At 43.3% G+C, this 58,004-nt stretch overlaps 2 protein-coding genes across 7 annotated transcripts; both read right to left on the reverse strand.

Moving 5' to 3' along the window:
- Positions 1-36: 36 nt before the first annotated feature.
- On the reverse strand, positions 37-14,591 carry rogdi (rogdi atypical leucine zipper; the record flags this gene model as incomplete). Its single annotated transcript, XM_034226465.1, is given in 9 exon segments — positions 37-86; positions 171-284; positions 1,221-1,319; positions 1,410-1,505; positions 5,725-5,805; positions 5,877-5,931; positions 7,483-7,565; positions 7,974-8,045; positions 14,360-14,591. Coding segments are annotated over 9 exon segments (725 nt in total), but the record flags the coding sequence as incomplete, so codon positions are not given.
- A 1,989-nt stretch (positions 14,592-16,580) lies between these two features.
- glyr1 (glyoxylate reductase 1 homolog (Arabidopsis)) lies at positions 16,581-39,129 on the reverse strand. Of its 6 annotated transcripts, none has more exons than XM_034226467.1 (16): positions 38,962-39,129; positions 37,317-37,353; positions 37,148-37,227; positions 36,918-37,056; positions 35,871-35,981; positions 34,991-35,074; positions 33,680-33,733; positions 30,805-30,855; positions 29,886-29,959; positions 29,643-29,742; positions 28,568-28,678; positions 28,380-28,481; positions 21,742-21,904; positions 20,454-20,633; positions 19,612-19,736; positions 16,581-19,413 (listed from the first exon to the last, which is right to left on the reverse strand). In XM_034226467.1, the coding sequence occupies exons 1-16, from the start codon at positions 38,997-38,999 to the stop codon at positions 19,339-19,341; spliced, it is 1,524 nt and encodes a 507-aa protein (XP_034082358.1). In that variant the 5' UTR covers positions 39,000-39,129; the 3' UTR covers positions 16,581-19,338. The 6 variants fall into 6 exon arrangements, with proteins under 6 accessions (XP_034082358.1, XP_034082357.1, XP_034082361.1 ...); XM_034226466.1 differs by having other exon boundaries at positions 29,643-29,766; XM_034226470.1 differs by lacking the exon at positions 34,991-35,074.
- Positions 39,130-58,004: the final 18,875 nt, after the last annotated feature.

The raw sequence follows: 58,004 nt of genomic DNA on the forward strand, positions 1-58,004 counted from the left end.
CACAGAGAGACAGAGACACAGAGAGACAGAACTCACAACATGGCTCCTGGGTTGTGCAGCACGGAGCTTCCAGCTGGCCTGTAGTTCTATAGAGATGAAACAAAGAGTCCCCAGCTGTGAGAGGGTCACACACAACACACAGTACAGAGATACTGTCATGGTGCTGTTACCTTGGTGGTGTTGGGAGGCAGCACATGCAGCTGGTACACCGTCAGGCACAGTTTGCTCAGGTTGATGTAAAAGTTCACCATCACGTCCCCAGGCATGGGAGGGGTGAACATTTTCTGGAGATGGAGGACACACACACATGTTGTTTTTACAGCTGTTTTAACTCTCCTGGTTTCTGTTCTTCCACCACATTTTGGAACATGGCACCTGAAATGTGTGGGTTCAGTCAGGACTCAACTTCTCCTCCACCAAACTATGAAAACCTATATTTGAGCTTCATAATATGAATCTACGCTGCTGTAAGAGGATAAGCAAAATGCCCCAACCAAAAGAAAAAAACATATTTCTGTTTTCTCAAGTACAAATACTCAATTCGGCCACAAGAGGTGTTCCCAATAGCCCTACAGTCATGTGTTAAGGGCTTTGGTAGAGACATGACAGTATAGTCACATCACTTGCAATACATCTTCATTAGAATGAATTGAAATATGAATGTTTTAGTCCCAGTTAAAACACTGGCTAGTGATGCACGTCAACTTCGTGTGGCCAAAATGAGTACAACAACAACAACAACATATTCACCTGCCAAAACATTGTTTTTGTCCTTTATTCACAAACAGACATTATTATTTGATGATGATTATTTCAGACAGATTATCTTGGCAAATGTGTTTTATCTGCCTGGCCAAGCTTTTCTCTCACCTTGCACACAGGACAAAAGCTACTTAGTTCGGACTTTAACCATGGTATCTTTGGTTTGCACATCTCTGGCTTCCATACCAGGCCCCTGGAATTACATTGATTTAATCAATTGTTTGAGTTAGCCTGATATATTCATCTTAACTTAAAAAGGGAGGGAAATATCATATCTTAGATATCATTGTATGCTGCTAGAGCATTAAGATGTTCTCTTCATTGGAACTAAGTGACTCAGACTAAAACAAGATTTCTAAAGCTACAAGTTTGGTAAAAAAACAAACACATATAGGCTAATATGTGTGTGTGTGTGTGTGTGTGTGTGTGTGTGTGTGTGTGTGTGTGTGTGTGTGCACCATCAGCCCACTGGTGGCCAGCTCGGGCAGCGTCATGGAGGCGGGGGTGGTGAGGCGGTTGCGGGCTCTGGTCAGCTGCAGCATCACTGCGTCCATGAGCTGCGGCAGACACAGGAACAGGAAGTGAGCTCACTGACAAAGCAAACAGTTAGCCATGGTCAGGGTTGCCATGAGAGACGGAGGACACACCTTATTGACCTCGGCCCCCGTCTTGAAGTGGTAGCTCTCGTCACGGCTGCCCAGGAGCCCCAGGGCCTGGTTCACGTGGTTCCTGGCATCCTGGATCTGAGGAGAGGGAGAGATGTGAGGGATCAGTGAGGCATACAAAAAACATTCTATATTCAAAGTCAGAGAATGACACTCAATGCATGGGCAGGCTGGGGGAGTAACGGATGTAAAGGGATTACGTCATCAGGATACAAAAAAGAGGTAACTATTCCCTTACAGTTACATACAAATAAGAGCTAATCAGATTTCTGATACATTTCTAGAAAATGGGGATCACTAGCATGATGGCAGTGAAACCTAAACAGAGCATGTAGTGTTTGTTGCAAAGGATCAGATGTTCTCTCTTCTCTGTTCTGTAGGCTTTCAGTGTGAATCTATACGCCTACTGCCTGAACCTGCTTTATGCTTTTCACTTTCTTTGCTTCGTTTGTTGGGTTTTTAATTCAGCAGGTCAACCTATATCTCCATAACATAGGGTGTAACTAAAACGGAGCAGCTCAGATTGTATTCCTGCTTTTGTAAACTGTAGTGTGTGCTCATGAGTTTCAGTGCTGCCTGAATATGCTGAGTGACAGGCAGCTTTTCCTATAAATACAATTATTTTTAAATATCTTGGTTTCTTCTTTCCTAAGGTCACATTGTTCTGTTTTCTTACATTATACAAAGTCAATTCATCGTATTGATATTTATTTTCTCTGGTCTTTATTTGCATTGCATTTGATATTGAGGTAATCCAAAAGTAACGGAAAGTAATCAGATTAAATGACTCTTATATTTTGATACTCAGATTAGGTTACTGATTACATTCTTCTACAGGTTGTTGGTAATTGTAACGGATTTCATTTTTAAAGTAACCCTGCCAACCCTGTGCATGGGCGTCAGAACACTTACGAGCCTCTAAACTGTCAAATGAACTAGAACATTCAGAGAAATGTTGACTGTGTGACTGAAACTTGGGTGCGCATCCCGATGGATTCTTGTACCACATTCGTTTCTGAAAATGTTTAGATTACCACTGGATTTAGTTAACGACCGACAGGTGTGTTCAAAGCTCCTCTCCCCTCTAGCCATGATGTTACCCACACTAAGTCTTAACCAGCTCTCCCATACACACCCATTATAACATGTACAGCTGCGACTACGTGAGAACCGTACTAGCTATCAAAAAATATCCAAACAGTCCAATAAAGTCCATAGCCTTGAGAACCGTGTAAATTTGTAATTCTACGTTAAAGAATGTGGAATCTGTTTGGGGTCAAAGTGGGGTGTTTTTGAGCTCTGTTCGAATGGATTTCCCATTCATTCCTATCGGGCAAATGAATGCAGTTTTCTGCAATTTGCGTGAAAACTGCTAAGCGAATCTCTTATAAAAGACATAGCAACCCGATCCCGGTCATTCCGCACGTTTGGATGTCTTTTTTGTGTGTTTCGTGTCAACGCTGCCGGACAAGAAGCGTGACACAATGTGTGGCGGAAGAAGGAGAATAAGATGAGATAAGTATGTTGAATGATATTCTGTGTGTGGCTTCGCCAGTCGCACAGAAATACCAGCAGATTGCTGAACTGCTGTAACTAGAAAATACATTTCCTGCAGAAAATGCGTGCGAATGCTGTAAACTGTGAACATTTATGGCTGAATTTAGCTGAAAATGCAGAAAAAGCTGAATGTGTTATTAGCTGAATGGTAGCTGCTTTTAGCTAAGTAAGTGTGTTGCTAAATTTAGCAGAGAAATGCAGAAAAGTGAAATGATTCGAATCAAATTGTTACAGCTCAAATGCATTGCAATAACTTCCATGTTAAAAAAAGACTTTGAAAAGCTGAATATTTTAAAAAGTATAACATATTTAGAAAAAGTTGAAAGTTTCCCATCATGTGTTGAAAAGGATGAATAGGTCGAATGTACTTATTGTAAGTCAGCTAAATGCAATGTAATGTAATGAATAGTTTGATATTTGAATGGTTCCTGCAGCTGAAATTAGTCTGAAGGAGTTAAATAAAGATATTAAATGTAAGCAGTAGTGATTGAATGTTTACAAACACCTGTGTGTGTAAACCCAGAGATCAAAGGTTACCATGGTGTCTGCTCTGATTGGATGATGTGACTCATGATGTGTGTGTGTGTGTGTGTGTGTGTGTGTGTGTGTGTGTGTGTGTGTGTGTGTGTGTGTGTGTGTGTGTGTGTGTGTGTGTGTGTGTGTGTGTGTGTGTGTGTGTGTGTGTGTGTGTTGTAGAGTTATATTTGTATTTATTCATGTTAGCAAACTATGGATAAGCTTAAAATGAGAATAATTTGGGTAAAACTGTGAGCTGCATTTGGGGCCTGTTGACATGTGTTTTTGAGGACAAAGGAAGATGGGGGAAGGTGAGAGCATGTCCTGATTTGCATTCAACTTAGATCTAGCTACAGTGGTTTGTAATATTAAGAGAGGTCTCTTGGGTTTCTCTGGTGCTTATCAATAGTAGCAGTTAAGTGAATACTGTTCAAACAATACCTGTGTTTGTGTTTTATATTGATTTCTCTGTTTTATCCTTTCATAAATGTAAGGACTACAAATGGCTATAAACATTCTGGGCTGGTTGGAGTAAACAGGGTTTTATTGCTCTGTGGGGGAGGTGTAGGTATGCAGGCCTTGAGACCTTTTGTTGGAAAGTGAGCCTGTTTGGTTTCCTGCTGGCCAGCGTTGCGTCTCCCAATGAGATGACCTGAAAAGATGACCAGCTGACCTAACACCAAACCCCTCCTTCTTACTCTGGTATATCTCCGGTGGATCCCTGGCGTTCGGCCTCTTCTTCACATGCTGCCCTCGGGTGAAAGTAGCTCTGCAGTATGCGAACCAGTGCAGGAGTAAGCCGGCATTACTCTTTAAGCATTACAATATAACTGTAATATATCATGTTGTATTGTAATGATTGTATTGCATTGTCATATTGCCATTAAAGTAGATTATTGTTACCGGTTACTTTGTAGATATGGATTCCTTCCTGTATTATAACCAGCTGGATAGGGACGCGCGGAGATTTGAAAAGCGGATCAGATATCCCTTTAAATCTCTAACAGTGTGTGTGTGTGTGTGTGTGTGTGTGTGTGTGTGTGTGTGTGTGTGTGTGTGTGTGTGTGTGTGTGTGTGTGTGTGTGGCTCCAATCTGCCCAGCAACACCTTGACAGCCAACTGCAGCACTGAGTCCCATAAGAATGCATTGAGGATTATATCTGACAATTTTGCCACCTGTTCAAAAACTATGGCTCTTATCAAAAAATGAGCAGACCGTGAGCATCAGGGAACCCCAATGAACTGAAATATGTTGTTTTTTTGGGTTTTGTGTGTAAAATGTGGAGATGGGAGCAGTTTGTCTAAAGTGTACTTCTCTCTGCTCTGAAGAAAGATCCGGATTTTTTTTACATAGGAGTCTAATGGGAGCTAGGTGAACTTTTCTCTCTTCATGCCCTCAAGAGGCCTTTTGTTTAATTTTTTTTCTTAATTTTTTTTTATTTTCCAGCCTAGGAGAGGTTTTCCTACGTTTTTCATGAAAAAATATGTCTGAGGAGTGTAGGGTTTGGGAATCATGGCAGGTTTAAAAAAAAATGTTGGGAGAATTTCAAGCTGTCCTGCACTCTGTTTTGAGATCAAAGCACTCTAGACTTAACGAGCTGCTCAATACACACTGATGAAAGCCTCTTTAACAAGTTCCAAACTAAGTTAAATATCTCAAAAAGTGTAAAAGATATCAAACATTTGAATAAGAATTGAATAGCTGAAGGTCTTGTGATCATTTTAAAGTTGGAATGAAGTCTCTAGCTGAAAGTATGTGGAAGGAGAAGCATTTGGCGCAAGGTGTAGTTAAAGAGGAAGCTTCCTCCCATTGACTTCCATGTTAAAAAAAGAGTTTAAAAAGCTGAATATTTCAAAAAGTATAAAATCCCATCGATTCCTGAACAGGCTGAATAGTTTAATATTTGAATGGTTTCTGTAGCTGAAAGTAAGCTGAAGTTATGGAGAGATAAAGTATTGGCTGAAATAATAATAAGGGGAAGAATAAAGAACATCAATAACAATAACATCAAACTTGAGCAAAAATACATTGAAGGAGTCCATGTGTATAGTTAATACCAACACTGTTGGAGACATTCATTTGAATGCTAATTCGTTTTACACTATCTTTGTCAAATTGCACATTGACAAAAAAACACTCCTTATGAGAGAAAAGTAAATCCTCACACTCTGTGTTTCAGGGTTGTGTTGTGTGTGTGTTAGCATCACACACTCCACACCGTACCTGCTGCAGCTTCCACATTTTGTCCTCTCTGAACTGAAAGTGTAGCACTTGGCTGCTCTTTGCAACCTTCAGGTTTATGTCCTGTGAAGAGAGGAAAAACATTAACTACAGTCAATGAGTAACATGAGAGGAGTAAAGCCTGAGAAACTCACAGCCTGAGTCAGAGCCTCTCCCTGCAGAGTCAGCACCCCCTTCACCTGGTCCATGCTGCAAAACATCACACTCTGTTTCAACATCACCAGGAACTACAGGAAGACACATGATGTCAAACACATGATGTCAAGGGAAGGCTTTACTCGGGGTGTTTCTCAATGCCACTATTTCAAGCATACTACGTCATCAAGTGCCGCCGAAGGACTGTTCCAATGTCCAGCATACTTGGAATTCTACCGAGGCCGGCGTACTTTGTAGCGGGACATTTCGAGGCTGCACATGTGTAGACTCCGCGGTCTTAAAATCCCCACAATGCTTTGCGCACGGACCAATTTCCAAATCTTTGGCAGAAATCGCGCTCCATTTAAGGCGGGGCCTCTCATATGACGCACACCTGCACACCCGTTAGCCTGTCCCACCATTCTTCGTTTTCCGAGGCTAGGAAGGATTCTTGCCTCGCTTCTGAAGCAAGTGACTCGGAAGACGTGCTACCAAGCAAGCATCCTCAACATTGAGAAACACCCAGTGGGTGGAGGAGGGTACCTGATCTGAGGGATCACAACATGAAGGAAGTGATTTTTATTGTGACTACCTATTACTGAGAATATGACAGTCATTTCCTCCACAGGCAGGGCCCCTAAAAGTTCATGAAAACAAAAGGTATATCGTGTGCACGAGAAAGTACGTATATCGTGTGCACGGTGTAATACTTTCTCGTGCACACGAGATACTTTAAAGTTACCGGTGCGCCAAGTAGGAAGTGGAGCGCACAGGAGACAACCGTTTCATTGCAGACTGTTATGTTTACGTGGGGAAATGGCAGTGCATACAATATTTGAGATATATTTCAAACTCGGACTTCATTTTAGGGACATTTCGATTTCGGCCAGAGGTGTAGAGCTATATTTGTTTAAGCACCGAATCAGCAAAACAGGAGAGTCTGTGAACCAGTCTGCCTTGATCTATGAATCTATGTCCGTGACTCTCACAGTATCGCTATCTGCGCGCAGAGAGCTGTGTCCTTTACGCGCCGCCTTCACTGTGTTTACCTTCATTAGAACAGATGAATACACACACACACACACACACACACACACACACACACACACACACACACACACACACACACACACACACACACACACACACACAACACACACACACACACACACACACACACACACACACACACACACACACACACACACACACACACACACACACACACACACACACACACACACACACACACACACACACCACACACACACACACACACACACACACACACACACACACACACACACACACACACACACACACACACACACACACACACACACACACACACACACACACACACACACACACACACACACACACACACACACACACACACACACACACACACACACACACACACAACTAATAATATGGCGTAATAATCCGGCAGTTCGATGTCGTGCGATCGAGAAACTTATTTTTTCCCCCATGAACCTATAGGGGCTCCGTATGTTAAAGACAGGACCTAGTTATTTCACTACGGACACACTATTGTATTTCATTCATCATGTCCATAGTAAGTTGAGGTACACAGAGTATTACGTTGAGCTGCCGAGGATGAAGTTCTCCTGTTTGAGCTGACTCTCCAGGCCTGGGGTGGGCATGGAGAAACGTCGGGAGGCCTCCTGTTGGCAGAGCAGACTCACTGTTAGAAACATCACTGAGTTGTGGATTGGTGGTCTTTGAGTTGATAGATGTATCATTTGAGGTGTGGGAGAGCAGTTGGAGAGACATGATGTTTCTGATGTTAACCTCTGGTGTCTAACTCAGTCACTGGGTGAATGACTTTCCCTGGTACCAGGTGGTAATGTTTAGATCATCAGCTTTCAAACTGACACCACTCTGTAAGGCAGGATCTCTGATATCAATGTAAAGCTCAAACCTGATAAAGCCCCCCCCAGAACCACAAAGAGCTGTTTTGAATAACTTAACATTACAAATAGACGGACCCCCACATGAAATGAATGGTAATAATTGGACCACATCACCAAGTTGTTGTATAAACACCTGTATACATGAAGCTGTCCTTTTACCTTGAGGACGTCCTGGAGCTGCTTCAGGACAGCATGCACTTCTTCTTTCAGCAGCCAGTTGAACTCCTCCTCCTATTCAAAAGAAAGAACTCATGCATACAAACGGAGGAATATGGGGTGGGACCACTTCAACAATACATGGGCTCACAAATACCTTTGTATTACAGTCATCTATTTACGCCTGAGTTAACACAAGTACACTAAAACTGTGTATTTATTTGAAATGAATGAAAGTCTCTACAGATGACATCCACAAACTTATACAGTAGATGGCTGTGTTAGAAATGAAAATGCAACGGTTGGAAGTTAACGTGGAAGTGAATGGACTGTCGTGGGAATGACACCACTTTACCAGTGTTGCAAAAATAATGGAGAAGGGTATGCTAACTCACTGCTAGTTAGCAGCTACAAGGATTCCAAGGAACAGGAGGGCTGTGTACCGGGTAATAAATCTACAAGTGGTAGTCCTCCCTGGAACTCTCTGGGTGCAAAGCCTAAGAGTAAATCATTTCCATGGGATTTGGGAGGACGGATAACAGGCAGAGCCCAGAGCTCTGATGCGACCGGCTGGCCTGCATTGTTATCACCCAGGAAGAGCGCCTCTTCAACCCCTAAACAGCCGTGGACAGCGGCTAAAGGGAGAATTACAAACAATCCTCCTAAACCACCAAGTGTGCCAATCCAGAACAGATACGCTCCGCTGACCGAGAGCCGGAGATCTCTTTCTGATGACCTGGATAACCTGTCCTCCTCACACAGCAGGGTAAGGACCAATAGCTACTCCAAAAGTAAAAGGCTAGAGGGAAAGCTAACGACTGGGCCTGAAACTCTGATTGTGGGTGACTCTGCTGTAAGAGATGTAAAAGGTCTGTGTAGTAAGAACAACACCAAAGTACCAAAGTACTGTTCCCTCTGCCAAGGACAAGCGGCATCAATCTGTTCCCTCTGCCAAGGACAAGCGGCAAGAGGAATCAAAACAGGAGAAAGACACAACACATCGCGCAGAAAACCCTGAGGAATTATCACTGCACCCGCCTGAGGAATGTTCTATGAGACACATGGAGGAGTCTCCACTGCCCGTCACCCCCCCCCCCCCCCCCCCCCCCTGTCAACGCCTTTGAGGATACTCTTCATTCATCCCCCAGCTCTCTCTACTCTCCGCTCACCCTTTCACCCTCGCCCACCCCCCTGGAGTTCGATGACCGCATGAAGGCGACACGCAGGGCTGGCACCGATTCCTTCCTGGAGTTTAATAACCAAACTAAGGCGATACGCAGGGCTGGCAGCATGTCCTTTACCCCCGCTCCTCAACGACGCCCACCAAAATCAATGAAGCAGAGACGCGCACCATCTCCCCCGTCGTCATCAAGAAAGCATCTGCAGTCTCCGAAGCCTGATAAGGATGTGTGTGTACAAAATGCAACAAACTCTTACTGATATGTGCTGGGTCCAGGCTCAAGGGCGTATGACACTCTCAACTCTTTCCAGGACATGTCGGGGCCCTGCCTGCCAGTAGCTTTGCCGATATCTGTGTTGATAGGTAATAGATTAAGAGCGGTGAATCATCTTAGAAACAGGAAGGGCTCAAACGTTTGTGTGAGTGTATCTAATTTAGCAGTGATTCCATGTCAGCCACAGCTTGTTACAAAAAACATGACTGATAGTGTGTTTAACAAACTTAAACTAGCTTTATTAAATGTCAGGTCTTTGGCAGGAAAAACATTTTTAATCAATGATTTAATCACTGAGCACAATCTCGATTTTATGTTTTTAACAGAAACTTGGATTGAACAAAATAACAGTGCAGCTGTTCTTATCGAATCAACCCCTCCCAACTTTAGTTTTATGAGTCAGGAAAGAATGCATAAGAAAGGGGGTGGAGTTGCTATTCTGTTCAATGATTCCCTTCAACGCAGGAACACATCGTATGGAAACTTTGATTCTTTTGAATATGTGGCCCTTCGGCTGAAATGCTCCTCTCGAGCTCTGTTCCTAAATATCTATAGACCACCCAAATACTGTGCAAGCTTTTTTGATGACGTTACTGAACTGCTGTCTATAGTGTGTATTGACTTTGACCGTCTAGTCATTGTTGGTGATTTTAACATCCATGTTGACAACCCCCAGAACAGAGGGGCTAAAGAACTGTTTTGTGTTCTTGATAGCTATGGACTGACTCAGCATGTGACGGAGCCCACGCACAATAAGGGGCACACTCTGGACTTAATTATCTCAAAGGGTCTGAATATCTCTAAGGTTGTGGTGACTGATGTTGCACTCTCTGACCATTCCTGTGTTTTCTTTGAGAGCTCTATTTCTGTTCACAAAAATGTTCAAAAAGAGGTAACCACAAAGCGATATTTAACTGAAAATACTAGGGAAATGTTTACTCAGAATTTTTCTTCCACACTTGCCCCTGCTAACATCTCAGTAAATGAGCTAGTAGATCATTTTAATTCAAAAATTGAAAATGTTATAGATGCCATTGCTCCAACTAAGGTAAAGGAAGTGTCTGGCAAGAAAATATCTCCATGGAGAAAGGCCATGACCGTGAAAACAGAAAAAAGACAGTGTCGAAAAGCTGAACGCAGGTGGCGAAAAACAAATCTCCAGGTTCACTTTGAAATCTATAAAGAGAGACTTGGCCTTTATAATTTGGAATTGAAAAACGCACGACAATCGTTCTTCTCTGACATCATTACCAAAAACAAAAACAACGCACGTGCCTTGTTTGCTACCGTCGACAGACTAACTAACCCCCCAGTGTCAGTAGCCTCTGAATTTCTATCCACCAGGGCGTGCAATGATTTTGCCTCCTTTTTCACTGACAACATTCAGAAAATCAGACAAGCAGTCAGTGCCTCTGCATCAGGAACAGCAAATGTGTTGTCCCTATCTCCACTTAACATCAATTCAGACATCATGACACAATTCCATCAGATTAATGATAAAAACCTAGAGGACATTATTCAACTTCTGAAATCCTCCTCCTGCTGCCTTGATATTATTCCAACAGGATTTTTCAAAGATGTTTTGCCTTGCATGGCCTCAGATCTACTTCATATAGTAAACAAATCTCTTCACTCAGGTATTTTTCCACAGGCCCTGAAAACTGCAGTCATTAAACCGCTCTTAAAAAAGAATAATCTAGATGCTTCATTAATGAACAATTACAGGCCCATATCAAACCTCCCATTTCTAGGTAAAATCATTGAAAAAGTTGTTTTTTCAACAGTTGAGTAATTTCTTGCATTTAAATAACTGTTTCGATGTGTTCCAGTCAGGCTTTCGTCCAAACCACAGCACTGAGACTGCTCTTGTAAAGGTCTTTAATGACATCCACTTAAACACAGACAGTGGCAGAACTTCAGTGTTAGTATTATTAGATCTCAGTGCTGCGTTTGACACTGTTGACCACAGCATATTACTAGACCGACTGGAGAACTGGGTGGGACTTTCGGAAACAGTTCTGAATTGGTTTGAATCCTACTTAAAGGACAGAAACAACTTTGTTTCTATAGGTAAATACACATCTGAGTTGACAAATATGACATGTGGGGTTCCTCAAGGCTCCATCTTGGGGCCTCTTCTCTTTAACATCTACATGCTACCACTGGCTCAGATAATGAAGAACAACAAAATAAGTTACCATAGCTATGCAGATGACACACAAATGTACGTAACAATTTCACCAGGAGACTATGCTCCAATTCAAACACTGAGTAAGTGCATTGAACAAATCAATGACTGGATGTGTCAGAACTTTCTCCAATTAAACAAAGATAAAACTGAGGTAATGGTTTTTGGAGCCAAGTCAGAACGTATAAAAGTTAGCGCTGAGCTTCAGTCTGCAATGTTCAAAACAACAGATAAAGCCAGAAATCTAGGTGTAGTCATGGACTCTGACCTGAGTTTCAACAGTCACATTAAAACAGTTACTAAATCAGCCTACTATCACCTAAAGAACATATCTAGGATTAAAAGACTAATGTCACAGCAGGATTTGGAAAAACTTGTCCATGCTTTTATCTTCAGTAGACTCGACTACTGCAATGGTGTCTTCATAGGTCTCACTAAAAAATCTATTAGGAAGCTGCAGCTGATTCAGAACGCTGCTGCTCGAGTCCTCACTGACACTAAGAAAGTGGATCACATCACTCCAGTTCTGAAGTCTTTACACTGGTTTCCTGTGTGTCAAAGAATAGATTTCAAAATACTGCTGCTGGTTTATAAAGCACTGAATGGTTTAGGCCCAAAATACATTTCTGACCTCCTGCTAAATGATGAACCATCCAGATCTCTCAGGTCTTCAGGGACTGGTCAGCTTTCTGTCCCCAGAGTCAGAACTAAACACTGGTAGAAGCAGCGTTCAGTTATTATGCTCCAAATATCTGGAACAAACTCCCAGAAACCTGCAGGTCCGCTACAACTCTGACTACTTTTAAATCCAGGCTGAAGACTTTTCTTTTTGTCGCTGCTTTTAATTGAACTATTCATATCTTAGACTGCACTGTAACTTTTATCCATGTACTTTTTTCTTTTAATGTTTATTTTACTATCTTTTCTTTTTAATGACTGATTTTAAATGCCATTTTCTTAATGGCTTTCGTTTTTTGTAAAGCACTTTGAATTGCCTTGGGTTGAAAGGTGCTATATAAATAAACTTGCCTTGCCTTGCCTTAACAAATGTGTCATTGTCTCTAAGATAAAGAGATGCTTCTTTCTGATGATAAATGCTGTTGTTGAGCACAAAACTATTCCATTAATGTGTCATTATGCTCATTTGTTCTGTTACAGTTTGGTTTGTGCATTACATGTATTCAGTTGATCTGATTGTGTGATAAGTGTTAAATTAGGATTCAGCAGTGTTGTGTCTCATTTATGAATATGAATATGATTACACTTTGGATTTGTGTCAGATGCAAAGAACCCACGGAACTAGGATATTTGAGCATTGCATATTGACCGTCCTGGTCTCTGAAAACAGCAGGGACATTTACTTTGTGTGTTATATTGTAAACTGGGATTTTTTCCCCAAAATATTTGTTGTTCATATTGCTGCTTTTTCATAGTCTTATTCTGTGAATGGAGACACACATCCAGTTGCTTCAGCAGACCACCAGACTTTGGAAAGACTGGTTTCTGATATTACTTATTGTGAAGAGAGGCTTAACATGTGTTGTAAAGACGTATAAGCGAATATTACAATTCCATTGTTGAATTGAATTAGGCTTTAAAGATTCCTTTGTTAAAGCTCTCTCCATTGGTTAACACTAGGAACCTTTGAAAAGAGAAACATTCTTTCACAACATCAAACTAATGGACCAGCCCCATTCACACATCTCATGCCAATTTTTGATGATTAATTGATTTTGGACATTATACAGGAAGTTATAATTGTAACATTATAGTTGTATGTGCTGGTATTTATATAGTATTCATCTGTATTTTGATATGTTTGAATTGCAGATGGAAATCAGATTTGAGCTATAATCTGGCATATAGCATGTCTTCTCTTTGTGAGATTTATGGATTTGTATGCATGGTCCTTGTTGAATAAAGACATGTGGACGGTGTGGCGCAGTGCGCTGTGCAATGATCATCAGATCAAGGGGTGAAACCCGCCGCTGCTGCGTCTGTAAAGCCGGTGTGTCCTTGGGCAAGACACTTCACCTGAACTTGCTCCTGTGGGTATTGTCCACAGTGACCATTGCATGTATACAAAACAAATATGTGTAATGTGTATTTGTAAAGCGCTTTGAGCATCTGGAAAAGCGCTATAATAAATGTAAGGAATTATAATAATAATAATAATAATAATAATAATAATAATAATAATAATAAGAAGAAGAAGAAGAAGAACAATGCCATTACAGTAGAAAGTAACCAGATTTCCAAGGCTAAGTTTGAAATATGTTCTGTTAAAGTTCTTCACTGGGAACATTAGGGTTATGCTTCTGGTATTGTTGGAATGACGCTGTTTTGCAGTGAATGGGATAAACAGGTCAAGTCTTTAAGGCCAACCATGTAGTTGCAGAAGGGTTGAGTCTCAGCTCAAAGCTTACCGAGCAGCTGAGCTCCGTTGGTTAACAGTAAGATAATAATGTTTATATCGTACAGAGTGTAGAAGACCTGTACAGAGATGGTGACAACAGAGAAACAGGCCCACTGTCACAGCATCACTAAAGACAGCACCTGTATGGAGGATGCTACACTCCCTCTCGGCTAGCAGCAGCTACATTACTCACATACAGACAGTATCTACATTCCTTTAAAATATCACTTCAAAATGCCAACACATTTGGTATTTACGGACGGGCTGTCAGTAAAGCAGCCATAGACACAAGCAGCAGTCTCTCCCTGCGGACCGCGGAGCTAACACTCACCAGCACCGCTCTCTCCACCTGGCTGGCGGCCGACATCTTGGGCAGCTCAGACAGAGACCTCTGCGGGTTCAGCATGTTGTACAGAACCAGGATAACACTCGTTTTACACCTTCAAAACAATGTCCTCTCCCTGAGATGAAGGTCTCTCACTCCCTACGAGATTAACAGAAGATGTGTTGCCTTCGGGTACTGTCGGAAATAACGCGAGCGCAAACACAAGTGACCAAAAACAGCGGCAAATACAGTTGTAAAGATGACCCTTTCGAGCTTGGTTTTGTCTCTAATATAATGGTCCTGCTGGGAAATTAATCCTCTGCAATGCATGTTTAACTCTTTACAGGTAATATTGTATTAATTCGTTAACAGCTGTTAAACCACACTGTTAAATAGTGTTTTCTTTCTTAAACATTTCAAACAAAGAACTGTACATTTGAACATTAGTTTATTTTTGCTGTTGTGTTATAGTTCTCCTATTCATTACGTCACTGTGCAAAAATCAGTCGCATGCTGCTTGTCATTTTGAGAGACATCCAAAATCACAGATATTGTCTGACTGATCGTGACTGATGCCTTTTTTGTTCTGAGGAGAAAATGTATTGCTCTTTACGAGGACCACGTGAATGCACCATTAAAGGGTCACACATTCACCATTAGACTGGCCCCGCCCACCAGTCAGGCTTTGAAAACCAGTCTCTGATTGTGTTACGTTATTATGAGAGTGCTCTCATACTTACTGATTCTGAAATTGTATATAAATATATGTGTGTGTATATTTCCGAATCTGTAGCCTGTTATTGTCTCATTATACAGCACTCTCAATGAATCAAAGTAAATATATAATTCGTCATGAACACATCTGTCCATCAGACAGAGGGCTGCTGTGCCTCCTGTCATCATTAATGGACGTCTCTTTAAAATGACCGCTCAAAGGAGAGGAGTTCTCATTTCTCTAACCGCCTGCTGCTTCCCATCCTCTCTCCTCGGCTCCCCTCCTCGACACCTCCGCTCGCATCTCCTGTGGGCGGGACTAAGACACGAGGATAGGAGTCGAGGAGGGGACATAAGAGAATTGAGAAGCCTTCACGCAATCAAGGGCAAAAACATACCTGTAAAACACTTTTTTACTCCTCTACATTTATCTAACACTCACAATTACTAGATACTTTGTATACATGCCGATATGGTATAAGGCTGTACTGTATACACAGTATGTGAAATTATAAAACTACAATACTAAATGCTTTGACTTGTATAAAAACAGGATAATACAGTAACCATAATAATTAAATATAGAGTAATGTCACTGTTGATACTTGAAGAACATTTAGCTGATAATACTTCTGTTCTTTATTCTTAAATGGACCATTAATACTTTTATTTTGTGTACTTTAAGTACTTTTTGATGGTATTATTTGTGTATCTTTACTTGAGTAGAGTTTTGAAATCACGACTTGTTAGTGGAGTATTTTAAGATCATAGTATTTGTACTTTTACTCAAGTAAAGGACCTCAGGTCTTGTGAGAGGCCTAATCTTTAGTGGTGGATGGGACATGGAGGCTCAAGCCTCAAGGGTGTGGATCTTCCAAAGACAACCTTTCTGGAGTTGGCCTTATATGATTCTATACCTTTACCTCCGGTGTATTATTCTGCATCTACCGGCAATCCATAACAGCTAAAACAGAGTGACTGCAAAATCAATGATTGACTTTCATTGGTCTTCTACCATCACATGTTTATTTCCCTCTGTGCTATAGAGCTTTATTTTTGAACAAAAACTATTACAAAACAAATGAATGTTGCACTTATTGCTTTATCAACAGTGCACCCAGCCTGTGGTATTAACGTCATCTTATACTTGCTAGTTACTGCCTCTTCAAAAATTCTGATGCCCAAAATGTTAATTATTTCCTTTAACAATTGGGGAGGAAAACAATAGTGTCCGCTGCAGGTGTTTTTGTAAAGGTTTTGAGCTTTAAAAAGTGTGCGGTGTGACTCGTTCTTTGGACTTTTATCAGGAAACATTGAGCTTGGGTCTGAGAGCTACAGATAAGATAGGACAGTTACACAAAGATCAATACGTTTTTAATGCATCGAGGGACAAATATCAGAGATCAAATTAACAGACTAAATAAGATGGGAAACTAGCTGCATTTCAATTGCATTTTCTATTATATTTGTGTGACAATTTAACTAGGAATCAGTCATTAAACACAAATACATGTCCGTAATCAGGAGAGAATTTATTAAACAGCACAAAAGTCTTGATACTTCCACATGTACACAAAATCATAAATATCCCCCGAAACCAAAGGTACACCCTCCTTCCTTTACCGGGATCCGAGTCATTGTTATTTAAATGCCATAAACCAGATTATATAAACCACACAATAACCAATTTACACTTGAACTGAACGATCTACGGTATTAAGACACATATTTTAGACTGTAGTCAAAAACACAAGTAGTATTCCCGGTTATTGTGGATATAAAAGAAAGCCTACTCAACCTAATGTGCTATTTACACCTGTCTTCTAAAAACCCATCTTTACACTGCAGTGTGGAAGGGCTATTTCAATCTAAAAGCTTTAGCATTTCTTTGACAAATAAAACTGGAACACATGCATTGTTTTATGAAAAACTCATGTATGTACCGTTTAACTGATGAAAACTGTGGGCTCGAAAGAAACTAAACACAATGAGCTCTTACAGGTTTTGATGGTGCACGCTTTCCTGTGTCTTCATATCATACTGCATCATGGGTAAAAGCGGCTTGCTGCCATGTTTAACTCACATGCCAGAAGGTGACAAGACAGAGCTATGATGAGCTCCTTATGAGAATATATTCCATGTTTCTTTTGCATATGTAGGACATTAACATCTGCATTAGTTTGGGTGTGATGTAGGACATTAACATCTGCATTAGTTTGGGTGTGATGTAGGACATTAACATCTGCATTAGTTTGGGTGTGATGTAGGACATTAACATCTGCATTAGTTTGGGTGTGATGTAGGACATTAACATCTGCATTAGTTTGGGTGTGATGTAGGACATTAACATCTGCATTAGTTTGGGTGTGATGTAGGACATTAACATCTGCATTAGTTTGGGTGTGATGTAGGACATTAACATCTGCATTAGTTTGGGTGTGATGTAGGACATTAACATCTGCATTAGTTTGGGTGTGATGTAGGACATTAACATCTGCATTAGTTTGGGTGTGATGTAGGACATTAACATCTGCATTAGTTTGGGTGTGATGTAGGACATTAACATCTGCATTAGTTTGGGTGTGATGTAGGACATTAACATCTGCATTAGTTTGGGTGTGATGTAGGACATTAACATCTGCATTAGTTTGGGTGTGATGTAGGACATTAACATCTGCATTAGTTTGGGTGTGATGTAGGACATTAACATCTGCATTAGTTTGGGTGTGATGTAGGTCTTCAAAGGTCGAACATTGTTGACAAAATGCTAAATGGGCCTTCATTGGACAGGACACATTACAGATGATTATAAATCCAAATGGATGAGGGTATTATATTGACGCAAATAACTAAGAACCACAGTAACAAAACTTGACCCGTCTAACATAATTATACTCAACATAAACTAGACACAAGTAGATCCCTACTAGATAAAGAATGTTGGAAGCAGAAAACCACAAGAACATTTGAGTTTTCAGAAAATGAGTTTTTGAAGGAGTATTTCATATATGTATGGAGCAGGAACATTTACAGTGTAATACAAACTATGTAATGGACACACTGTTTGAGTGTGAACTTGTGAAGACCTCCACTACACAGTCAAGACCATCCTTGTGATGTGACCATCTGCCCCCCCCCGCCCCCCCTTCATTAACCTGAATCCTGTTGCGGGCAATGTAAGAAATAAATAATAAAAAAGGAATCCATTGATTGTTACGTTTCCATATCTATGAGCTCAAGTCTGTGTGTGTGTGTGTGTGTGTGTGTGTGTGTTGAGTTTTGACTGCTGTAATGGTTTATCAATATAACATCTGTGGAGGTGAGTAGGTTGAAAGAAATGAAGCTGTCCGACCACCGAACAACTTCAAAATGTTTAGTTTATAATTGAATACTGTCCAATGATAGTCTCAAATTGGCTTATGAAACCCAGCCACCATTTAAAGCTCCAATTAGCAGATCAAAAGACGATTGAAATGGGGGCATATTATCTCCTTTCGTTAAAAAGCAACTCAAAAAGTAGACATTATCTAGTTTCAGAGTAATCATTTAAAAAAAGAAAAAAGTTTAATGAGAACTCTTCCCAAACGTTAGAACAAAGGGTTTCAAATATAGAAATCTCAAGATCAGATTTATCAATAATTACTGCATTTTAAGGCCTCAACACTTCGGTTGCTCTGTCCTTAAACTGTTCCAGATAGATCATAAACACTAACGTAAATGCATAAATCATCTCTTCAAATATAGAAACAAGCAATGGCCAATCTGCACCAAGCAGACCTAGAAAGAAACAGAAATAAATACTAATGTTGAAAGACTTGAGGGGTTACACAATATTAAGGCAACGCAGTGGCATGTTCTTGGTGTTTTCTCTCGTGGAATTCAGGACATTTAAAAAAAAAAAGAAGCAAAAAGCAAATTTCACACTCAATTAAATATACTCATTTTCCCATGAACGAAAAAAGAATCTTCTTTAGGGCGATCCATCCAGGAAACCCCCCCCGCATGACTTCTATTTCAGCTGTCAGAAACTAGACAAAGCAACTGCAGTAATACAAGCTCTCACAGCAATTATATCACAGTACAGTCAGTGCAATGCTCAAGGCCCCCCAACTAAGGAATAACAATCCCCTCAATTGTGGGCGCTAACATGGCGGCTGCTGCTGTGGCAAAATGAAGTCAAATAACTAGAATTTAAAATGAAACAAGAAATGCGTTACTCGACAAGGGAGAAAGAAGAAGGATTGAAGACGGTGGGCCGGATCCCAACCGGCTCAGTGGATGTAGGCTCTGTACACAGCAGAGATATCGTTGTCTGACTGGTCCAGTGCCTTGGCCCTCTTGTAGACCTGCAGGGGAACAGCAGGGAACACAGGCTCACTCTCATTGCATTTGTTATTCAAGCAAAGTCTTCCAAAGTCTTATCTTGTCAAAACAACTGGGCCAATATTTTAACACAGAAGTCCTCACATTGAGCAAATGTTTTCTTTAAAAATGGTTGGAACCCTGATAGAACGCGTTACACTGAAGACAGCGGGGAGTGTTACCTCATTGGCTGCAGCGGCCATGGGGGTGGGATGGTTGGCCGTGTCACCCATGGAGATGGCTAACCTCAGGTCCTTCTGAATGTGTTTCAAATAGTAGTCCGGCTTAAAGTTGCCCTGTAAAATATCTGGATGATATAGAAAGAAAAGGTTTTATTGGCCCGAATTCAAACACATACACATTTGTTTTTGTTAGAAATGGTCTAATAGCAGGGTATACGCAGGAATCCTGAAGTCTAATTGAATACCTTTTAAGACCTTTTTTAAGACCCTTTCCATACATTTTAAGACCTCATCGCAACTTCGAGTTCTAACCGGTTACATTGGAGACACACTTTACCTCACATTTACTATATACAGTATGGATTGTAAGATAGCTCAACTAAACAGCTTGTGATGACTTCTTATCATAATTCAGATAGAACAAAGCACAAGAGAATGAAGTGTGTGACCAACCCAATGCATTGATTTAGGCATTGTTCCCAAGAGTGCAGACAGACTACTGAAGCCTCCTGTTTCATGTTGTCGTTGCTGTGGACCTTCTTAATCGTCGTCATCTTAAGCGTCTTTGGGTTCAAGAAAAGTATAAATATAATTTATTATTATTGGGAAATGCCGTTTAATACTTTTTAATAGCCTTAATTTTCGCTAAATTGATTTATCAACTTCATCAACTTTTTAAGACCACGCGGACACCCTGAATAGGGAATATGAAACCTGTTTTTATTGCCACACCCTTTTTATAATGTACGATACCTGTAACGAGGGACATGCAGGAAATAAAACACAACCAGTGAGCAGTGTTCAGGCGATTCAGTAGAGAAATATCCTGTGTGAGCACATACTTTGGCATTTCTGGTCCACAAAGGTGCTTGCCATCTGGCCCTGGCTCAGGATGTCCAGGAAGGTCTGCTGTGATTGGCCGGTGGCATGGGCCAGGGTCAGCCCTTCTGCAATGGTGGCCATGAAGCTGCCCTGCACCATGTTGAGGATCAGCATCATCCTCGCTGCATTACCGGCTTCCCCTGGAAACACAAACAAGCATTTGGAAACACATAAGATGTGTCTCCACCAGAGGTCGCGTTAACCGAATATTTTCCGTCTATGACGGATTTTTTTTTAAACAATGACGGAAAAATTTGAAAGCATTTTGACGGATTAGAACAAACTCGGAACAGCGCCAAAGTTTCCCCGCAGCGAGGCTCCGGTGTTAAGCACGCCCGCCAAAAAGGAAATGATACCGTTTCCAAACCCAACTTTGCCCTACAAATCATTGAAATGTCTGAGTTTTGGCTTTACGCTGTGCGCACTCCCGCGAGGTGCAGTGGGCATGCATAACACGGCGCTAACAGTTCACAAGCGTGCGCCCCGCCCCCCGTTGACAGTTCACGACTGTGCTCTTCCCCCCCCCCCCAGAGTGTAAAGGCCGACGGGTAATATATTTTGACGGAAATGTTACAATCCTGTCCGTCAAAATGACGGGCAGTGAAAAAGTCTAGCGCAACCTCTGGTCTCCACACTGAAGTGACAATCATCCTCAGCGCCTCTACGCCTGGAAGATGCTCTTCAATCATGTTGGGTTGCCACATGGAAGAGAACCTGCAGATAAAAACCTACAAATTAATGCACACAAAATGTGTTCATCTGACGGCATCGGGTAGATCATTGTGTGACAGAAACCAGACAGACCCACCCTGACCGGTTGTCAGCTTACAATCTACCCACACTTTCATAATGGACATACTTGAATCACTCATTTTATCTTGCAGAGTTGGATTTAAAGATTGTTAACAATATGTATCTGAAGCTAGCAGCGGTTTAGCTTGGTGCAGAGGCTGGAAGCTTTTCTGGCTCTGTCTGCAGTTAATGCATCCCCCTACCAGCTGTTCTGAATAATAACACGTTTCAATTCCTACCAAGATGTAGTGCTAGTATAAAATAACCAGTCTGTTTTATTGAATGTGATGTATCAGGCTTGTCTGTTAATGACCAATAACTCACTGACGTCTCTGTTGGTTGCTTGGCAACTGCACAGAGCCAAGAAATGTCCAATAAGTGGTTTGTGTTCTATGTTAAAACTATTGTGAGAGTCTCTAACAGTAAACCCAGAGCCTGTGTCTCTCTGGTGCGTACCCAGGAAGAAGGAGGTCTTGCCCATGGCTTGGAAGCAGCTGCTGCAGTCCTCGTACACCGTCCTGTCCCCCGCTGCCAGGATGACCAGCATCCCATCGTTGGAGAGCTGCTGGCTTCCTGCCACCGGAGCCTCCAGGAACCGGCCGCCCCGCGATGTGATCACCTTACAGTCAAACAGCAGAGAACTCTTTAATACACAAATACTTACACTAAATCAGGGGTATTCAACTTCAACGAGGTCCAGTTAGACAAAATGTCCCCATGCAAAGGTCCGGAACATCAAAATGTCTAACTTGCTTTATGAATTAGTGTGATATATATTGAAGTAGCCTGTAGCTTTATCAACGTCTGCATGTAATCAACAACTGACTGCCAATCAAATAAAGAAAGTACAATTCAAAAACAACAATATTTATCGTCAATTAACATTGAACTAAACAGATATACAGTAAATACTGTGGATATGTGTAATGTTCCTCTCGGGCTGCATTTACAAATAAAATAGATAAAATAAATAAAATAGCTTTTGAAAATATGTGCATCTTAAAAGTGCTTAATTTCAGATAAATAAAATAAAGTGCAGCAGCAGCTTGAGTTTCCCTTTTTCTTTGTTAACCGTTTCACATCATGACATAACAGTTTCAGCAGATTATAGAACAATATCAGTCTTTACACATCATAACAATTGAACAGTTTTAAAGTTTATCTTTCTTTCCCTCACTTTTTTTTTGTTCAGTGAGAGAATTGAGCTGGAGCTTGTCCTGCCAGGAGTTTAGATCTGGGCTGAAATGGTGTCAGGGCTATTCTCATACACATGCAGGTGCTCATTGGTTAGCCTCGGTTAGCTCATTGGTTAGCCTCAGTTAGCTCATTGGTTAGCCTCGGTTAGCTCATTGGTTAGCCTCGGTTAGCTCATTGGTTAGCCTCGGTTAGCTCATTGGTTAGCCTCGGTTAGCTCATTGGTTAGCCTCGGTTAGCTCATTGGTTAGCCTCGGTTAGCTCATTGGTTAGCCTCGGTTAGCTCATTGGTTAGCCTCGGTTAGCTCATTGGTTAGCCTCGGTTAGCTCATTGGTTAGCCTCGGTTAGCTCATTGGTTAGCCTCGGTTAGCTCATTGGTTAGCCTCGGTTAGCTCATTGGTTAGCCTCGGTTAGCTCATTGGTTAGCCTCGGTTAGCTCATTGGTTAGCCTCGGTTAGCCTGCCCTGGAACGATATTTAGTTTTTGTGACCTCAGGTCTGACTTGAGGGAATGTTTGGTCAAACACTTTGTGTTTTGTCTCATAGTGGCGTGTTGTCTCTTTTAATGAGCGCCACGGTCTCTGAACAAATGAGACACACTGGTTCTGTGCTCCCAGTGGGCAGGATGAACATGAAGAGTCCACTCAGGGTTAAAAGCTCTGTTCTCACTGTCCACGTTCCTCTTCTTGGAGAGCGCCATGTGTAATTATTTGTCTCTCCCTGTCTGCCGCTAACACGCCTGTTCACTCTCCTCTCCGCTTCTCTCCCTGTATCGCTCACTCGTCTCTTTCGTCCTCTGTAGGCGGCGGTTAAAATAGAATCTCCCCTCCAAAATTGAAATCCCCTATTAATGTATTGATTATAGGTCCGGGTCCGTATAGGTCGGCGTCCGGACTCGGACCGCGGTCCGCCTGTTGCTGACCCCTGCACTACACCAAGATAGCTTGCACATCTTCCGGCGCAAACTGAAAACTCATCTCTTTCGACTCCACTTCGAGCGTTAGAACGATTAACGAAGCACTTTTATACTAATAAAGGACTGGATTACCTAAAGCCAGTTGAGTAGCACTTGAAATGTTTGGCTCTATGAAACCTGATATACTTATATGATTCTGTTTTCTTCAAGGTTGTGTCTTCCTGGTCGAATGTACTTATTGTAAGTCGCTTTGGATAAAAGCGTCAGCTAAATGCAATGTAATGTAATGTAATGTAACCAATGACGAAAACTGATACTACTTTATACAAATGAGATGGAGAAGATAAGCCACTAACTCCACCTGTACCCTTGACCCAATACCCTCCACATTTGTTAAAGAGAGCATCCTTCCCAACTCATCGCCACCATCATTAACTCCTCCCTCAGATCTGGATCAGTTCCCCCCTCTCTCAAACTGGCTGCTGTCACACCCATTCTCAAAAGACCTGGACCTGGACACCTGACATCATGTCCAACTTCCGGCCCATCTCAAATCTCCCCTTTCTGTCAAAAATACTTGAACGTGTCGTTGCCTCACAACTTAAATCCCACCTCAGCTCCAATGACCTCTTTGAGCCATTTCAATCCGGTTTCGATGAAAACACAGCACCGAAACAGCTCTTCTGAAAATCACAAACGACCTCCTCCTCTCCTCTGACTCCGGCAACCTGAACATCCTCATCCTCCTCGACCTCACCGCAGCATTCGACACCATTAACCACACCATCCTGCTGTCCCTCCTTGAATCATCACTCAACATCACCGACACTGCACTCTCCTAGCTGAAATCCTACCTCACCGACAGACATCAGTTTATCAACATCAACAACTGCACCTCCTCCACTGCTCCTCTGTCCCAAGGTGTCCCCCAGGGTTCGGTGCTTGGCCCCCTCCTCTCCATCCTCCCCCTTGGCAAAATAATTTGTGGCCACAACCTTCATTTTCACTGCTACGCCGATGACATCCAACTTTATATCTCAACAAAAACCATCACCCCCACAACACACTCCACTCTCACCAACTGTCTCTCAGAAATAAAAGCATGGATGCAAACAAACTATCTCCAACTGAACAGTGCCAAATCAGACATCATCATCATCGGCCCCCCATCCTGTATCAACGACATACAGAATTTCAACTTCACCATTGACAGCCACACTCTACCCCCCCCCTCACATCCGCAACCTCGGAGTCATCTTCGACAGTCAGCTCAAATTCAACCACCACATCAATCACATCACCAGGACCGCCTTTTTCCACCTCAAAAACATTGCCCGTCTCCGTCCATCACTCTCCTCCTCTGCTGCTGAAACCCTGATTCATGCATTCATCACTTCACGACTCCACTATTGCAATAGCATCCTCTACGGCAGTGCTTCTCAAACTTTTTTCAGTAATGTACCCCCTTTGAAACATTTTCTCAGCCAAGTACCCCCTGACCGTCCCCGGACATTTTTGACAGAAAAAGCCTATACATAATTTACAATATAGTGATGTTCCATCAGTGTGTGATTTATTAACTCCTTCATGCATGAATTACAACAAACTAAGGATATTTTCATCTTTATGCATGAAAAAAAAGAATATAACGAAAACAAAATTAAAACAGATTTTAAGGAGTTTTTCAATTGAAGTAATATATGTTTAACAAACCAATGAACAAAATTATATATTATGAAAAACTATAAATACAATACAAAAATTGAACATGTTTATATGAGGACCCCCTTAGTGTTTCAAGGAATATTTTATTTATTTAAAATTGTGTTTTCTATTTAACTTATTGTACTAAGATTATTTTTGTAATCATGCATGGTATTTCTTTAATTAACCTTTATTTTTTTTATCTCATACCCCCTGCAGTACCCCAATGTACCCCTAGGGGGCCACGTACCACCATTTTAGAATCACTGCTCTACGGCAGTGATTCTCAAACTATTTTCAATAATGTACACCCTTTGAAGAAAAAAAAATGCAGCCAAGTACCCCCTGATCAGCGCAAAACTATTTGTTGGGAGGAAAAAAGCCTATATAAAGAGGTACAGTACAGTAGGGGTGTAACGGTTTACAAACATTTTGGTTTGGTACGTACCTCGGTTTTTAGGTCACGGTAATAAAATATATATATATATTTTTTTATTATTATTAAACTGTGAATAATGTATTCACTCAAATAAATACAAAATATAATAAAATAAACATTAAGGTGCAGCATTTCAATGAATTGAAATAATCTGTATTTGAACTTTACTGTACTAGTACTCACAAAACATAAACTATTAGTTTTGGGTTTTTAATTATTATTAAACTGTGAATATTCACTCAAATACAAAATATATTAATATAAACATTAAGGTGCAGCATTTCGATGAACTGAAATAATCTGTATTTGAACTGTACTGTACTAGTACCTAAGCAGCCAGCTTGACATTATGACTTGCTTGTCATTGTATTTTCATGTTGTTCTAAAGAAAGATGAACTTGTCCACATTGCTTGCCGAAAGGGCAGATCTGCTGGCACTAACAATGTCTCCTGCTGTGGAGAACACCCTCTCTAGGGACAGTGGCAGCAGATACAGCCAGGTAGCGCTATGCTAACATGGCAACATAAGGATACTTGGTGTTTGTAATAGCTTTGGCTCGGTCTGAACTCTCTGCGAGTGGTGGAGGCTTAAATGCTAGTGGGAGTTGGGTTTGCACTTCAGTCTTTTTTCTTTTGGTACCGGTGATATTCACGTTCGGGTGATGCCTTTTCAAATGAGTGTGCAAGTTTGATGTATTGCCAGCCGCGTAACCAATGTTAGTTGAACAATGCCGACAAACAGCTTTGGTTCGGTCCACCTGTCTTTGTCCGTCATCCTTGTACGTAACTGCGAAACCAAAATGTTCCCAAACCGGAGACTTCAATGATGCTGGTGGATTTTTGAGCTCAACTTTATCTGCGTTCGCCATTTCGACAGTTCCTCAAATGACTGACTACATTTGAACGCATCCCTGTGACCAGCTCTCATAGTATGCCTCTCGTCCAATGAAATGACTTGCTCGCTCTATGACGCGTTGAACCCAATGTGAGCAAATTACTCTGAATGCTGCGACGCAGCACCTGAGATTACTTCCAAAAGGTTGTTCACGTTCTCAATATTTTACGTTTAATTTTATATTCGTTCGGTACACTTCGGTACACCGAACCGAAGGGCCCGTACGTGTACCGTTACACCCCTACAGTACAGCCTTGCACCATCTGTGTCTGATTTATTAAAACAACAACCTTGTAACTGAGAAACACTTAAATGCTACATTTAAATGTTTACAATCCATCACTAAATTCATGGCAAACTAATTTTAACATCATGCAATAACACTAAGACGACATTAGTTGCATTGAACTGATCTTTTTAATAAGTTGTACTAACAATTTAGTGAGAAACATGAGCTTGTGCTTCACTGAGGAGCTTTGTCATTCTGACAGGGAGGCAAACTGCAGATATTACACTTCGTGTTTTGAAATATGTGTAACTCTGTTCATATAAAACCCACACTGCTCAAACTTCGTTACTTTTCCTAAAATTGGTATTTTTATCTATTTTTTTTCATTAACATAAAATAAATCTCACGTACCCCCTGCAGTACTCCAACGTATCCCTAGGGGTCCGCGTACCCCCATTTGAGAACCACTGCTCTACGGCATACCACCCAACCTCCTCAATAAACTCCAACATATCTAGAACTCTGCTGCCCTCCTCCTCCTCACCCACACCCACTCCCGAGACCACATCATTCCGTCCTCCAGAACCTCCACTGGCTCCCCGTCCGTCAAATAATCCACTTCAAAGTCCTCCTCATTACTCACAAAGCCCTCAACAATCATCCCCCCCCTACCTCACAGACCTGCTCCACCACCACACTCCCCCCTACCTCACAGACCTGCTCCACCACCACACTCCCCCCTACCTCACAGACCTGCTGCACCACCACACCCCTTCCCGCTGCCTCCGCTCATCAAAAGCCAACCTCCTATTCATCCCCACCCGCATCAATCACCGGACCTGGGGGGACAGAGCCTTCTCCGTCGCTGCCCCCTCCCTCTGGAACTCACTCCCACAACCCATCAGAGACTGCACTGACCTCACCACCTTCAAAACACTCAGCTCTTCAATCTGGCTTTTAATGTGTGATTGTTTTTGTATTATTATTACCTCACTCCTCTGTACCTCTCCGACCTCCTGCACATCAACACACCCATCCGCACACTCAGGTCTTCTGCTTCCCTCAGCCTCACTGCACCCCCCTTCCGTTTAACCACCATGGGGTCTAGAGCCTTCAGCCGCTCTGCACCCCGCCTCTGGAACTCCCTCCCACCTGACATCCGCAACACTGACTCTCTCTCCATTTTCAAATCACGCCTCAAAACATATCTCTTCACACTCGCATATCCACCCTGATCATTATCCATCACACATACTCTGTTTTATTGATTTGGTTATTTGATTGATTTATATACTGCATTGTCTTGTTTATGTCTCTTATGCTGGTGTTATGTATTGTGTATCTTGTTTTTTATGTGTTTGTACGGCGACCTTGAGAGCCTTGAAAGGCGCCTATATAAAATAAAAGAATTATTATTATTTGACTTTAACTATATATATTTATTTGTTGTTCTTTTCTTTTCACTATATCTGTAAAGCGTCTTTGAGCACCTGTAAAAGCGCTAACACAATTAATCTGTTATTAAGATGAAGTACACTATATCCATGTCAGAAAAAACATAAATACAATAAACTAAATGTTGCAGAGGATGTTAGTGACCAAGTAAATGTAGGAGTCTATATACATATCATTAGTTTCACAGTGTACTTGGGTGGGGTTAAGACTACACTTGAATTGTTCCTACAGGAGTAGGAGTGTGTGTTGCAGCAGTGTGTACCTGTGAGATTTCTGTGATGGTCTCTGGGTCCACGGTGGACATCTCTATGTAGCACTTGCCCGGCCTGATCCCCTGCAGCACTCCACTGGGGCCCATCACCAGCTGCAGAGCAACAAACACACAAGCTCTTTTACCCATGAGCCAGCCAATCACACCTCCACAGGAAACTGAGCTCAGATGGTACTCACATCCCGTGCCGCCTTTGGGTCAGAGACACAGGAGAAAGTGATGTCACATGTGGAGGCCACCTCTGCAGGAGTGCGGCCTAACCGGGCCCCCTCCTGGGTGAACAGGTCGCACTGCAACACAGGAGAGGACATTTCTATAGTTAGTTTTTATTATGAGTCACATGTACCAATCTCTGGTATTGTAATGCTGATTGGTAACCTCATTTTGATTCATATATGTTATACCTGTGTTATTCTATATTGGTTATTTTATTCTCTTTGCTTTGTAATGACTGTTTTTAAATACCATTTTATAATGTGATCCGTTGCACTATTTCTTAATGCTCTTAATGTTTTAAATTGTTGTAAAGCACTTTGAATTGCCTTGTGTTAAAAGGTGCTATATAAAATAATTTTCAGAAGGAATAAATGCTTATTTTTAAGATGTCTAACTCTACACATTTTAAGGTGAACATTTTTGTATCAATATGTTCCGGGTTGTATCAGTGTTGTGTGCCTGTCTGTCCGTCATGAGGTTTCTATATGAATACAACCAACGTGACCTCAAATGTTCCTTTAGCAGGGTATCCTGTCGACAGCCTGACACGAGACAACTATCTTTGCATGTGTGCAACTCATTAGCTGGAAAATAAACTAGTGTTACTGCTCTACGAATTAACCCTCTTCATTTTCAGTGGCTGAATGAGTCTATAAAACTCTGACAACTTAAAAAAGGCTGCACGATTAATCAAAATGTAATCTATCGGCATATTCAAATCGCAGGAGGATCAATATTAGTTACAGGCAAAACGTATGCAAATAACCTTGTAAAAAATAAATGTTGGTGTTCCATAGATGTACGGTTTACAAACGGTATTCCACAGAATAAAATATTAAATATATATTTATTTTACATTTAGTGTGAAATCCACAGCCTCTGCTTCTTCACAATAAAATATACAACAATTGAAACACCATTATTCCTTCAACAATGAGAAAAAATATGCAAAAAAGATAAATTCCTCCAATATCGTCATTCATATTGCAATATGAGTTAATGAGATTGATCAGTGACAGGAGTGTGTTCTGTTAGTACCTTTTCTGCTGTGCGGTTCCACACTGTGACAACATGACCCATTTTCAGCAGGTTGGAAACGATCCCGCTCCCCATCAGCCCCAGCCCCAGGAACCCTATCCTGCAGGACAGACATGAAACATTCCTCATGTGGGTTAGCTATAAGTAAGATGAGTAAGAAAATACAAAATGTTATCTTAAGGGATCTAGTTATATAATAGTAATTGTGTGATTTAGTTAATAGTGTTCCTAATGTGCAGGTACCTCTTATCTGTAGGTGTGATGCTGCCGTTGATGGCTGTGCTGTCTGCTGCTTGGATAGATGTTGACCCTGTGTCCTGCAATCACAAGACACGCTTGAAGAAACTTCATACTGGAAATACTATAGTATAACATCTAATAGTAGAAGTTCAAATGAAAAATAACGTCAATCCTCAAAAAGTTGGAACTTTTCCACTGGTAGTTACTAGGGATGCACCGATACATCGGCATTGGACGATGTTCGCCCTACTTACTGGCCTCGGCAAATGAGGTGACATTCATCAATGGTAGTGGCCGATGCTTTTTTGTTGCGTTCCATCATAACATCTGCAGCACCCGTAGTTCGTTTATATAAAAAAAACATTAACTAAAGAAAACCAAAAAACAACATGTCGGCAGTGTGGGACTATTTCACTGTTTCACCATGAGATCCGCGATTTGCAAAAAGTGTTCCGTTGACACGGCCCGGGTATAATAAACAGGGCGCTCTCTTTTCCTCTCTCCCTCTCCTGACACCCCGTCAGTATCCGTCTCATGCAGCTGGCTGATCCAGTAATGAGTGATCCGACAGTAAAGACTAAATATTTTCACAACTAGTGTAGGTAGATTCAGAGGTAGATCAAATAGCTAGGTCTAACTCTAAAGGTGTGTTTTGCTCCGCTCACCGGTCCCTCACAGCGGGCAGAGCTGCAGGTGATCCGCTGCATACTTTCTAAACAGCTTACTATGATGTTATAATAACGAACTTGCTCAGCCTTTGAAACTGAAACCATTTAGCGAGAATTTTTTTTGTTTTTCCTGGCAGAAAGTGGAATAACAACAGTGGAAGAAAATTACATTAAAACATCGGCATCGGCCAAATTGTTGTTCTTAACATAGGCCAAGAAATGTAGCACCGGTGCATCCCTAGTAGTTACTTCACCTCTTCAATGATCTTCAGGCGCTTGCTGATGGGCTCCATGGACGAGGCTGGCTGTGGGCAGTGAGGACCAGAGAAGGTCAGAACAATCATCCAAACTGTACACATGCCTTACCAATATGGCTTTTACTGTATCTTAATTCAAACAAACTATGCGATAAGAAAATGATCCAATAAGTACTCATATAAATACAGAATATAGACTATAAAATAACACATACTAACAAACAGCATTTAATGTAGAAGAGTCTCAACCCCTGTGGGGGAGGCATGATGAATTAAGCAAAAGCAAAATCACGACTACTCGTACTGGCAGCCATGCAAATTGGCGATAGTTTACACCACAATAGAATAAAGGGGTTGATTTGATTTGTGTCGGGTCATTCTTCACATCTAAATGATGGATTCAAAAGCATTCTCCATTTTGGTGAGTTTCCTCTCCGTGAATAGAGTGGTGCAGTGACGAGTCCTACAACCCAGTGTTGTAGTCAAGTCACCAATTCACGAGTCCAATTCACTCTCGAGTCACCACTCTCCGAGTCCAAGTCCGAGTCACCCAAGAAGAGTCCAAGTCAAGTCCGAGTCACAAGTCTTCATGTATTAATCTTAGTGAATATATGTGTTGAAATGTAGCTGCTCCTCTACATTGCTTTTATCCTGTCATGTTATACTAATGTGTCTATTGAACTGCTGTGAAGCCAGTTTGGCTACAATTCTTGTATTAGGTGCTATACAGATATAAAGCTTATTACTAATATCAATATTATTATTGTAAATGACCTTTAACATGTCTAACTATATTTAAAATGAGTTACCTTTTAGAGAAGTGATTACATTTATATGCCAATATTTTCCTATGGTAAAGTTTTCGTTTTGCACTTTTATTTTAATAGTAATAAGATCGGGACTCTTATTTTGAAGGAACTTTTACCGTTTAAATCGGTTTACTGATAAAGATTTAGTCCCAGAAAGCACATGGCTACTTATTATGCAAAATGACCTCATTCTGCATGTTAAGTAGCCATGTGCTTTCATGTTATCGGCTGAATCTTTATTTATTGATTAGATCACGTTACTCTGATGATAGGGTTCAAGACAGCCTATATGTCTGAACTCGATCCTTAGAGTAATGTAAAGTTACGGAGCCTTCTCTTCAATATTGTTTCCACATAAGGAGCATTTTGCGCTGCTCTTTTCCAATGTGGAAGCAGAATGTGTGAAAGCATACAGCAGGATGCGGGGTGTGTTTCTAGACATCTCTAGACTGGAATAGCGGGGCCCAGTATGTGAACTCGCCTCACAGGTGCACACGCCAGGATAGAGGACATCAGACTCCAGAGAAAACTTGCTCAAGTCCGAGTCCAAGTCGGAGCGTCAATGTACAAGTCGAGTCCGAGTCATCGTGGGGGGGGGGGGGAAATTCACGAGTCCGAGTCCAAGTCAGCCTACGCGAGAATTCACGAGTCCGAGTCGCGTCAATTAGTGCGAGTTTGAGTCCAGTCACGAGTCCCAAAAATCGGCACTCGAGTCCGAGGCCGTTTCTCAATCTCGAGGATACTGGCTTCCTACGTCATCGAGTGCCGCCGAAGGACTGTTCCAATCTCTAGCATACTTGGAATTCCACCGAGGCCGCGTCCTTGGTTTGGGGGAAATTTCGAGGCTGCACATGAGTAGACTTCGCGTCCTTAAAATCCCCACAATGCTTTGCGCACAGACCAATTTCAAAAACCCTTGCGGAGAATGGCTGAACCGACGCAGCACATATTGAAATGTAAGTATGTAGTGGCGTAGAACATGTGTTGGTAAATATGTTACTTTGTTACATTTGTTATCACCAAAAATGTGTTCCGTGAAAGTAAAGCAAGTTCATAATTAGACATCGTGAGGTAATTATTTTCGGTACAGTTTATGTTGAAACCGTTGGAGAGAGTGGCACACTTGTTAGCCTGTTCCATTCTTCTTCGTTTTCCGAAGCCGTGGCTTGGAAGCATACTTGCTTAGTTTCTGAAGGAAGTGACTTGGAAGTACGCGACTACCAAGCCAGCATCCTCGAGATTGAGAAACGGCCCGAGTCCAGAACTTGAGTACTCCATCTCTGCTACAACCCAGAAGTGAGTCAGCATGTTACCACTGCCGGTTCCCTCGTCTCAGAGTCAATAGGCTTTCTCCATAGGATTTAGGAAAATAGCTCGAAATAAGGTCTGTGGAAAATGAACCCGTTTGATAAATGCACGTTTTGGCGCAGGAGCTCCAACAAGGCGTTTAGGATAGAGAAACCCCGAGTTGTACGGGGAGTGGTTTGCAATTCGCCCAGCCAATCAGAAATTGGAACCCTTTCTCCTGCTAGAGAGCAGGGACTTTCCTGGGGAGAAAAGGTTCCCGAAAAAAATAAACGTTTGGTGTGAGCGCAACATCCCAGGAACTATCGGAACTATTTCTTGGAAAAGTACTCCGGTGTGAAAGCGCCTATTGACTCGGAGACGAGGGAACCGGTAGTGGTAAAATGCTAACTCACTTCCGGGTTTTAGGACTCGTCACTGCACCACTCTATTGCCGAGTTTATTTGTGTGGATAACATTTGCTCAGTGTTTTTTCCGTGGTATTGTTTGTGAAAGGTAAAAGGAGGAATAGATCTGGTTACGCTGCCTTTGTCAAGTTCGAGGAACACTGTTCAGCTTGGGTGTGCCAAAAGAGAAGTGAAGATCTTTATCTATATTGACCAAATCAGATTCACAATACTACAGATTCCCAGATCCTTTTTTTAACAAGATCACACTTCATAACCAAACTGCTATATGAAACTACTACCGATAACCAGACCTGGATAAAAGAAAAAACGAGGTGTAGATGTGAAAATATTTAGCATGCTTCCTCTTACCTTCTCAGACTGGCTGAGGAGGAAGTGATGGAAATGTGGATCATCTTTCACAGGCTGTAACAGAATAAGATGTCATTGTGAAAATGTTCTCTTTGCATGAGTATAGAAAGATGTTAGTCTACATCACACCATGCTGACTAAAATTACCAAGATTATTTCTACTAACAAATAGCTTTTTAAACCATTTTGCCCTGAAGTGTTAATGCTGAGATACCTACATTTCCTGAATATTCCTAAATTCCCAGAAACATTTAAAAATTCACCTTTTAGATTTTACAATAAAAAACTCCATAAATAATGAGGACACTGTACATTTTTAGAATATATTATATATATATTCAAGCCAATCCAAACTACAAGAACATCATTTGCCATTTAAGAGAACTACAGATGTGCCGATTAAATAGTTCTCACACAAATGCACAGGTTTTATTTAATGTAAGTGATGTCAGGAGGTCATTACTTTACAGATCTACACTCATCAACTACTATTCCCCAATCAGGAAGTAGAAATCAATTATAAAGGTAATGAAAACATAACGTTTACATTTCTTTTGCAGTTCATCTGTATGACTTCTGAAACTATATTATATCTGTGAGCCAAGCTCCACCCATAAAGCCAATCACTGCCACAATCTGTCCATGTAAGTATAGACAGTGTCGAGTCAGCCCTCACAGCTTCAGTTTGGTGTGCACAAACAAATATTTGCTGTTGTTTGGGTTTGAAAACAATAAAATATGATTTCCAACAGGCTTAGATTGTATTAAACATGTTGTAGTATTGCAGAGGAAAATGCAGAGAATGAAAAGTGTAATAAGGAAGTGAGCAAAGTGTGTTTACAAATCACCAGAGCAGAAAGAAGGTTGTTGAGTGTCTAGTACTAACCCACACTGACTTCATTTCAAAACAGGGACGACTAACAGAAATACAGTTTTTCTACATGCCTATTTTGGACTAACGCCTGCAGCCGCTAAGTCGCCATTTTTTGATATTTGTGAAAATGTTTCCACTGAAAATGATAGACAGTTATCTACAGTTTCATTACTACCAGAAACTGTCACAGAGCAGGTCAAACATTTGTGGTCGAACTGAATCAAACATCATCCTTCTTTTTGAGCCGCCTCATGCAGAGTTGGTGACTATCTCAACAGCACACGCCAAACAAACAACACACAGGTTCAGGAGTCAAGAGTGAGCAGCACAAAGGTCAGAAGGAAAGGTCTGCAGGTGCTGGTGATAAAAGCCAAAGCTTAAAGTCAGGTGGAAGAACAGCAAGGGCAGGCTTGTTGGGAGGGGGAGGGTTCACCTACACTGCTCTCCCATTTGTATCCTGAACCGGGTCCAGCCCCCAGCCTCTCATGAGTGGACGGCTCGGGGTCAGAGTCAGTTAAGTCCTTAAGGAGGAGAGAGACACATTTTCACCTTCTAAACCAGAGGGGGAATCTTTAGAGGTTCATGTCTGTGGGATCTTTTTCTGTCATTTAAACAAGGAGACAGTGTTGTGGTCCAAATATTAAAAATGTCCATTCACCTCCACTGTTATTAGGATTGACGCCGAAATAGGCAGGCATTTTAATACCTGAATAGACAAAACCAAAGTGATGTGCATAGATAGATACCACTAGAGGTAGGTGAGAACATTTGTTCAGTGTCATTTAGGCGAATGGATATCAGACATGTGAAGTTGTGACAACATAAGCTCCACGGCCTCTGCTTCTTGACATTTCCTCTTTGAAAGTGTCCTAACATGGATATGAAATCCAGGTTTCTGAGGAGAAGATGATTAAGGAACTTAAAAATGAGGGTGGTTTAGAACCAGAGACACTGAATACATCTCACTTTGAGGGTATTACTCAGAAACCAACTGGATTATACAACATGTATATACCACACCATATGAATGAAGAACTAATACGTAATAAAACCTGACAGAAGTTAAGGATAATACACTGAATTTAATGTCTAATAAGGTACCATGGTGTTGGACTACATTATCGTTTGTGACTGGAGTAAATATGATCCAATAGCTATGTCAGTGAATGGCTGGTTTTGAAGGTGGACACAATCAAAAATCACAGATCTCATTCTCAAGTTGACAATTCCTACAGATAAACAAAGGAGCATGTTTCAATGCAAAACGTTGATGCGGCCTGACAGGACAGACGCTCAACTCGTCTGTGTCTTACTAACCTTCTCAGAGGGGTCCTTCAGGGCGCTGAGGTCCTCATCATCCTCCTCAAGTATTTTCAGGGGCTTGTTGCGTGTCTTCTTTCCTTTCGACTCTGCTTTGCTGTCTGAGTTCTGTTAAAACACAGATAATCATTTTGTGCTGCTATTTTGGCGTGCCAGGACACTTCTCAGTAGTCTGACAACCTTTTGAATGTAGGGCGGTTCTAAAAGAAGCACATGACATGTACACTGAGCAAAGGGATAACTGATAAGTTAACTGCACTTATTCGGGTGGGCAGATAGCCTAAAGAGAGACCTTGGGTCCTACTGAATAAACATTTCACAAAGCTAAGTGTGACACTTCAGAGTATTTCATGAAGGAAATTCTCCCTTCATTTAATATCATGAATTTCAAAGCTTGAAAGGAGCATGTCCCACATCTGTGTTGGTGTTGGTTGAGCAATATCACAACTAATGCTTGCATCTGCCTTTAAATATAACTGAGTACAACAATGTCAGTAGAGCATTTGTTGTCTTTTATACCCAGTTACCATGAAATCAGCAACATTGATGTAACATGTGTAATTGTTAAGAACCTTTTAGGCATGCATTTGCCAAAATAGATCATATAAGTGTGTTCAAGTAGCAGTTAGATATTAGCGGAATAATCTTCACAATATATGACAAGCACTACACATGTATGGCTAATTTACAGTATAATAATCTAAGATCTGACATTCGACTGACAGCCAACGATCAGCTCCTCAACCAATACGTTTTAGTCAATTGTCGAGCAAAGAAATCCGTGAATTTCATGAAAAGCCACATTTGATGGTGTCTCATATTCAGTGTCTCCCAACAAATATGTTGTGGTCCAAGGGTTATATTTTTGACACGCTTCACCTTCTGTTAATCATTTCCTAGAAGTCTTTGATCTTTACACACCCCCTTCTCCCAAAATGCTTTCTACAGGGGACGTGTTGTTTTTTTGATGGAAAAACACAAACTATCTAAACATGCTAGGTACAACTCCATGACTGAATGCTGCGTGGTAGGACACCCCCTCACCTGTTCCTTCCCCTTGGCTTTCTTCAGGAAGTCTTCCACTGCATCCACCGCCTGCTGGAAGCGCTTCCCTTTATTTATCTTGATCATCTCCTCTTTGTGGGGGTGGTAGGGCTTCAGCTGTTCTACTTTGATCCAAGCACTGGGCAGGCACACAGAAAATCAGCTCAAATATACGATGGAGAAGGAAATGCCAAATCCGTCTGAAAAGGCACCCAACAAAGCATACTTACTGGTCCTCAGTTCCAAAGAATTTCACAAAATGACATTTTTTGCCCCTGGGCTTCTTCAGGTCCTTGGGAGGGCTTACGACCTAAAATAAATAAAAGTCATTAGCTTAACATTTGATTTACAAATATACAGATGTATTCTTCCTTGAAGCAGCCGTTGGCATGTCCTTACCTTCCCTGGCCATGGTGGGTATCGACCAAGCTTCCCCCTGAAAGAAGAGTTCAATATTTAGACCTGTGTCCTTTTTCTTTTATAGTACACAGACCCAGTACAACATGCTCTATGACCAGTGGTTCTGATGCTGGCGTAGGTCCAACCTTGTGATCAAAGACGACAGGGTATTCACTTTTAAAAACGAGAAAGATGTTATGCGTATGTGTACAAACATATATTTATCAGCATGTGTGTTGTGAGGCCACTTCACTTTTTTACTATTACAGTGTAATTGACATGTCATGTGGTGTTTTAATTGTTTGTTTGTTTTGCTTCCCACAATGCAAAATGCATAAAAACTGCAGCACTGCAAAACAGGTCAAATATATTAGGATACAAGAACATTGAGAATTGACAAATTAGAAACACTTTAATAGTATAATGGAAGTGCAATGATATCTAATTTGGTGAGCTGAATTATGTTTTATTTAGTTGAGGCTGTCAGGTCTCTTTAAGTTTGTCCTCATAAATTGTAGAAATATTTCTCTTGACACACTGCATGCTTTTTCAGTGTTTTAACAGCAACTCGGGTAAGGTAACTCCTGTACCTCAAACTTACAAAGTAGTCATATATTAGGGTGGATGCTATGTATTTACCAGTAGCGATGTGTCATCATTCAATTAAGACGGCTCCTTTAAAAGCAAGATTTCGGAGCAGCTTTAAGCAAGACGTAACAAGAGGAACAAACACTCCTGCTTGACTTGCTGTTGTTCTGAACATTACTGAAAGTTACAAATACCAAGATATTTTACTTAAGAAAAGTGGTAATACTACAGTGTAAAAAATGCTCAGTTTCAAGTAAAAGTCCTGCATTTAACATCTTAAGTAAAGTGAATTTATATTTCACTTACGTTTATAATCTGATTCTGTGGAGTCACTAGTGAAGAAAAAGTACCCCAAAATCGTACTTGAGTAAGTGTACTTAAGTACACCAGTGGCAATAATACATGGTAATCCGTGTTGCTAATGTACGAGGCAACGCACCCCATTTTCTTTGAGTGTGTATTGTATCCTGCTGATAACACCACAACAAGAACACAAACTGGTACAACATGACACTGACACGAGAAAGTTATCTATCTGGATTTAAATTGATCCAAATTCAGAGTCCAATGGAAACTTGTAAATCAATATAGATAAACGCCAGCTGTCTGCGGAGAACATGTAGCAGCAGCTAACAGGAAGAGTAGTGTATACAGTAACAGCTAGCTGGCGTCGCTTATGCTACAGTGCTAGCTCAGCTCGACACAGATTGGACATTAAAGAGCGTTTGGTGAAGCTGAACATATCAACCTGTCGGTATAATACTTTAAAATGTTAAACGACTGGTTAGTATCTGAAATAACTACATTTCGTTTAAGTCTTAACATTTTCTGTAGCTTATCTGCTAGCTATCTGCTAACAACGGCTGCTGGCTGAGTCAGCTTTGCTAGGAATTGGTTTGGGTTGACCATCAACTAGCCCATTACGCAAACACGTCCATTACCTGCATCTGGTTAACACCAACAAAAAAACATGAACAACTAGATAACACACTACGTTATGCAAAGCAAGGTCATTTAGTAGAGCCAGCGGCGTTTGAAATGTTTAAAGGTTATTTACCACACTAGGTCCCCGATCCTCAGATGCACCGTCGCCATCTTACAACTTTAATAAAACGTCGCACTGAATGACTGAATGAGGTAGAGCAAACACACACACACCCACTCATCCGAGCCCCCAGTAAGTGCGCCGGACTCTGTGCCCAACATGTGTCCAAACGGCGGTACTGCAACTTCCGTATCAGTCCATGACGTCACCTGGCCCAAAACAACTTTTTCCCATTGACTAGGGAAAGAGACGTCTGTAAATCGGTGGATTTTTTTTAAAAACTAAATATTATGGACATAAACGCGAGTGAAGTCTAATCGGACAGGAGAGGAGACACGTAGCTCTGCATGATAACCTGCAGCTCCTCCCGCTGTGATGGAGCGATGAGCGGAACAAAACACACACTTCAAGTTAGATCATCACCCTTAGCTATTTTAATGACCTCTACCTAAACTAGTTATAAAATATGTTTATTTTTACTGTCGGGTCACTCATTAGTTACTGGATCAGCCAGCTGCATGAGACCACGGATACTGACGGGCTGTCAGGAGAGGGGGAGGAAAAGAGAGGCTCCGTCCTCTGTGTATTATTCTTATATTATTATATGTCGTTATTCATTTGTTTTAAAGCTCAATAAATAACAAAGAAGACCTTTGACCGGCACTTTTCTAATTTTGTCCGGAAGATTTAAACTTGAACGGATGTGATGACGCTGCACAGCTGATCGTCTGACAGCAGCTCTGTCCCCGTTATTTCCACACACCCCCCCGCCTCTGTTAGTACACATTTACTGACACAAACATTTGTATCATCTGTTGTAGACCCCAATAAATAAAATAAAATAAGAACTAATTGTCAAAAAAGATAAACGCCATTCTTAAAATGTATAAACGAACAATAGTTTGATGAATATTGATTAGAGTGCACAATAGAAATAAAATAATTGAGAGAAGAAAAATAGATATATTATCTATCAAAACCCAGTTAGATTAACATTCATTGGATTGCACACTTTGTTTGTTTGTTTGGATATGTAGCAAATTAACATTTTAATAGCACTTAATGATTGACTGAATGGAAATGACAATAAATGAAAATGTAAAACGAAAAAAGCGATCATGAAAATGTTTCCAATAAATGAATTAAATGATTTTTGACCACTTTGTTGTTCAGATATATCACATATTTGTAACTAAATGAGACATGAATTGAAACAAAACACGGTATAAACTGAGGAGTGACTCCCGTGAGGTTCATGTATTTTCTTCACTCTGCTCTCATGTCAAGAAGCATCAGATCAGTGCATGCACTTGCCTCGTCCAATCAGTGAGCGATACACAGTAAGGGGGCGGGGTGAGTATCTGAGGATTTCATCGGAGGATGGTCTGGTGGTTCCTCGGTTATCGCTCCTCCATGATCGCTCCTCGCTCCTCGATCCTCGGTCCTCCGGCAGAAATAAGAGCGGTAAGACGGTACTCAAGATGGCGCAGGCAAATCAACTTCCGGTGAGACCGAGGACCGAGGAGCGAGGAAATTAAAATAGTCGACCTGAGAAGCAGCCCCGGACTGGCCATCGGGAGGACCGGGAGGTTTCCCGATGGCCTGGCCTGTTAAGTGGCCTGCTGGCCTGAGGATTTTTTTTTACACGTATTGTGAACGCAACGCTGCGCAAATGTGGGTCTGACTCTGGTCTGACTGCCTCACAGAGGGTGACTGGCTGTCTACATGATGTGGCCTGCCGACATGGTCACTTTCATAAAGATCATACACTAATGCCCTTGATTGGTCTCTGTGTGTCATTCAAGCTCGGGAGGGTGTGTGTGTGTGGCGCGAGAGAGAGAGAGAAAGCGCGTGCACCGGTTACGTGTATTGTTGTTGTTAGCATCTGGTGCTAGCTAGCTGCGCTAACGGATAAGGAGCTGTTTCAACAACAAGGTGGGGGGAGAGTCCTCTGCTGTCAGACTGAGAGATAACTACAGCTCAGGTGAGGTAAAGGACTCTGAGTGTTAACTTTACATAGTTAACTTAGTCTAAGTTCTCAGTGGGTCTCAAACGGTTTGGTCACCATTTATGTAAACACATATTTCCATTTGAGGGGGGAGTGATTAGTAAAATATGCATGAATAATACAAATACAATGTTAACTAGGTGAAAAAAGGTAAGATAAACTTTTAAAACTTGTTGAGAGCTAAAACTAGTCTTTGCTTCTGCCTCAAAGAGGAGCAGGGGGAGAGGAGGGAGACAGGAGAGGCTGATTCAGGAGCACAGACACACTCACTACTATAAATGAACCAAAAACAAATAAATATATAAGTTTCAATGTTTTTTCATATTGGATATGGTATGTTATTGGTTATGGCCATGTTCTTATGATTTTATGATTATTTAAATGTATACAGTTCTGTTTCATATAGGTGTAGTCTCTCTCTTTATTTCCCCCTCAAAATGCACCAGATTGATGCATTAAGTCGGACCCCCCTATAGGATTTGAGGTCCACCCCCACTTAAAATATGTTCACATGAATAGGTTCCTAAATAGATTTGCACATTTTTTTTAAATAATAACCCATGTCCATATGTTTATTATTGGGTAGTAGATTTCAACTAGACTAGAGGGCTATCACTATGGGCAGCAACGCTGTAAATATTGACAAATAAATCCAGCAAAATGGTACAAAGAACTGGTAGTGGCCTGGCTGGGTGTATAATTCCCAGCCTGACTTATTGTCCCAGTCCGGCCCTGGCCTGCGGCACAATATATATATCAAACAGCAAGGCCAACAGCATTGCGCAAAGACGCACACTTATCGCAAATACATACACAAATAAAGGGCAACATAGAAACCACTTTTGAAACATTGTGTGCGTGGCACCACAAACACTGGTAAATCACGAGCAAGGCACACTGGTTAAGGATGGCAGCTTCCTCATCGCTGCACTCGGAGAGAAATAGACGGAGACGATGAACTGCTGTTAGCTCTATTATGGCATTGTGCATGTCGTGAGAGGTGTATGTTGCTGTGTGGGGAATGCTTTCCATTATGTTGGCCAACTCTGCATCTTTGTACTGCAGCGTATACTCAAACAGTGATAGGAAGAGCCCACTGCCTGACATGCTGTGGAGTGAATCGTGGTCACCTCTGAGAGGGAGTTGGTTGACAGCTAAAAAAGCTATAATATCAATGACAGCTGACACGTAATAATGGTTCCGTGCCAGCTGATCTGCACCAAAGTACTAATTTCCTTATTTGTTTCCTCGCGTATCTGTCTCTCTCTCCACAAACTCTCACATGAAATGTGTTCTTTTGATGCGGCATGTCTTAGCAGTCCTTTATCAGTCTGTAATGCGTGTTTCCAGACGCAAAAACCTTTGACAGTAAAAGCCGCATCAGATGAAGACGTATTGACTTTAAACGGTCTACAGGGGAAACAAAAGGCTGCGTCTGCTTTTAACGAATCTTCAAGCCATGGTCTGTTGTGTACCGTGCGCTTCTTTCCTGAAAACAATCTCCCTGGAAAACGATCCAGATTCACCTGTTGGGTTTATTAACCCCAAGATCATCTGGGGCTGTTGGTCTTTGAGCGGTTGCTGGCCCAATAGTATGGGCTCAGAACAGTCTCATAAATACACACATGCACACAGAAGGATTCACACTTGTATTTCCGGATCCATACTTGTGTTTTTCAATGCACACACAAATGTGTTCCGTTTCATATACATGTAAATAAAATCCAAATACAGAAAAAAGTTTTATATATGTATTTTTGATCCTCACTTATTACTTTCCCGTTTAAATCCCCTGCACCTGCAAACACAAACAGCTTTCTGTGCACGGATCGCTGTGCATTCGTGTGTGGGTTTTTTGAGACTCCCCTGACGGTCAGCCGATTCATACTTGTAATTGTTTCTATCTATAGCCAATCAGATGTCTCCTTCATTCTAAGCCAATCACATGAGCGCGCCCCCACGAGGGTAAGATTACTTCATATACGCATTTTGCGCAGTCCGGTCAGCTCGCTAAACAGAGGGCGGAGCATCAGGTGATCATGCAGAGCAGCGTGTCTCCATCAGACGCAGCAGCTGATCTGATCTCTCTCTTGCGTCCCTTCACTCGCGTTTATGTCCATATCGATCAGATCCAGCTCTCCTGATCGGCCTTTATAGAGAGCACCGATCGTACTATACGACGCTGAAGTTGGCTTCCGATTCAGAGCATCCGATTCGGCAGTTAAGGGGAAAGTTAAGGGACATTTAATTTACAGCGCTGAGCGAACAATCCTCCGTGTTTGAACCTCTTAAATCGCTGCATAGCCGATTTATTTGGACTGGATTATCCCAGAGGGTCTAAATAACCCAGTTTGAGATTTGTGAAACCTTTATTCTATTTGTGAAAATACAAACAAGGGAGATTTCAGTGCTTTTTTCACATGTAGACCACATTAGACCAGGTCCTGATCTAAAACCACTAGACCTAGACTCATCAAATCTGGCCTGGATTATCCCAGAGAGGCTAAAGATTCTTTATAACACAGTTTGAGATTTGTGAAACCTTTATTCTATTTGTGAAAACACAAACACAGGTGGAAGGCTGAGGTTGCTGCAGCAGGCCAGGATCAGGATCAGAAAGTGAACCTCCCAGCTGGGCAAGCCTTTATGCCAGGGGTGGCAAACTCATTTCAGTTAAGGGGCCACATACTGCCCACTTTGATCTAAAGTGGGCCGGACCAGTAAAATCATAGCATAATAACCCACAGGCCCTATAACGACAATATTTCTGTTTAAGTGCAAATAAGTAGGCTACAAGTACATTCGGAAAATGTCCACATGTAATGAGACGCAAAACGTTATGAACAAACTGACATTTATTAAGAAAAAACAAGTGCAATTTCAAGTGCTACACATATGTTCTTTACAACAGATCACAGTTTCCACCTGAACTGACTCACCACAAAATACAAATAAAAACGTGGGAGCTATTAAGTGAGGAGTTTGAGTTAACCCCCCTTGCCTTGAAGATATAACATTTCTATATTTTAAAAAGAAGTTGGGCAGTGCCACATCAAATCAAACTATTGTTTGCCTAATGCAGCTGCTGATTGACATTATAATACACAATGTTCTATGACATAATAATATAACATGTTCAAATATTTCAGTAGGTTCTTATTTTCACGTCACTGATTAATTTGCTCCTGAAACTTGACATCTTTTAGCCCTCACAATGGCATCAATATCAGGCTTAAAATCCTGACTAGCAGCCAATTTAATGAGTTCATTCAGGCACTTGTGTGTGAGTCTTGAGCGCAGCTTTGTTTTAGTAATGTTCATTACAGAGAAAACCTGTTCACAAAGGTAGGTGGTCCCAAACATGCTCAAAACTTTTGCTGCCAGGGCTGTCAATTTGGGGTATCCTGGCAAAAGATACCGATAAAATGTGCCCAAGTCCGATGAGGCAAATTTGTCCTTTAAATCCTGATCACATTGTAAGTCGATTATCTCAAGTTGTATGTCGATGGGCAGATCCGCAGCCTTAACTGCAAATGGCGAGCGAAACACTGCAAACTCTGTCTCAAGCTCACCAAAGACCTGAAACCGCCGCTCAAACTCCCGCAGCAATTCCGTAATGTTGTCTTTGTACCGACTCATGTCAGCAGTAACTCCGGTCATATGCACATTTCTTAGATGAGGGAAATGAGCAGGGTCACCACTTGACAGCTGTGTCTCCCACAAAGCCAGCTTCAACTTAAATGCGCGTATGCTGTCATAATATTCTGTGACAACTTTTTTGCGACCTTGCATCGTTATATTCAGATTATTCAAGTGCTCTGAAATATCCACCATAAATGCAAGGTCCTGCAGCCATTCTGGGTTTTTTAATTCATGCACTGGCTTACCCTTTTTCTCCATGAACTGTCCAATTTCCTCGCGTAGATCAGAAAAACGCTTCAGCACGGCACCTCGGCTCAACCACCTAACTTCAGTGTGATATGGTAGGCTACAGGTGATGTCTTTATCACTGAGGAGGCTGTCGAACTGACGGTGATTCAGCCCTCTGGCTCGGATGAAATTAACAGTTTGGACAACCACTTTCATGACGTGATCCATTTTTAACGTCTTGCAACACAATGCCTCCTGGTGCAAAATACAGTGGAATGTCCAAAAACGATCTCCTCCATTTGCTGCTTGTACTTTCTCCCTGAATTTCATGGCAACACCTGCTTTTTTCCCGATCATTGATGGTGCGCCGTCTGTAGCCAGACTGACAGCACGGGTCCAGTCCACTCCGACCCTGTCCAGTGCTTCAACGAGAGCGCTAAAAATGTCATCCGCTTTAGTGGTGTCTGTCATAGGAACCAACTCAAGGAACTCTTCGGTGACCGTCAAAGTCTCATCTACACCACGAATGAATATGGCCAGTTGAGCAACATCTGTAATGTCAGTGCTCTCATCGATTGCAACTGAAAATGCTACGAATGACTTGACTTTTATTTTTTTCTGGCTATCCAAATCTGCTGAAAGATCGGCAATCCTATCCTTCACTGTATTCCTCGTTAGACTAATGTTGGAAAAAGCCTGTCGCTTCTCAGGACACACGATTTCTGCAGCCTTCAGCATGCATGTTTTCACAAACTCACCCTCAGAGTATGGCTTTGAGGCTGATGCTATTTCGTTAGCAATGAGATAGCTGGCTTTCACGGCTGCGTCACTTATATCTCGGCTCCGGGTAAAAACGGCCTGTTGTTTCTTTAGACCTGATAGCAGGTCATTTATCTTTTCTTTTCTCCGTTGTCCTTGCAAGCAGTCGTATTTCTCTCCATGGTGAGTCTCATAATGGCGGCGAATATTATATTCTTTGGGCACAGCAACTTGCTGCGAACACACCAAGCATACAGGTTTTCCATTTACCTCTGTAAAAAAATAGGATGCGGTCCATTTTTCTTGGAAAACTCGGCACTCCGTGTCCACTTTTCTCTTTTTTTGACAGAGACATTTGGGGATGAGAGTGTCAGAGGTTATTGACTGCAATCACTACTCTTACTCATCACTTTTTTTACAGTCTGGCTGCGCTCTCACTGGTACCGGTGCGGTAGTGCGCCCACTAGTGGAAGGATTCAAAATAGCAGTTTTTTTTCCCTCCTCTCATACAGTAGCCTACTTAGCAAAATCCTTCAGCTCCGTGGGCCAAGCTGGAATGCCTCCCGGGCCGGATCCGGCCCGCGGGCCGTATGTTTGCCACCCCTGCTTTATGCCTTCTTGAGGCTCCGCCTCTAGATGGGCGGGCACAGACAGGACGACACTCCCAGTACCTGCCAGAGGACAGCAAGGCAGGGAGCACAGACAGGCAGAAGGGGGAGGGGTCGTCACAACATGTTCTTTTGTTTTGTTTTATTGTTCTGTCTTTTTATTTATTCAAGTATTCCAGTAATGTATGTTGCATGTTTTAATTTGATTGTATTTACTTGTTTAAATGAAATTTGTTTTAGGTTCACTTGTAAAATCTGTCCAGGGACAACAGATGAAAAATAGCCTCTTGGCTAACTCTGGCACATTTACAAGAATGTTAATTAATGTGCACTGTCCCTGTTAAACAAATGAATAAATAAATAAAAATAAGTGTATGCTCCTCATTTAGGTGATAATTCTTTATCTACAAAGTTTTCGTATCTTAAATACTGTTTCATAGCAAACAAAAAAATGAAAGAGATGTTAAAGGAATTCAGGTTCATGAGATAAAGAAAAAGGCTAACCTTCAGTCTTTCATCCACTTTGAACAGCTTCTGCTGCTTTGTCCTAAAGCTAAATATGAATAGCAATTATTTTTACCAAAGTGTTATTTTCTAATCATGTAATGTTTTTCACATTCCAAGCAATCCTAGTACTCAAGATGACATACTGTAATTAGGCAAACAAAGCTTGTTGCTTAAAGTAAACTTGAACAATGCTAGTTATAGATTATATTTAATTTCCTGTTGAAATGTTTTGCCTGCAACTGTAAATAAATTAAGTTTATATAAGTATACCTACTTATCTGTTGAATTTTTATTTGCAACACAAAATTATAATACATTTGAGAAGTAAAGACTTTATTCTTCCTTAATTAGCTGTCCATACTTACCCGATTTGATGAGTGTAGGTCTAGTGGTTTCAGATCAGGACCTGGTCTAATGTGGTCTACATGTAAAAAAAGCACTGAAATCTCCCTTGTTTGTATTTTCACAAATAGAATAAAGGATTCACAAATCTGAAACAGTTTTATAAAGAATCTTTAGACTCTGTGGGATAATCCAGTCCAGATTTGATGAGTGTAGGTCTAGTGGTTTTAGATCAGGACCTGGTCTAATGTGGTCTACATGTAAAAAAAGCACTGAAATCTCCCTTGTTTGTATTTTCACAAATAGAATAAAGGTTTCACAAATCTCAAACTGGGTTATTTAGACCCTCTGGGATAATCCAGTCCAAATAAATCGGCTATGCAGCGATTTAAGAGGTTCAAACACGGAGAATTGTTCGCTCAGCGCTGTAAATTAAATGTCCCTTAACTTTCCCCTTAACTGCCGAATCGGATGCTCTGAATCGGAAGCCAACTTCAGCGTCGTTCAAACTATTAAGAGTGCATATCGGCCGATAATGACCGGCGGGGCTCCCCCCGTTGACAGTTCACTGTCTCGCACTGGCTTCGTAGTGCACTGATCGATTAGGCTAAGCTAACCTGTAGCTGCTCCCTCCACAGTCACAACAACTTCATACAGACATAAATAAAGCAGCTGTATTCGCCATACAGGAAACACACATTTCAAACGGTTTTGCCTGCCGTTTTTGTGTACACAAGCATTCATCAATGGTTTGGAAAGTGGCGCTGTACCTTAATAATATAAAGGCTTGTATTTGCGTGCATTTCCTGTTCGGAAAGTGGCGCTGTACTGAGAGTGGAGGGTGTCCTGAGATTAAGGCCTGCAGGCAGGCTCCATGGAGCTGTCAGTTCCGGACTGCGCAAAATGCGTACATGAAGCGCTACGTCATGAACGCGAGAAATCTACCCTCGTGGGGGCGCGCTCATGTGATTGGCTTAGAATTGAGGAGACATCTGATTGGCTATAGATAGAAATAATTACAAGTACGAATCGGCTGACCGTCAGGGGAGTCTAAAAAAACACACACACGAATGCACAGCGATCCATGCACAGAAAGCTGTTTGTGTTTGCAGGTGCAGAGGTTTTAAACGGAAAACAAATATGTGAGGATCAAAAATACATATGTAAAACTTTTTTCTGTATTTGGATTTTATTTACATGTATATGAAACGGAATACATTTGTGTGTGCATTGAAAAACACAAGTGTGGATCCGGAAATACAAGTGTGAATCCTTTTGCGGATCATGAAATACAAGTGTGAATCCTTCTGTGCGCATGTGTGTATTATGAGACTGTTCTGAGCCCATACAATAGTACCTGTTGATGTGCTGCAAGGTAGCGTCTGTAGTGGAGGCACCGGCACGGAGCAGTAGGAGGATGCTGGCGGGTGTGGTACAGGGTGGCAACGCAGGTGGTGATGGTAGGGGCACAAGGAGCTGTGCCTCGGAGGAAAGCGTTGGCGGCAGCCGCCTTGATGAGTCAAGCCCATAGACTGTATATAAATGGACATTCATAATCAAATGAGACAATCTGCAAGAGAATTAGCTATATTTTGTTATTCTTAATGCTTGTCATTCACACGTTGAGAAAAGACGGACTCCACCGCCCGGACCTAACGGAGCCGCAGTGGGCTAGCTCCGGGACGCGGGCTGGAGCTAGCCCCCTGCGGCTCCGTTAGCTCCGGCGGCCACCACTGGGACAATTGGGTCCCCTATTAACATTTGCTCCCGTTTAGCATTATGGGCGTCATAGCCATAGACTATAAAAGTCTTACCCAAGGCTGAATCATAAACTAAAATGTATATGTATGCATAAAGGGGTACGTCCTTAGCTGGCTAATAAGTAACAAGCTAAGCTACCAAGCACACAAACACCTGCGAACGGGGTTAACATGTATAATATTATCATTTTAGACTTCTTGGAGTTCTGTTAGTACATGCAAACCCACAGCACGACATTTTAATTGTCTGGTATTTGTAACAATATTCTCTAAAAGGCACAATCACCACGAACACGGCTAAAGCTAAAGGGTCAAGTACAGTGCTATGACTAACTAACGTTGTCGCCTCTATGGTTGTAGCCTAGCAGAGTGGACAAGTTGCTGTTAGCTGACAGTGAGGCATGTATGTGTCCATCAACGTGACTACGCCCTAATTTATGCAAACACTTTAAGACCTAATATAAATAAAAGGGTTGTGTTAGAAAACAATTCACTCACAGATTCATAATCATGAAGGTGGAATCTAACTATATCGATAATAATATTTATTGCATCCATGGGTAGAAACATGTTTTTTTCTGCTGTAAAGTTGGGCATTTTAACATGGGGTCTATGGAAATTGCTCCTTTCTGCAGCCAGTCCCTAGCGGCCCATGTATGAACTGCAGTGTGTGGCACTTCCGTATTGGCTTCCCGGCTGTTCCCCAGAGGTTGCCGCTTGGTCAAGCCCCGGGGTTTGCCGAGGTCAAGCTTGTGACATTAAGGCGTGCTGCTGCAACGGCAGGTGCAGGGTCACCAGCAGCTGCATCGGCTGCAGCTCTTTCATCGCTATTTCGTTTGAATAAATCCTTAGACCTTTTGAGCCAATTTCTGATGTCCATTTTGTAATTCAAACAGAAATGGGAGTCTACTGAATGCACAATAAACAAATCCAGAATAGGCGGCAGAGTGTGACGCTGTGATTGGTCTAAATGTGGACGAATCACAAATCACAACAGACACATGAATTTATTTGACGTAGCCTGCGATTATTTTTTTTAGTTACTATCTGACATCACATACATCTTAGCATAACAATTCACAGTTTATTTATAACAAAAAAAATTAAAAAAAATATATTTTTATTTTTATAAATAATAAAAATCGTGTTTATTGGGGGAGGCGCCGGGCATGGTTACAGAGTAACAGAGGTCTGATGGACAGATGTGTTCATGACGACTTATATATTTACTTTGATTCATTCACAGTGCGGTATAATGAGACAATAACAGGCTACAGATGTGGACACGTGGACACACACACACACACACACACACACACACACACACACACACACACACACACACACACACACACCACACACACACACACACAGCCTATATATATATATATATATGTATATATTTATATAAATATATACAATTTCAGAATCAAGTGAATGAACAATATTTGAACTAAAATGGCCGCTCGGCACTACCGGGTCAGAGCACGGCATATCCGGACAGCGACAGCAGTGACGCTGCCCTCTAGTGGCCGGCGATAAACTCTTCATCCCCCCCAGACCGGAAAACTATGGGCCGGAATAGATTAACGGTCTAAATCCAGCTGCCGGACTCGGGCTCATAACGTGAAGGCGGCCTCCTCACGCGGCCTGGCCGAGTAGCCCGGGGCAGCGTCGGCGGGTGACTGCGGCACTGGGAGCGGTGCGCCCAGGAAGGCACCCGTAGGAACGGTGAGGTCAGAGGACGCCTCACCAGCAGGTGCCGGTGGGGACTTCCCCCTTCGCCGCCCATGCCTCGCGCCATAGCAGGTGGATATGCGGGTTCGAGTACTTCTCGAGGCGGTTCACGAAGGAGAGCGAGCCACGAAGGGGGCGGCCGAAGATGATCTGCACCGGCGAGAGGTTGCAGTCGGGGTCAGGCGTGTTTCGCAACTGCAGCATAGCACGCAGGAAGCGGTCCTGATCAAGGCCGCCCGACGGGCCGGTGTTGGACATCAGGAGGCGCTTAGCAGTATTAACCGCAACTTCTGCCCTCCCATTCGACTGCGGAAAGCTAACGGACGACACACAGTGTTTGACGTGCCATAAGCGGAGGAAGTCCTCAGTGTGGCTCGCCTTGAATTCCGGACCACCGTCGCTCGAGAGCTCCTCCGGTACGCCGAAGGTGGCGTAGAACGAACGGAGGTGTTGGACCAGGCCAGCTGAGCCCGCCAGGGCAATACCCGCCGTAGAGCTCAGGAGCTCTACCCAGCCCGAGAGACGGTCCCCGACAACTAGGTAGTGGCGGCCCCCATAGTCGAAGAAGTCAGCAAACACCGCCTCGAATGGCGTGGACGGGGGTGAGGACGGCAGGGGGGGTGTAGCCGCCTGTGACGGAGCATTGCGGTTGCAGTCTGCACACCGGTCCCTGGTAGCCTGAATGTCCCCGGACATCCCGGGCCAGTAAACTATGGCTCGGGCATGCTGCCCCATCGCTGAGGTCCCCTGGTGAGCGGCATGGAGATGCCGAAGGACTCTCCCACGGAGGGATGGGGGGACCACAACGCGGTCCCGATAGAGCAGGACGCCGTCCTGTGCGTAGACGGACTCACAGACCGATGACAGACTCGCCAGGGCAGGGTCATTTACGTCAATCCCACCCTCCTGCTCGATGAGTTGGAGGAGGTGGCCGAGGCATCCGTCAGCCACTGTCTCCCGTGCGAGGAGGGGCCAAGAGACGGCTCCGAGCTCCCGTGCGTCGTCGCGGATGGAGGCCATGAGTGCTGACTCCACGGCGTCAGGCCCGCTCTGCAGCCCCAAGGAGAGGCCGTTCGCTGAGCCCGAGGGGGAAGGATGCCTCGACGTGGCATCAGCGGCATAGTTGCTCTTGCCAGGCAGATGCACGATGTCAAAGCGCCATGGGAGGGTGCGCTGCTTGAGTCTAAACAGACGCGAGTTAGTTATCTCATCCAGCGTACGGTCGCCAAAGATCTTCACCAACGGCTTATGGTCGGTGACCACGACGAGGTTATCGGACCCCTGCGTGAAGTACCGCGTCTGTTCCAGACTCCAGGCCACAGCTAGGGCCTCTCCCTCGATGGCCGCATAGCGCTGCTCCGCAGGGGACAGGAAACGCGAACCCGCGAGGGTGATCCTCCATCCACCTGGACAGCAGTCCGGTATGCCCGAGGCACAGTGACAATGTTGCTGGAGCAGGAAGTAGCCAATGCCACGCATGGACCAGTCAGGGTGGAGGCAGGTACGCTTCTGCATGTCGTAGATCTCCAGGCCCTCGCGGATGGCCTCCATTATGGCTTGCTTTGACGCCTGGAAGGCCTCCTCCAGAACGGGGGACCATAGGAACACACAGCGTGGGCTGAGGAACGGCTTAAATGTCTCACGCAACTGGGCGTAGTTGGCCACCTGGTTGACAAGGCCGAACCAACTCCTGATGTCCGTCGTGGAGCCTGGGGTGGGGAAGTCCCGGATGGCGTCCAAGTACTTCGGGAGCGGTTCGATGGTAGATTCCGACACCCTGAAGCCAGCGAAATCGACGCACCTCTCGAACTTGTCTGGGTTCAACACGATGCCCGACCGGCCGACACGCGTCAGGAAGTCGATGGTCCTCCACCAGTGTTGCTCCAGGTCGGTGTCATAGTGGATGGTGTCATCCACACAACGTTCCTTGCGTTCATAGTCCGAGAGGACGGCATCAAACCGACGGTTGTAGCCATCCCCTGATGACAGGAAACCCTGTGGTGCCCTGGTGTAGCGCCAACGGCCGAAGGGTGTGATGAAGGTAGTGAGGTGGCGATCCGACTCACGCAGGGGGACACTGTGGTAGCCGTTCCAGGCGTCCGTGACGGTCTTCCAGGTGCCCTTCGGGACGCGGCGTGCAAGGGTGGAACGGGGACTCAGTGGCGAAGGTCTCACGTTGGCAGAACTTGTTGAGGGGGGAGAGGTCCACGGTCCTGCGTGGGGAACCGTCGTGCTTCCGAGTGACTACCATACGATGGCACCACGCCACTGGCTCGCCGTATGGCACACGTTCAATGACCCCAAGGGCTTCGTCCCGCAGGAGGTCATCGTGGACCCTCCGCTGCCAGTGTAGAGGCACTGTAGCCGCGGTGTGACATGCCCTAGGCATAGCTGCGGGGTCCACGTGCATCTCGATAGGTAGCCCCTCCATGCATGGTAGTGCTCGATGGGGGAAAGTATTGAACGTCGACGAGGCATATCTCCCGAGTAGCCAACCTTTCATCCGGTTGTTGTTCTCTGGCGTACAAGGGAACGGCAGTGCTGCGGGGGGCGCCGGGAGGACCGTGCGCTGAGGACATGAGCACTGGGCGTCCCGGGGGTCACCTGGCCCCACGCAGCCGCCGTTGGCTGACCTCGTCGCATTGACGGACAAGGGCTGGTCTGGCGTGCCAGCCGTGTCAGGGCTACGTCTGTCCTTGGGCCCCCCTGCAACGTCGTCCGATGGGAAGTTCACGGGCAAGAGGCCGAGGTTGAGCAACGACTCGTAGGAGAGGTACATGGCCCGGACCGAGCTGCTCACATATACCATGGAACGGCAGGATGTAACACGCCCCCCGCTGCAGGTCGTCGAGAGCCTAGCGAAGAACGCTCCCTCGATGGTTATAGGGGAGCGGTTGGCGGCCGACAGGCTGAGGCTGACGGGTCGCAGGTCGTCCCGCGAGAAACCGCAGGCCAGGAACTCCTCCAGCGACCAAAGGTCCGACTGCGCGCCAGTGTCCGCGACGGCGGATATCCGAGCTCCGTCGGCCGAGCCCCGGTTGCCGGTGCCATCCCTCAGCCCGACTGGCATGTCCATCGAGATGGTGATTAATGCTCGGGGGTGGTCTCTCAGCCTGGCCCGTCTCCATTCGCCCTTGGAGAAGATGTGGTGCTCGAGTCTGATAGGTGCTTGCCTTTTGACACATCCGTGCGACGTAGGGGCGCGGCGTCGGCGATGGCTCCTGTGACGTCGGCCAGGGCGGGCCCCAGCTTGCACCGATGAGACCTGGGAGACCGGCTCCGACCCCATGGTGGCCTGTTGACTATCGGATGACGGCTGTTGACGCCTCTGTCGTCGGCGGGCCCTGTAGCAGCCGATGCACACCTGGTGAGGCTTAGGATTCCACCCGCGAGGCCCCTCCGTGAAGACGTTAAAGACGCTCTTACATTCCGGGCACGAGGCACGTTTAGCCCCGTCCGCAGGGCTCGGGCGGGGCTCGTCTGTGGAGTCGTCTTCAGGCGCCGGAATGACGACATGGCTGATAGGGAGGACGACGGGAGAGCATTACGGGCCATCTCTCTGTTCTCGACGAGTGCAATTACGTCATTAACTGGCTTAACCAGGACGTCAGGTGTCCCCAGCGTCTCGCGGCGTATGTCCGAGTCATAAATGCCATTGAGCAGAACATCACGGATGATGTGGTCGGTATAGTCCACGTCCTTACCACACTCGCATACCGCATTATATGCGCATGTCTCTGCTTTACCCCGCACTCTGGCAGCGAATGCACGGAATGTATCATCGCGTTCCTGGCGGAGCTGAAGTAGCTCGGTGCGCAGGACGCATGTAGCGACTGGGATGACAGCTAGGGAACGCATGACGGTGATTAGGTCTGGCTAGGGTCCGGAAGCGGCGTCGGGGACGGCTTTCAACAGGCTGTCTCCAAGTACAGACCCAGCGCACTGAAACAGCTGGAAGGGGGTCTGGGCATCCCCTATACCTGAGCCGGCGCGGAATACGTCCCAACGGCGGATGAACACGTTCCATTCCTCTATCGACACGCCCACATCAACTTTGGGCCGATCGAGTCTCGGGCCGTGAGGGGCTGGGGCCTGGGCTGGCGCGGCCATGACAGGCGCTGCGTGCTGGTGGCTAAATCCATGAATCGTCAATATAGCAATGACGAGTCCTTCAGACAAGTCTTCGGATTCGAACTCGCAGCCGGGGACAGGGCATCCAACAACGACCATGGTGTCGTCATGAAGAAACACACTCCTCAATGTCAGTTTCGGTACTTTAATGACAAGGATGACGACACCCTGAAACAGAGCAATGCAGCAAGATAAGCTGACAAAGTACTAGATAGATACTAGATAAGATAAGCTGACAAACTACTACATACATGCATGTCATGACCAATACACATATATTCAATTACATAGAGTAAAGACACACCAAACAATAGTGGAAATAATCTTACATGAATGAGTGGATGAACGTCTCAACTCGAGGCGGAGTGAATGAACAATATTTGAACTAAAATGGCCGCTCGGCACTACCGGGTCAGAGCACGGCATATCCGGACAGCGACAGCAGTGACGCTGCCCTCTAGTGGCCGGCGATAAACTCTTCAATATATATTATACACACTGCTCTGCTTTCTGCACGGACAGCTGTTCTCTCTGGAAACATCGCGTCGCGATGAGAGCAGTTAATAAAATAATATCCACAGGATGCATGCAGAGCTGTCATTGGCTGAGATAAGTCCGGCCGTGCGTCACGACTCTTTGAAACATCTCTGTTGCCGGAAATGCATCCACGAAGGAGCCGTGGAGGACCGTGGAGGACCCATCAGTGTATCCTCGGTTAGAGCTCCTCCAGAGAGCCTCCTATATCTATATGGCGCTGCACCAGACCATCCTTCGATGAAATCCTCAGACACTCGCCCCGCCCCCTTACTGTGTATCGCTCACTGATTAGACGAGGCAGTGCATGCACTGATCTGATGCTTCTTGACATGAGAGCAGTTTCCCAGCGGAGTGAAGAAAACACATGAACCTCACGAGAGTCACTCTTCAGTTTATACCGTGTTTTGTTTCAATTCATGTATCATTTAGTTACAAATATGTGATATATCTGAACAACGAAGTGGTCAAAAATAATTTTCTTCATTTTTTGGAAACATTTTCATGATCACTTTTTTCGTTTTAAATGTTCATTTATTGTCATTTCCATTCAGTCAATCATTAAAGGTGGGGTAGGTAAGTTTCAGAAACCGGCTCGAGTGCACTAAAATTTGAAAGTACACAGCCGAAAAGAATCCGCCGCTTCCTTCAGACTTCCTTACGGCCCGTCCACACAGCGGCGTGCGTTGAAGCTTCCAACGCTTCTGCCCATTCACTTTGAATGGGGTGACGTCACTTTTAGCCGAACTGCATTTTGGGAAGCGACGTGGAGCGTTGCTGGCGTAGTTGGCGTCAAAAGTTGAGCAATGTTCAACTTTTGACGCCTCGACGGAGGCGTCAGCCAATGAAATCCTGTGTATGCAAATCTGCCAGTACAATCGCTAGCCAATCAAACCGCGTGTATGCTGGGAGAGACTACGCAGGTCATTTCCTCATATTCAAAAAAATGGAGGGAAAATTCATTATAGCGGTAGTGAATCACCCGGTGCTGTATGATCAGTCTGTTGATCTACCGGGATACAAACCGGAGGAGCGAGGCACGGAGGGAGGTGGCAGAGACAGTGGGTGAATCTGGTAGGTTTTCGCCTGTTTGGGGATTTTATATCCAGTTTACTTCGTTTTAACATTGCTATTGCTTTGTATGTCGGGGGCAGGAGATTCATGTGATTGGTTGTTGGTCGCGTTGCCCGCAAAAAATCCCCAAGCTTCAGATACGCCCACCTCCAAGCGTCAACGCACGCTGCTGTGTGGACGCTCCGTTACAGAGCACCTCCTCCAACCAGTGTTGCCAACTCCATATCTATTGGCTGTCCGAAAAGTCGCCAGAAGTCGCTAAATGACGTCATCGCCTAATTTGCATATCATGTAATGGCGGCTGTAGGAGAGAGCATGGTAGAGGGGAGTGTCACTACCCGATCTGCAGCTCTGCCCGATCTGCAGTGCGCATGTGCGAGATGGTCCGCCATATTGGACAACTCCGGACGGCAACCCAAGATGGACACTTGACACAGTGGCTTTTAGCAAAGCTCAAAAATAAAACGAGAGAGAGATGAGTTATTGTTATTACAACGTGACTTCACTATTATTTAACAACTATTTTTATGTCGTTCTTTTATTTGGTGTAAGCACATTGTCAGAATAAGTGAGAAATGAATGTAACTTCTGTTAGAAAGCTATCATACTGAATACATATTTACTGTGAATGTGTGCAAAAATGTATGGCATATAGCTGTCTAACAGAAGTGAAATCCATTTCTCACTTATTCTGACAATGTACTTAACCCCAAATAAAAGAATCCAATAAAAATAGTTGTTAAATAATAGTGAAGTCACGTTGTAATAACAATAACTCATCTCTCTCTCGTTTTATTTTTGAGCTTTGCCAAAAGCCACTGTGTCAATGTTGTCCTACTTGGGTTGCCGTCCGGAGTTGTCCAATATGGCGGACCATCTCGCACATGCGCACTGCAGATCGGGCAGAGCTGCAGAAGTCCCATTGCTCTTAAAACTAATTTCCCTGCTTCTCGTGGTTTCCTTGCGTCTCTCCATGCTTCCCTGGTGGGAGGGGCTAGTCGCAGGGAAACAACGCAAGTGAGGGACGCAAGGAATCAATTTAACCGAAGTGAGAAGGGCCCAGTGTCTGCAGCCACACGAGGACGATAACGGAAACGCACCGAAATCGTTATCAAAGAAGTATGTGGTGTGGTGTTTTCTGAAATGCTGTGGTGTTTTCTGAAATGCTGTTGTGTTTTCTGAAATGCTGTTGTGTTTTCTGAAATGCTGTTGTGTTTTCTGAAATGCTGTGGTGTTTTCTGAAATGCTGTGATGTTTTCTGAAATGCTGTGGTGTTTTCTGAAATGCTGTGGTGTTTTCTAAAATGCTGTTGTGTTTTCTGAAATGCTGTTGTGTTTTCTGAAATGCTGTGGTGTTTTCTGAAATGCTGTTGTGTTTTCTGAATTGTTGTAGTATTTTCCGAAATGCTGTGGTGTCTTGCACTTCAGGGCCACCGTAGAATAGTTCTGTGAGAGGATACAAAGTAGTAGAGGCCAGAGTCCTACATCGGGTCGGGTGCCCGCAAAAAAAGTGATTCGCGGGTGGTATTTTTTAACCAAACCCTTTTTTCCGGGTTTGGTTCTGGGTAAAACAAAGATGATGCGGGTCGGGTCGCGGGTGAGGGTCTGCGAAAAAATAAATCTTGTCGTACTGCAAGACTCTCCGGGAACTACTCTCTGGCCTTTGATGGTATGGGATTTTATTGATTACCGTTCCTTTAAAGCTAGCTAATGCATTGTAGCTAAG

This window comes from Gymnodraco acuticeps, unplaced genomic scaffold, assembly GCF_902827175.1.
Source record: "Gymnodraco acuticeps unplaced genomic scaffold, fGymAcu1.1, whole genome shotgun sequence".
In the NCBI taxonomy this organism is placed as follows: Eukaryota; Metazoa; Chordata; class Actinopteri; order Perciformes; family Bathydraconidae; genus Gymnodraco; species Gymnodraco acuticeps.

Bases quoted from the DNA above. Each gene is read 5' to 3' on its own strand.
- glyr1 (XM_034226466.1), bottom strand. From the start codon at position 38,999: ATGGCGACGGTGCATCTGAGGATCGGGGACCTAGTGTG. The intron at 35,982-36,917 runs GTGAGGGGGTGT...GTGTTTTAACAG, and splicing joins AAGCCAAGGGGAAGGAACAG to AACTCAGACAGCAAAGCAGA. The intron at 19,737-20,453 runs GTATGTGCTCAC...TATATCATCCAG, and splicing joins TGTGGACCAGAAATGCCAAA to ATATTTTACAGGGCAACTTT.